Source organism: Varroa jacobsoni, unplaced genomic scaffold (assembly GCF_002532875.2).
Source record: "Varroa jacobsoni isolate VJ856 unplaced genomic scaffold, vjacob_1.0 contig02110, whole genome shotgun sequence".
NCBI lineage: Eukaryota > Metazoa > Arthropoda > Arachnida > Mesostigmata > Varroidae > Varroa > Varroa jacobsoni.
The window spans coordinates 1-62,205 of record NW_019214759.1 but is presented as its reverse complement, the minus strand read 5'-3'; the positions used below and the strand labels follow the sequence as shown (position 1 = coordinate 62,205).

The 62,205-nt window shown below is 39.8% G+C and overlaps 2 protein-coding genes across 3 annotated transcripts; one reads left to right on the top strand and one right to left on the bottom strand.

Moving 5' to 3' along the window:
* The first annotated feature begins 22,850 nt into the window (after positions 1 to 22,850).
* On the top strand, positions 22,851 to 39,628 carry LOC111272379 (sodium-dependent noradrenaline transporter). The gene is made up of 17 exons (XM_022853812.2): positions 22,851 to 23,003; positions 28,213 to 28,291; positions 30,466 to 30,549; positions 31,041 to 31,240; positions 32,185 to 32,332; positions 32,490 to 32,621; positions 32,773 to 32,989; positions 33,807 to 33,945; positions 34,074 to 34,232; positions 34,998 to 35,077; positions 35,443 to 35,554; positions 35,769 to 35,894; positions 36,121 to 36,261; positions 36,386 to 36,586; positions 37,298 to 37,373; positions 37,901 to 37,992; positions 38,605 to 39,628. The coding sequence occupies exons 1-17, from the start codon at positions 22,851 to 22,853 to the stop codon at positions 38,692 to 38,694; spliced, it is 2,229 nt and encodes a 742-aa protein (XP_022709547.2). The 3' UTR covers positions 38,695 to 39,628.
* Positions 39,629 to 44,704: 5,076 nt separating this feature from the next.
* On the bottom strand, positions 44,705 to 55,184 carry LOC111272378 (beta-hexosaminidase subunit beta). 2 transcript variants are annotated; one of them, XM_022853811.2, is made up of 14 exons: positions 55,081 to 55,163; positions 52,956 to 53,087; positions 52,510 to 52,651; positions 52,294 to 52,415; positions 51,823 to 51,933; positions 51,385 to 51,528; positions 51,082 to 51,175; positions 50,727 to 50,919; positions 50,151 to 50,307; positions 49,766 to 49,915; positions 48,737 to 48,858; positions 48,133 to 48,228; positions 47,910 to 47,978; positions 44,705 to 47,487 (listed from the first exon to the last, which is right to left on the bottom strand). In XM_022853811.2, the coding sequence occupies exons 1-14, from the start codon at positions 55,102 to 55,104 to the stop codon at positions 47,376 to 47,378; spliced, it is 1,668 nt and encodes a 555-aa protein (XP_022709546.1). In that variant the 5' UTR covers positions 55,105 to 55,163; the 3' UTR covers positions 44,705 to 47,375. The 2 variants fall into 2 exon arrangements, with proteins under 2 accessions (XP_022709546.1, XP_086829375.1); XM_086973249.1 differs by lacking the exons at positions 44,705 to 47,487; positions 47,910 to 47,978; positions 48,133 to 48,228; positions 48,737 to 48,858 and adding an exon at positions 49,374 to 49,569 and having other exon boundaries at positions 55,081 to 55,184.
* Between the last annotated feature and the right edge of the window lie 7,021 nt (positions 55,185 to 62,205).

Here is a 62,205-nt window from a genome sequence, read left to right as displayed (position 1 = left end):
ATATATGAGAACAGTATTCCACGGGAGCTCGGTCTCTCTTTTTTGCCTCAATGCGTGCTGCAATATTTTTCCATTATTATCACTGGTGTGTGATCGATTGTATTTTAGATCACCATAATAATAATAAACGGTTAAGAGCGTGCTTTTGTGTATTTTATTTTTACGCGCAGATTCTTCCCGATAAAACGTTTTCCCTTAAAACACAACCACTACACAAATAAGCCGTATGTGCGTTTAGATCAAGCGAATCCCTATACACATTTCAGTTATTGAAAATATTTATGATATGACCATTGTAGAACTGCTAGATATTTATATTTATGTCTCTATCAGATGAACAGGAGCAAACATTTCTTTTATATTAGTATGTTAACGATAGACGTATGGCTAATTTCCAAATACAAATGAATGAAAAATTGATCCAGGTGCTATTTATTTTTAGCACTTTTCTCACCTTTAAAATTACACAATTATATTGCTAGTTTTATGTGTAATGGAACGTAAAAGGACCTCGAGCAGAATAGATTCTCAATGTTTTGACACTTCACATTTCATAATAAGTAAATAAAATAAGAATAAGCGCAATACATTTGGGCTGTTCTATACTCTATTCCATATTTATGTACTCTTCTTGTAAGCGGCGCCAGAGTTATGATTAGACTGCAAGTGCTTCGCACGTGCTATTAGGTGAAGCGGATTTAGGAACTTAATTAAGTTAACATGTACAAGGCTCAGCATTTAGCTTCTTCGTCCTTCATTCAGTTGCAGGATTCATTAAGGATTCAAGAAAAAGATGAATCTTGCAACAAAATGTAAACATCGTACACCTGACTTTCTTTCTTAGGCGACCACGAACACGCCCCTAATTTTGATGACTATCTATAAGAGCTTACTAGTTCTTGGAAGTTAAAGAACTTGCTCGTGGTGCAACAGAAAGCTTATTTTTAGTCTACACTCCACACTAACATATTGGCTTAGCCAAAACACTAGCACTGCATTCTAATAATTTATATCGAATATGTCACGCAATGCACATGCGAATTGCTGCCATAATGCTGCTTGCGGATGGAATGGGTAGTGCGCCATAATCAAGCATAACTTCCAGTTAAGTCCCCGTAACTATTCTGTACGCCAATGCTACTATAGGCAATAAATCTTTTACGATTCGTTTTTAAGACTTGCAAAAACTATCGCTACAAAGAACTTGCATTATATCAACTAGATGCAGAAAGATGTCGTTAAAAAATCTCTTCTTGGATCAATCTGCTTTGAAATACATATGGAGCACCAGGAAACAACCCTGAAAAGCAGTGAACTTTTGACACTGTCCTCGCCGGCGAAAAGCTGCCCATTGAGCGGGGTAGACTCTTCTCTAGCATCCTTATTTCTTCTTTCTATTTTTCGTCTTCCGCACGGCGCAACTTAGTCAATTGTGTAATAAGATAAATCAGCTGCTGTTTCCGTTTGGCGTTTTTCACCCTTGCTCTTATAATACACTGTAGAATTCTGCTGACTAAACTAACACAGTTAGAGATTGGGCTTAACCTCTTTCCTGTACATAAGAAACATGTACTTCATTTATTATGATGCAATTGGTACAATCGGCTTCAAACTTTCTAAAATAAAAACCTCACCCACACCTCTGCTCCGTAAATTCGTAACTATAAGCCGATGTTTTTCATATAGTAAACGTCGCAAACAGCGACATCTGTAAGTAGGACCTAGAAAATTGAAGTATCAACATAAAAGGTAAAGGCAAATTGTCACCTAAAAGGTTCAACATAGAATTGATTTAAGTCCCTGCTAAGAGCGATTAAACCGACGATGTCTCGGTGAGCAACATTCATTAATTTTAAAGGCGCTCTGAACGACATCGTCAGGATACATAAAAAGTCAGTTCCTTCTTGCGATTGCCACCAAGGCAAGACAAACGCAATACTATTTAAGTCAAGAAATCTGCTCACTAGAATCGACAACTGAAGTTCGGAGGTGGGTTCCTCGAGTTCGCTAAACGCTTTTGCGCATCAGGGACTTCAGCCAACGCTGGGTAAGCTTCCGCTCCCAACACATATATGTACACGAACATATTAGAGAAGTTCTATCGGCTAGTCCACATCAAAGCGTGGATCCCACCAGGCGATTTGTACGAAAACTGGATTATACCGTCTATGGGCACCGACTCCAATCAGTGCTCACATGTAAGTTATTGAGAACCTCGTTAAGCCCTTTTGTATCTATAAATCTTAATGAAATAATATTTTTTCATTTATGGGTGTGGAATCAAATCCATTGTTTTCAAACGTGAACAAAGTAGGATATGAACGATGTTATGCTTTGTAGATAAAATGGTCTACAATCGCTTCGCATTGAGATTATTTTTGTAGAAAAAAGGATTTCTTTCGTCAGTTTCCGTCGTTGACTGGTCAGAAAAACAGAAAGTCATGCAAACTGAGACCCATACACGGATTTTAAAGGTAACTTGTTTAATAATGATCTACCAGTGGCTTTACCTAGTGTGACATTATCATCCTGCAATTAAGAAAATAAGAACTCTTATATACTTTATCTCGTCATTGTCATTTTTTAATTCCTTAAAGGCATGGAACACTCGCCAAAGTTGAGAAGATTTGATAATCTATTGAAACAAGCGAATTCAGGTTAGTGCTCTTTATTTAAACATGATTAAGGAATAGGATCGTTCTTCGCATCCAATATATTTTAGTGGTATACGTGATCCAACCTTCCACTTCACGCTTCTGCTTCAGGATTACTTCGTTTCATCGAAGTTTTTTATAGTTATATTTTGATTCAACCGGAGAAGTTTTTTTTATACCAAATGTTATTCGATATGAGTAGCAAATGCAGATCTAGGTACTATTCCTAGCCTTAATTGTACTCTGGTCGATTTCAAGAAACGCTCTTAACCGCAACGATAATTTACGGTTATTTAAAGTACGGATGAATAGTTTAACCGAATAGAGCGCTATACAGCACGACCGGCCACCCTATAAAAAGAAAACTACTGCTGTAACGTTTCGCTGACAGATCCAGATATGTAATATTTTACCAATATGAATGATTTATAATATTTTTTTTTGAAGGCTTTTTTTTACAATGATGCACGCACGCATACGAATAAACAGGCTGTCTGTTGCTTTATGATTGCATGCGCAAAGCACGAACGGGAAACAGGTAATCTACACCCCACTTTCTGGTTATGACTTTTGATAAAATATTATTGACAGATTTGATATATATCTTGATCGTAGCTGTTCTATGTAGGCAGCATGAGCAAACTAATTATCCGTCCAAAGTCTTTTTTCACACGGCAGCATAAGCGTGATTTTTCAATGAAAGCTATTACTTTTAGGCAAAATAACAGTAGAATAATATTAGCAGCTTGTAGTGACACTGATCGGAGATCTTTCTGAACAACCTTATTCAAGCAAATAATAGTATATATATATCTTTAAATTATTTGCCATTTTCAGAATAAATGTGGACAGCACCATCGCAGATTTGTCATGCAATTGTAGCATTGTGTGTATTTTAAACGGTATCCAAAAAAAATTCTTTTGTCTTCTACGGAACGCTTCAGGTACATTAGGCCTGTATTGTGTCGACAATATTATTAAGGCTAATATAGATTTTTGGCGACCTGAGCCAATTGATTGTCCTATTCGATGATTTCTGAGTATATTCCTTGAATAGTTTGCCTTAACAAAATCTGAAACTTTTCGCAAACTTCAAAGGTCGAGCCGTAATTAAGCATCGAAACCTAGTGGAACTTTACGCTTTTGCATGGCAGTAAGTTCTGTTAGCTAATAGCGGGCTGAGGTCAAAGCACATTGATAGAATCCAGTTAAATACATTGTGAGCGTTTTCAATAGGAGGATCAGTTCTAAATACTTCGGCGTCAGGAACGTGGCGAGCGACGACGTTTTCGCAAGGTAGATGGATGAGTACGTTCAATTTGGTCAAGCGAGTCGCTAAAGTGACCCCAAAAATTGCCCGCTATTGTGACACTGCACATGAATAGATCAAAATGAATTTAGTTCTATATAAGATCCAGTCTTTTTGCCTGAGCAAGAGGCCTTCCTATTTTTAGAAGTATATTACTCAATGCAATGCACATACCGGCACCGACATTTCAAAGAAAGATGATAGACGTGCAATAATAATAGGTTTACATCAAACCCCAAATATTTACTAAACTCTGTTGTGAAGTTCTTTCGAGCAAGCCATAGAATAAGAAAGCGATGAAAGCAAAATGGTCATATTAAACGAAAATTTAATTTGTAGCAGTGACTTGACTGAGAAGTTAGTCAGCAACGATTTTTGTGTACCAATCTGTTTACCCTCTAAAAACTTTACGTATGCTCTTATACGGAAATTTATTATCGTCATAAATAAGGCTACAGTTTCGTCGTTAAGCTTAAGAGCTGGCGATTACTTGATTTAAAATATATTTCAAGCATCGCACTTTCGCGTTGCGTGTTTTAGCCTTGCCCAATCTCGAACAGTTTGTATAATTATGTATCTTTTTGCTGCACTAAGTTTCTTTGTAGGTAACACACAAATGCTCATTTTTTTTGCAATTGTCTAGCTATTTTACTTATTTTGGCAGCATCTGTACGTTTAGGTCCGTTTGACGGCCTTTGTCCTGCCATTACTTAGATGTACCTGGCTGTTACAATGAGAATACGCATTTCACACGGGTCTTTTTTGATCCATTTCAGCACTGACATCGTCTGTGTGGAGGAGTTCGCTACTTGCTAACCTTGACGTTGTTAACTTCTGCTCCAAGAACACAGTCGATGTTCGCGTGATTGCTAATAGGTGCACGTACGAGAAAAGCGGTGCTCTACAATTCTACCCTATCAATCTGTCGTAAGATGTTCTCATCCATTAAATTTAAATTGCGGACAAGGCCAGTTCGAAAAATAGGTATACTTTTTAGGTCAGCTGAATGTTCTAGTTTCCCTGTTCAGCCGCATAATGCCGTTAGTGGCAAAAGAGTAATATCAACACAGAGTAGGTACGTTTGCGCTTCGAAGGGCGTGAGGCATGTTACTAAGTTGAACGGGAGGTTTCAAAAAAGCGATCCGGTTCAACGAAAGCAGAAACGTAGCTACAGAACTATACTATCGATACGAAGTGCATCATGTGTGCAAGCCAGATCAGAAAGACCCCGATTTTTCTTATGAGGCGAAGTAAACAATGAGGGGTTGCAATGTCAACTCAAAGGCTTATCGATACTGAAGACCGCCAGTATGAACAGTTCGGTTAATCAGCATTCAAATATTTAGTTCACCCACGAGGTATACCTGTTTTTCAAACTGGACTATAATCTTCTAGAAATGTACCTTTGTAAGCTGGAGAAATAATTTTGCTTGTCGGTGCGAAGTATATACACGTCTTCGGACGTATCTTGTATTAGTTTTTCTTTTTCATTAAATGTGAAATTGTACTAGTTAGTATTGTTGACCATCAAGTTCGATAAACAAGAATACTAAATAGTATTACTTTATTCGAGCACATACAATAATGTTGAACATATTGTTCACTGAACATACATGTTGAACACCTACAATAATGAAACTCCTGAAGAAACACAGCTCTCCGTTAAGGGCTTACTCAAAGTTTATGGGCATCATTTAGCTCCTTATAGTAAGACTCTGAAAGTCTGTGTCCAAGCAACTTGAAATAGCTTTTCTGAACTACCTTGAACTGAACATAGTACCGATAGGTTACGAAAATACTTTGGGAGTTTCTAATAGATTGCATCCGATAGCCATGAACTGGATACTCGTTTCACAATAATTTGATTTTATAATGCAGGGGGCAAAAGATGCCTATAGGAGATTTGCCTCTGTACGTCACTTATCCGTTGTACCATGTCTAAATAAACCAAAATTATTTCAATATAACGAAAGCACATGTTTAAACTGGTGTAGAATAACTGTTGGAAGAGTATTTTCATATTTTTCATTTGAACACTCAACACTATTACGTGCTACGCTGTCTTAATCTCAACATATAGCATGTGTAACTCGTCTATGCATTATACATAACCATATGGTTTAAAATACCTAGCAGATAGGTGATAATACAACGTTTTTCTATACACATGCTGTACAGCTCCAAGCAGATTTGATCACACCGTTAGTTACGATTATCTGTGCATCAGCATCTTCTTAAGAGGTTTCAAGTCCCTTCTTCCTTATAGCACGCTAAAGAACAAACAGGCTGGACCACGCAGGTCCTTCAAGCCTAGAATTCTTGCTCCGATATAAACGAGAGAAGACGGAAATCGTCCCTGGCAGTCATGGATCTTTCGTGCCTCTGACCGGACCGTCTTTGGTATGCTCAGGCTCCCCATCCACCGATCGAAATGACCCTGACTACGCAGATCTTTCTCTACTGTCCGCTCGACCTGCTGTCCGTTAACAGAGACATCTTTGTGTACCGTAATGTCCGACACGCTTCTTCATGTCGCTTTGAATGTAAAGCGGCTAAAGGCCATGTGCTTAACTGCCCAGGTTGACCTCTCTCGTCGGAGAAACCAGGCGCCTGGCTGCCGTCCAGAGCTCCTTGAACGATGGCGACAACCAGGACGATGCAATGAAAAGCTAAGAAGCATGAGAGCTGAGCTGAAAGCATAGATCATGTGCCCTTACTACGTGCCCTAGAGACTTCCCGGTTAGTTTTACTTCGTAGCGAACTAGGCACATATCCTTACTAGCGCTGGATGCAGGCACGAGCCCATGCTCTCTTCCCGTATTCTGTTCTTTCTTCTCGCTTACTTCTATCGTTCAGTTCATAGCGCGTGCAGAAGGTTGAACCCTCCCCCTTGGCAGCCGTGTTTCTGTTGTACGTAGAGGAGAGGGCGGGACCTTTGAGCTCCTCCTCACATGCCCGCCTCCACCGGAGCAAACTTCGTAGACGCGTTGTGAATTGAAGAGCGCACGACTTTCCGTGTGAACAACGATATACCATCGGAAGAACGAAGAGCAGGGCGCATCTACCGGCTCTCCACATTGCGGTGAAAACTGCAGCAGGTTAGTCGTGAGCAAGCTGGCTTGGATTAGTCACAAATCTACTGCGCATTATCCAAAAATCACTCATGATACCTCGAGGTCCTTCAAGTAGCCTTTTTACTTTCATAAAGACAACCGAACAATTTTTATTGTGGATCTGGCCAAGTTTGAATCGTCTGCTTTTAACAAACATGTGGAAACTAGGTGATCGGGTCTGCTGCCGGGGATTTTGATGGCAATCTGAATGCTTCTCAAGGTGCTTAATGAAGTTGGACACAAATCGAGGAACTGCGTGAAACTAGCTTTCGAAGAGTGAAACGGCGCACAGTGTAGACCACACGAAGCGCTCGTACGAAAATACGAGCCAGAAAAGGATTTCAAGTCCTATTCGTCAGAGCCCAAACGGAGGACAACTGTCAGCGCTTCTCGGAAACACCATAGGGTGCCCAAGGTAACGTATTCATTCACTTAAGCTCTCAGCATCTTTTTCTACTAACTTTTTTTGCCTCTTTTATAATTTGTTCACTTGCTTTCCTTTCATCAAGAAAACGAACATGTGTATGTGATCACCTCTAAAATAAAACCGCCTACAAATATATAATGGTACTCAACAAGAATGCGATTATTTTCTATTCAAACGCAGGGCTGTTCTCGTCGAGAGACCCGAATGTCTCACGGAGAATCTGTTTAAATTGTGTGTAGAGAGGCCCGACGACAAAGGAGAACTAAATCGCGTTATTCAAAGGCGCCGCCGAAGCCTAGGCTTTGGATGAAGGCCGGTCGGAGTTCTCCCTCAATTCATTTCGCTTCACGTTCGCTGTCCGCTCGGAACCAGCCGATGTGCGCGGGGGTGTATTGTGGGCAAAAGTCATTGTCTTGCTTGACAGCCCCGAACAAGATGGTTGCGACGGGCCGAAGAACGAAGCAACCACGTTCTGCTGTCTACCCAGTTGCAGCTATTTTGGACGCCGGCAACGGTAGCAGCGGCACCACGGTTTTCGCGCTACTACAAACTTGACAAATTTCTAGAGAAAGAGAGCGTCCATGTTGGACTGGGTAATGTACTGGAAAAGCGGCAGCGGTAGCGGAGCGTCTGGAGACAACGCTCACGCAGCAGGCGGCTGGGAATAGTGAATGCGGGGTTACCGAGCTGCGGGGTTTGTTGCGAAGCAGCCTTTTGTCAGCAGTAGAAGCACACAGTGTTTGTCATCTCCCGTCAAGTCCCCCCCTGCCCCGCTCGCCCCCCAGTCCGGCGACCTGAATTCAGTGGCGCATTCTCTTTCTCCGAAGACGACGGAAGGAAAGCCCTTTATGAACGGGTGAGGCGCTCAGAAATGACTGAACTCACGAGCGAGTGAACAAGAAGGTGAATGTAGCCTAGCTTAAGCCAGCAAGAAATGGAGTTGCAGTCTCATGGAGCAGGCCGTTAAATTGTTTGCCCACGTAACGGTCTATAGTTATAGCTTTCTGGAAGCTGCCAGTGCAAAGCTAAAGCAAAACAAAACAAAACAAAAAATTGGCAGAAATCGTTAGCTGACAACGACGGCGGGTTAATGACGGCGGGTTTATAAGTTAGTCACTACGGTAACAAATAGGAGATTACCTATTGGTGGGTCCTAACCCCTTGTCCAGACGATGCACGTCTGCGTGAAGGTTTGCTTTTACTGTGGCCGCCTCTTACTGCTTCTGATAAAATTAAATAGTGTGTACATAATAATGGAAATATTTAAACTACCGGCATCTATTTGTTTCTGCTATAGCGCCTTGATGTTTAAGCAATTGTTCATAGATATAGACATATTTTGTTTATCATTCTCTAGCGAACCCCTCAGGTTAGGTCAAAATCATAGACTCAAATGGCTGTCCAAATTGAATAAAAGAAAAGATCCAAGACAAGCGAAATATAGTAAAGTATTATGTTGGTAGCACAATTCACTGAGAGACTGCCATCTTGAAAATTGAAACGCAAGGAAAACTCGGTCTCTGGTAAGGAATTTTGTATAAGTCAATGCGCGCTTCAAACTTTCCACAGTCTAATGCGCTTACTTCGAACCTACAGATATCGAGAGTGAACTTCATCGCTTCAAAGAGCTTATACAAGATGTCCAGAAAGATCTACACTCGCGTCTTGAAAGCTCAGGAAAGCTATTACTTCCTTCATTCAATAAACGCTAGCGTACCTTTCAGTTGTTTCTTTGTCTATTTCGGAGTGGGTGTATGTTTGAAGAAGCGGAACCATATCATGGAAATGTTGCAGGGTCTAAGGTTTCAACGGATAATTACGTCAGTTTTTGGGGGTTTAAGAAAATCACTCGAATAGTGAGACAAATAATGAGGCCCAAATCGATTAAATTACTCTCTGCTATTCCCTAACAAAGAGTAATTCACTGCAAACTTACGTTTGGTTAACATTGAACTTTCTGACTAGTGTTCACTGCGGCACGAAACAGTATTGATTAAACTGGTTATTGGTTCTATAGCGAGCACGTATGGAGACCCGTACTTGACATTACTTTTATTTTTTAAGTTTTCTCTGGATGATGCAATTAAGTTTATTAGTTCAGCGCAACTAATCAACCCAAGAACTATCTTGCATACATTCGAATGCCGGGATTATGAAGCAGTTTTTTTATAAAGGAGATACACAGAAGCGCTTATTGAACATAATACCGTCGCCAATTTGTCTTATAAACCTGACCTGATAGTACGGCCAGAAAACACGTGGAGCAGCTATTCCAGGGCATTTCAAAGCCTGATTTTCTGATAAAGCGTCCGAAAGTCGCATTGGTTCGATGTGTCGAGCGGAGGTTGCTATAACAACTAGGTCACGCCCACAGCACTTACGTCTACTTACGTTACTACGAGCAATCCATTCATTGCCGAGGACTACTTAATGAGGGCACAACATTCGCATTGAAGTATTATACCTACTAAGCAATGCATTTGTTCATATTTATCTAAGAAGGGACTAAGATACCAATGATCTTACATCACGCGGTAGCCTCGTGTTTTATCGTCCCCAAATGTACAAGCTGGAAAATAACATAGTCGGCGACTCTAAACTAAGTGTGTCATGGTAACCCATGTTGGCTGCGGCCTACGCCTAAAACGCGGGGCCTATAGAATTGCAAAATGACAAAGTTCACTGATCACTTGAAATAGTAAACGTTACTAGGCTACCCCGTTAGCCATTATTGTATAGCTGCTGAGGAATCGGAACAAAATCTCCATTGGTCAACGTCAACATTAGCAATTAAACTAAAAAAGCTAAACATTATACGCCTTGCAGTGATCTTAAATCTGTGATACAAGCAACTATTTTGGAAGAGATGGGCATATCGACCGTCTGTCGGGTCGTTTATGTTCACCTTTTGCGAGTCTTCAAATTCTCTCCGATGAGTTTAGATATCTTAATATTGCTTCACTCATAGTTACCGTTCAAAGACTTTTCGTTAGCTTAGAGATGGCGTATCCTAAAGCCGCTGGTCCGCCAGTAAGGCTAGGAATAAGAGAGGTTATCTATGCGCTTTAGCTGCATTGAATTAACTAACTCGTCAGGAGGTCTAACGGCGGTACGTCTGGGCGTAAAACTCGAAACCTTTATTTAGGATCGTTAGGAACACCCCAGTCCCGCTACGGCTTATTCAAATGAAAATTCACAACAGAATATGTCCAGCTGTCCGGGGGGTATTTACAGGATTAGAGTTGTGACGCTGCTATAAGAATATGTCTGAGATCCACAAAACACATCCAGATGTATTTCAGGTGGCTGAAAAAAAACGTGACATTCTATCAGAAGGCAGTAGTAAATGATCTTATAAAAATTATCATAGCTTTTTCGTCATAGAATAGAGCGTACACTTGTTACTTTCGTGAAGTTCAAAATTTACCCAACTCTGGGGGGCTGTTGATGAGTGTATGCGATTCAGAGTTTCACTTGAATAATTTTATCATAGACGAGTGAAGACTTTAAAAGCGTTCGAGGTCGATTAATGAATGGTTCCTATATAGATAAGATTCCAGTGAATCTGCTGTGGGATCGATAACGTGTTAATTGCAGTTTACTGCGTCGTCAGCCAGATATACAAAGTGGCACTTTCTATGCAAACAAAAGTTTGATCTTTCGGAACTCATACCTTCTTTATTAACTTAGATGAAGCACTTCCGGCCCTATGCTTGGGCACTGCAACTGAAGCCGTGATTATCAACTGAAATAATATATCGTCGATATAATATATAGTCGATTTAGCTTTTTAAAATAACTTATTCCTTCCGAAACTCTAAAGTAAGTTTAGGTAGAAAAACAACGAAAAAGTGATAACAAACCGTTACGTAACTCAATTCACTTGGTATCTTCAAGGTCATTCAGCAATGTCATATAGGACAAAGACATAATAGTCTACATCTCACAATATTGCCTGATGTTCATTCAAAGATGTTGATAACTACTATCATTCAAAATTGCCGCGGGAATTTGGCTTCAGAAACGGGCACCTATATTACACTTATATTGGCCACTTGTTTGTCATATTTCCTATTGCTCTACCACCACTAATAGCGCGATCCAGCAAATGTTGATTCCTTTTTGTAGAGACAAATGACAAGTCTCGTTTACGAAATTAGACCCTCTGGTAGAGACAACACCTCCTGTGAAGGTACACGTTACAAGAACCAATACGCACCGACCTTACTTTCGTTTATGTCACCAAATAAGCTTGTTAAGGAAAGACAGCCGTAATTCTGCCAAAATACTTTGAAAAATCATAGGTTATAACCTTGCACAGCTAAAGATTTTTCATGGTTTTATTAGCTCTCTCAGATAATGTAAGCATCGACTATGTATTTTCGTAAAAATATACTCGCCTTTTAAATGACTTGTACGCAAGCACACATATCTCCGACGTTGCTTTTCTTTACAAGGGTAAATTTATATGGCGGCACCGTTTAAATATCTATTATTTTCCGAAGGATTATCCCGTATTATATATAAATTCAATATAAAGAAGCTATTGCGAGGAGAAATTACCAAGTAGCCCGGAGTATTGAGGCGTGCGGCTGACAATGCAGCCCATAAAACATGGAGAAAAAGGAGGAAAGAAAGATCGAAAACGATGATTAACGCAGCAACAAGACAGAATCATTCTCATAAAGTTACAGAAAACTTGATTTGTAACGGTACCTCGACTACGTTAGAGAACGGCAGAGCCTAGAGTTACTGCGTCCATCAGAACCCGACAAGATTGTATGTTAATTAATGGCTTTAACTGTCATAGTGCAAGCGTTTTAATTGGGCTGGACGGTTTTTTTCAAAATTGGGTAACTGGAAGCTTAGAAAAAATCTGTCTTCCAGATTTTGGACAGTAACGCTCAACAGTTTTACAGGCATTGACACGAACGTTTCGACGAGTCCTATGTAACTTAGCATGCCAAGCATCCGAGCAAAGACAGTACCGGCCGTGACTTGTGCTTATGGCGCAAAAGCCCCACATTTTTATTAACGATATTATGAAAAAATGACAATACAGTGAGGTAGTTCAGAAAAAAAAACGATGTCCCAGATACGAAAATGGTTCCGGGATAGGAGTTGCACGACAAATCACTATATCATATGGCAAAAGGCATCTTTGAGGTCTTTACCGCTAATCGTGCTGAGGTTCTGTCTCAGCTGAGAAATTATTCCGATTTCGATCTGATCGAGAATGTGCAACATTATATCAAAGGTCGAATCAGGGCCCGACAGGAAATGACAAACATCTAACAACTTGAAGACTTAAATACTTCCCAGAACTCAAAATAAGAGGCCGGGACGCTGACGTAACGAGAGTAGTGCGAAAGCGCATTCGGGGTTCGTCAAGCCAATACCGGCCTCAGTAAATGTGTTGCTTTCCGCAGCACTTCAAAGACGCTTCTGTGGCGACACCTGTGTTGAAGGAAGGTACCTTTTATCCGAGTGCGGAGTTATCTTCGATCGAGTTCGGCAATGCGTGAAATTTCTAGCTGGCCTTATATATAAAGAGGAACTAAAATCGGCGGTGATTTTAGTTTTATTGTTTATCGGACCGGACTGGTTTTGTCGAGCTTCACTCTATGCCCTTAATACTCAAAAACTATTTATTGTAATCTAAAATATTTGTATCAGTCCGTTTTACCCGGCGACGCTACCCTAATCGGTCGCCGTCGTCCGACGTTCCGCGCTTTCGCAGACTGTGCTGTCGTCTCAGCTTGGGAGCAATCTGTTGAACCACTTGTTCCTGAATAGGATCTTAACGTTGGTCAAATAAAGCATCCAAGCCATTGAGGCGGACGGTACTGTTTATCTAGATTTTCCAGAGAAACTGCCGCAGGCCTTCCGGAATTGCCGGCGATGGCTTTCTTTGGATTGAGACTCCCCTTTTAAACAAAACTTTGTCATACATTTTCGCATATTGTGATTCAGGAAGCTCGTGCCCTACGGAGTTCACCATTTCTTCGCGCCAGTAATTCGCGGGCAACTGCCAAAGTAGTCTCGAGCCCCTGGCCGGATTCCTCGTTTCTCATAATACTGCGCTTTCAAGTTTCGAATAGCCCGGGAGGCGTTCGGACAAGTTTTATACAAACTTGCACTACATGCTGCACAAACCTTCGGCGTCCTACGGAAACAATGGGCACAGCCCCTTGGTTTCGAGGTCATAGAGGATGCCCTCCACAAGCATTAATCAGTCGATTTTTCAGCCTGCCGTGAACACATTTATGATCAAAGAGGGTTCGCCATTTGATGTGCTGCTATCGTGAGAGCGAGAATGCCGTTGAGAAGGTTAGATAGTGTCAATACAATGGGGCGGGATCCCTCATTAGTCTTAACGCGACAGCGAAAATCGTTCTTGACGATACTGTGTGCAAAGATGGCGGCGACCTATTTTTCCGAAAGATCCGCTGTACTCGCTTGTACCACCGACAGTCAAACCTGTTTATTTGAGAGGGTCAGTCTTGCAAAATATATATATATATTTTCTGATGAAAAGTAATTTCATCATAAAGCATTTCATGAACTATCTGTTATTGGAAATATTTGGTTACCTTTGTCATTATCGTAATATTACTCTTCTATAAAAACCATTTATGTACACCGTATATATATATATATTGTTCTGTATGCATACAAGCATGTTGGCGTACATGCGCTTCTATGCTTCCCAGAAAGCCGAATATTTTTCATTGCATAGGCTTAGCAGGAACAAAACAGGTGATACTCTGAAAAAAACGTAGGAGACAAAGCATTCCGGCTGAAGTCTAATGTTGTTAAAGGTGTAAAGGGATTGTAGAGAGAACTTAATTTCAATAAGGAGCCATCTTTTATTTGTGACCGTTTAGATGCGAAGAGATTTTAGAATGCTGTTCTTTCGAATGAGAGCCAATTCCGTACAATACCTGAGAAGCGTGAACAGCAGTGTTCTTTGAACATTGTTCTCTAAATTCCCACTATCCTGTTACAGTCATAGATAAAAAGTACGATTTATTCTTTAGAAGTCGACCATGAATCGATACATGCTATTTCAAGTGGCTATCACTAAGTAGATGAGGTACCCAAACTCCATGAGTTTGTCATGCAGGTGGATCCGACCGCTTTCATCTAATACGCTGAGAATACTTTAACTTCGCCTGATGAAGCATAAGTCTCCACCCGCAAGCGCCATTACGTGTACGTAAATGCCGTAGAGGTTGAGAAACTGTCGTCGTACATGGAAAAAATTATGAGCGTTTATCGGACTATTTTCTAACTTGATTATATGTTTTTTTAAGAGACATAGCGCGCCACACTCCAATTCCTCGGCCGTTTGAGACAGTCTCGCAGAATATATAGGCCTTTGTCACAGCTTAGACGCTTGAGCTGCGAGATGCGCCCGTCGATCAAAGACCGGCCTTCTATCTAGTTAACGGAATTACCATTTTGAAAGAACATAAGTACCGTCCAGAGTCGCGTATTTTTTGCCCCAGCGGCTCAATAGGCGTAAGCCCGACGATGGCCTAAAATACCCTACTCAAATACTATATTTGGTTAAAAGCCTCCGAATCGTCGCTTTTAGCGTAGGCATAATAGTGAGTAAAAGTGCTCGGCAGAGCGAGCTCATCTGATCTTTCTCATTTCTCTTTCGCTATAAAATTTATGAACCTGCTACTAGTTCGTACACAGGATGCTTCTAAAATGTACACTATTAATGTAAACATTTTTTAACGAGTCGTAATTTTCTTGGATGTAATTGGTTCTAATTGTAGGACGTAAGAAAATGATGAGCCGATTGAGATTAGTAAAGAAAATACTTTAAAATGTCATTGAAAATGTGGCAAAAAATATCGAAAGGAGCAGATCTAGTTCGAGTCGGATCAATTGAAATGGATAACACAGTTCAGGATATTTATAGACAACGTTCCGTAAAAACGAACTTTATGGCGTAACGTAAAAAACGAAAACTATGGCAAAATAATTAATTCACGAGCATCAACAATACAGTCCATGTCTATCGTGTTTCACAGCGTCGTCAATAAGCAAAATGTACCTTTCAACTCTATCAGTTCAGATGATAAGAAAACCATTTCGTGAACGGTACTCGCAGAAATTGAAAGGATACGCACAGTTTCCAGAGTACTTTATTAGGGGCAATGAAGTTATATACAAATCGGCATAATCGAACTTACATAGACAACTGTAACTCTGTTGCTCATTAACAGTAATTCTTTGAATTAATTGCGAAAATCTGCATTCAGTTAGAAGTGGACGAATGAGGAAGTTAACGAAAACCTTTAGTGAAGACGGCGAATTGAATCTTTAGTAGAATGGAGCGTTCGTACAATCTTTCAAATAAACAAGTCCAAACAAAGAGGTATGTACCTTATGGCGATACCTTAAAGAAAATGTCTACGCCAAAAAACCGGCAACATCGAAAGCCATAATTATGCAAAAAAGTCAAATTAAATGTTTGTTGAAGTTTGTGAATCAATAGCCCCCCCGTTATCAATACTTGTGATAAAGGAAGGGGTTATACATTTTATGTAGATTTGTTTACGAAATAGTTGTGCATATTTATAGATAATGAAAGATATTATTAAGTTGTAACACATTGTTTGAGACACGTTGCGTATCAAACCATTCTGTTTCCCATAAATACATCCATTGAAAGTGGCAGAAAAATGATGGCCTCTGCTTCAATATGTTCCTACAGTATGGACAAGACTCAGCTTGTTGTATGTTTTAGATCAAATACGAGTGTCCAGAGAATATTCCAATTAGTGAATTTCATATGGGATTTCATATGTGTGTAATCATTCAACTAGGACTGAGTTTCGAAGGATTCGACAAACGTGATAAATTACGGAGCAGTAACTTGCTACTACTTAGTTCTAGTTTAACTTAAACTAGAAATATATTGGTAAAACAACGCTTCCTGTGAAGGGGCTATGTTGTTTGTTTTCCTGCTAACCGTTACAGCCTATATGGATTACTCTATAGGCGGTAGATCATGTCGTCCAGGAAACATGGTTTCTTTAAGTTTTTTTTCTTACTAATTTCAGCCTTTTCCATATAAATTTTATTGCAGACCTCCACTCTGGCATACACAAATGTTTTTTTTTTTATTTTGCGATTACCGCATAATGGCCCGCAATCGCATAGATTGTCGATTTTCCAACTTGGACGGTCTGATCAAGCTGACCCTCTTTCACTTAGGAAACGTTCTCTACCCCCCGGCGAAGACATTGTGGTCGTAGACATGTGTAGTTCTAGATAGACTCTATTTTTTTCCTAGTGCACTAGGACAAGCAAGCTATTTAAATGTGTCCTTGTACACAGTCTTGTGCATTGTACGCACAAACGCTGCAAGCAGGTATTGATACAAGTCAAGATCAAGTTTTCAGAATCTAACCTTTCTTTTCAAGTTAAAATTCTAGATGCCATTGATAACTAGTCGTATGATTATAACGAGAATCCTTCAAAATGGCTGTAACTCAACGAAAATTGGTAAAAAAAAAAAGAAAAAAAAACTTTAGGTATGTTTTCCTGTTGCACTTGTTTAAGCAGGAGGTACTAGGCGCGCTTTTACTGACGCGTCGAGCACCATGCCATAGATATTTCACGAAATGGCGTGTGACCACATAAAGCTACAGCTGTAACGTAATACAGATCGTTCCAAAAAAATTCCAGAACAATGGGAATAAAGTTGAACATGGTCCATTGCACAGAACCCCAATTGCCGTTATGTAACCGAAACAAGCCTTTGAGACTAGGCACAAAGAACAGATTCTACCTCCTGTCTATAATACAATGTCAGCTGACTAGACTTCTATTTACTCTGTAGAGGAATTTATATATCATTTCGTTCGCGGTTAAGCCCCGAATCGTATGAAAATACGACATATAGCATTGGCAATTGAGCTACTTAAGACCATTGCTATTATACTATGCGTAAGCCCCAGATCCTTTGTAACCTCTTCAAAACTTCTCTACTATAGGTATACATTACAGTATGCAACTCAAAGGTCAGAGCTGTTTTTGTAAAGATATTGATAAAACTTCCGTAGCTAGGCTATGAAGCGATCTCCGATATCGAATCACGAATGAACAGAGTAAGTAAGAGGGCTAATATCGAAATTGTAATACAAACAAACCGCCGAGACTAAAACACGCATGGATAATGGGACATAAACTTTAAATAAACATCGGGCAAAAACATATGCTTCGCTCTGATATCTACACAAATGTACAAGTGTTACCTATGTGTGGTAGGAAACACCGCAATCTCAAGCTCTGTTATATAAAGGCTTGTCAGACGTACTTAAGGAAGCTATCACGGGCCGAAGGAATGGTTTCGCTCAAGCCATACACGAGACTCTGGCAATTCCCACTTGGAGATGAAGGTTGAACTATATTATGTATCAGACACAGATAGGAGCACAGACGCATTGGGCACAACATATCAACCCTAATAGCCGCTGAACAGTAACCACTCCATGTTGGCTAGCTTCTAATAATAAACTATCGAGTACTATTTGAAACTTTGAGTGCAACTGTTTTGTTAAGTAAGCGTGCGAAATCTATAAATCTGTCTGAAGCTCTCCTGGGGTATCTGGGATCCATCCAGTTTAAGTGAAGTACATGATGAGCGCATGGTTCTCTCCTCTGACTGCAGAGCAGCTCATACAAACAACAATATTTACAACTACTTCAATCATAACTTTCCCTGAAACTTTACGCATTCTTCGCTAACTTCGGCCATAGTACTTAACACAATCAAAAATGCCGTGCACTTCCATGGTAATAGATGCCTCTCGCGCTCTATTTTCACTAGTGAGTGTCCTGCCCTAAACAGCAGATAGCAGCAGGGGTACAACGCCTCTCACAGTACCGGCTCGGAATTGCGGTCCACTGACTTCCTCGATCCCAGATCCTTATCGCATCGACGGCACCTTAACACCGACGTCGTCTCAGTTCATCTCATTAGGACCAGGAACGAGTCTTTACATATGCCCTGGATAATATTATGCTCTGAGCAACAACGAGTTGATCTGACAAGACACTGGCATACAGAGAAGCTCGTATTTGTATTAATTAAATGACGCTCTCGACAAATGTGTTCGTAAAGGCGGAGCCGTTCGATGCTCGAAAAAAGAGAGAGAATAACAGACCGGTCTTATCGGACACATTGCTATCAAAATAGTTTTGCATGGAAAAGAGCAATCTACGGATTAGAGTAAATATCTCGAGTCCATTTTATGTTAAGAACTATCTTTAGAAACGACAGTGACAAGCTAATATGGTTCACGTAAACATACTGGCGTAACACCATGGCGCCAATATAGGACGCAGTCCAATTAGGGGCATACCGATATAATTGTTAGGTTAGGTTAGGTTACGAGACCGTTTCCCAAACATCATGGCAGCGCTATGGATGTCGCTAGCGTCATTCCGTATAATACAAACGCCATAAACACAGTTATACCATAATTTCAGCGGAAATCGAAATAGACCTGTAAAAAATCCAAAAGAAACCGTTGGTAATCTAAATACTATAAACATTATTTTTGTTGTGATTTTATTCTGCCGACGCTGTTAATATTTACACAATAAATTAAATATAACTAAGCTATCAAAGGTCAAACTAACAAAACTAGATCTGATTTGGCGCTACTAATTACTCCACCACCTTATGAATCAAAAGCAACTGAAAGGATTCTCTACTCTTTTATTAAGAGATAGAACGCTTTTCAGGAATATTTCACCAATCAAATAGAGCCAAAATATAAAAACACTCGCGAGACGCTCTTATTTCTTCGGAAGCCTTTTGAAGCCAAACGCTTAGAGACAGGTCTAACGGTAGGTAAAGAACTGTCAGAGTCTGCATCATCCGCTTATTAGGGAGCTTGTAAGTTACGGTTATCTTTGTGACGTCGCATTTAAGATTGAACAAGCACGAGCCGCACGATGCGAATCAGGATTTAACTACACCTATAGCGAATTAAACGCGAAATTCATGAAATGTGATGCGTGAGGTTGGCTAGGGGCTTCGCAATTTTTCAAGTTACTTGCGTCCATTACATCGTGGACGCAGGTAACTTGAAAACGGTCACCATGGCGGTCGAACTGCATATTATCAGTTTCCAATCATAATACGGACGATACAATAATATGGATATGTAACACGTCTTTTTTATGCGTAATGACGATCATTTCTTGTATAAATGCTTGATTTAAGTAAAGCTGACCTATTCTCGCCTAAACGGGCCTGAGTTCTGGCCTATCTTGGAAAACGAAAGAAACTTCTGTCCCACCTTCCTTCTACTAGCGCATCTTGCAGTTACGGGATGACTACGGTTGGATTATACTTTATTCGTCGCTAAATCTTGTACTTATCAACTGACTTAAGAGTAAATAAATGTAATTCATGTGTAGTTGGCCGGTTTAACCTGTTTGCATGAGGTTGTTAGAAGGATAAACGACGACCCCCCTCAGATAGTCAGAAAATTCTACACCCCTCCGCCCGCCGTAGAAAGCACAACAATGATCCCAAATAACAAGATAACTACACGACTAATGAATGGCTGGTCTACGAAGACAATTATTAAGAAACAGGTTAAAGTATAGGACGAGTGTTCTGGCTTAAAGCTAATACATATACTTATGTGCAAACCTGTCACTCCCTTGTAACTCATATAAGATGCGAATGTATTTTACGAAACACATGGCGCGTCTGATAGTCCAAAATTTAAACGATAGCAAGGGTATATTTCTTTGTTTATGTTTGAACGATGTAGTCGATCTATAAAGACTGAACTGTTCATGGAAATTCCAGATGTACATAGCTTGTGATGTTTATGTCTGAATAAATAATTACTTTCCTGAACAGTAAAACGCAATGTCTTGTGAAGATTTCAAGCCTCTCAGATAAACGTCTGAGCTCACAAAATGCCTCTCTAACAGCCCGGATGGATATAAGCCAAACGTCTTCACCCGAACCGTTTGCTACTTCTCAGGGCAGCGCTTAAGTATGATGACAAAGAAACTTTGTGAGTATTTCCACTGATCTTGAATTTTTTTTGCACGAAATCCGCGTTCGTTGGGTGGTGGGATTCAAATAGCGTGATAAAGCTCTTTTGCTTTCTACATATATGTGTGAAATTTTCAAAAAAACGAAAGATCTAAACACTAAAAGTTTATCGGTTGGAAAAACACTGCCATGGAGCACCCTCGTAGCTCCTTCTCATTTTCTAAAAAATCGTTTATTCAAATTCATTAGGCCGTTTAACGAACAACAGTACGTGAAAGAATGCTTCATCCATAGGGGAAAGGGCCCTATATTAGCGAGAACTATCTATATATATTTCAAAATATGAAGTGCAGAAATAGACAATAGGAATTGAATTGGATTAATTTCCGGAGCAATTCAAGAGTTGAACTTTTTTTTTGTACAGTTCAAAGGTTTGCATTGATATGACTCAATGGCACCTTAAAACGATGACCTTCAGAATGTTTAGCTGTTAACCATGAAACCTCATTTACTTCGCTCGATGAACGCCGTCATTGAAAATCGTGATCAATGTGCAAATCACATCCTTACCTTTTTCTCTTTTATGTGGCAGATAATAATCAACATGCAGAACAGTCCTTTGTAATGAATGTAATACTAAATATGCATATCGTTAGCTGAACTGAAGAGCGCTGTCCTGCGATGGTCTTTTATGGCATTTAGGTTCTGTCGTCTTTGAAGGCGATCGCTACTACCATGGTTTGCAATAACGCCTGAACCTGTTCCGCTGCCGCTGCAGCGGTTATCATGTGTTCTTTTACTTAGGACCAGCACCACCATTTGCTCTCCCATTTGGGGAATCTATTATTTATATAGGGGCTCAGCGTGGCGACTTCGAAAGGTCGTTCTAACCTTGAAATCGCATCAGGGCTTATCGTCATAGTACATGTACATGTACGTATAATCATCATACGTAGTTCAAATGCGCTGTCCAATGGGGGAAACGAGCAGTAGCGCTAGAAAGGCTGCCTAGCGTTTTCACTGCATCCTAGGCAGAAGTGGCAGCACACACATCGTCACTACCCCGTATATGTCGTCTAGCCGAGTCCATCTTCAGCGTGGCTAACCTCCAACCTGGCAGCCTCCTAAACAGAAGCACTGCCTGCTGACTTCCACAGAGGGCGGTGCTGCCACCGTTGTCCTGCAACCAAGCAACTGGACTCAGGCGACGAGAAGGTGACCCAAGCGATGAAGTTAAGCCGGTAGTCCGGGCCGGCGAAAGAAAGACGAGAATTTAATAAACGAATTCCAAAGTAAGCTTTATTCTTCTATTCATATTTGTCACCCCCTCCCCCCGGCTGCTTCACGTCTCGTTCCCTTACTGCCCTCATCCCCAAAAGCTGCCGGGGCACACACCATCACCGCCCATCTTGTCCTCCCTTTTCATCATTGTCGCCGTCGCCGTCGTCTTCCTGGTCCACTTCGTTAGTGGCGGCCTTACACGCTTCACGTCGCTCTTTCGCTCTTCGCGACCCTCGCAGCAACCGGAACAGCAGTTTCATCTACCGACGAAGACTGTGTAGAGCGTCGCTACCGTACGGTGACGCCGTATTGTACTAATGCAGATGCTGCAGCTGCTGCCCAGTAGTGGTGCTTGCCCGTTCGTCCTGCTACTGCCGACGCGATGGTGGCTGCGACCTGCCAAAGGCATGGCGGATCCGCGAGCCACGGCAGTTCGTTGTCCTGCCTCATTCTACCAACGCGACACATACTCTTTCCTGTCTGACGTCGCTTCTTCATGGTGAAGAAAGTGGATGTTCAGAGATGCCTTGCAGGAACTAGACCGGGTATGCAGAGGTAGGGTAACTGGGAGTGCAGAAGAGCGCCGCAGTGATGCTGCTGCCGCCGGAGTGCTGCCGCTGGTGAAAAGAACTTGCGCGTTTTCTTTCCGGTGCCCATTCTTTACATGACCCATTCCTCACCGTGCTCGAGTCAGACTCATATTTTAGGGACAACAATCTAGCATGAGAATGTCCGCGGAGCGCCTCTCAGTTAAACACATAACATCTGGAAGTCAGGATTTGGGGGTGGTGTGACGGTGGCCCGCAGTGGTGGATTGGATAGAGAGTGGATTGTCTACTTCGCTGAGCTGGGGTTTTTCGCCCCTTCAAACCACCTATCAGGGATGGGGTCATGGACAAGCGGGTTAGTAAAACGAGTTGTTTGGAACAGGGCATAGCTTCGGAGGGATGTCGGATGAAGGGGCGGAGGACAGGGGGCAGTAGGACGGAACGATGTGGTAGGGCTTAAAGGGTATATGTCTGCTGTCAAAGAAGAAGACGAAGGCGATCAGGAAAAAGTCCGTCGCTTCTCGCATTCTCACCCTTCACCTGTATGCCTGCAGCTCCGTTCAGTTGCTGCTGCTTTTTCGCTGTTCCGAGTCGTTTGGATGAGGGTCCCGTACCGTACTGTAAGTTCTGTTGACCTTCATTCAATTATGTCTGAAAAGAACAGGAAAAGACCCCTCTACGGAAGTGAAACTAGGTTAAAAAATGCTTTATCCATTGATTTTTATGCGTACATCGCTTGGTATGTACACAAAATGTACACGTCCGGTCTGTGCCGTTAGACGGAACTGATCCTTTTCATCTCTAACCTGCTGCGACACTTCACGCGATGCGGATTGAAGAGCACGAGCTGTATAGTACCGAATCTTTTTCACGACCTCTCGCAGGCTGAACGTTATATTATAACATCTTATTTAGTAGACTGGCAAAATAAATACGATTATGATTTAATATACAGTAGTAAAATAAGTGATGCAAGCTACTTTAATTATCACGGTTATACCCACACTTGATCAGACAACATTTGTAACAACAGAGAAGAAAACCAAAGGAACTAATAAAGAGAATAGACGAAATACGTCGTATGCGGATAAAAAAGAAGGCAGATTCGGGGAACGGGGAGCTGATTATTCAAGTCCTACGTAAATTGAGTCATACTTATTTTATTTATAATACTTGATTTATTAGACGAAATGTAGCTTTCTCGTTACTTTAGCGAACAGTGATTCGTTACCTGCAGAGACGTCGGAAAAATGTGTTCAGACAGAAAAGATCTTCTACATGTCAGGCGATAAGAAACAACACGATCCGAAGTCAAAGTAAACGTTCGGGTTGTGGATTTTATAGTGATCCCGCCAAACTATTGCATTACTACAGACAAACCCACATTCCTCTACCAACTACTGACGAGTTTATTGTAGGAGGATCGATTGAATATGATTACCAGAATCATTATACAATATTGCTTGTCTGCTGCATAGCGAAAGGCCACAAGAAGTGACGTTGAGCACGCATTTACTCAAGAGAAGTTCGAACTTATATCGCGACTTACTTTGTTTGTATATTCAGTGTGTTTCTAGTGGCCATAGAGATAACAATGAAAAACATCTCGTTCAGTAGCTAATTCCTTAACTGTTTTTACATGTCTGTAAGTATAGAACATCGTCAGTAACAACTTCATCGCGGTCGATTTTACATTTAGAAGCGGTAAGTCGCACGAATTTTTTTTTGTCTTTAATCAATGCTGTATTTCACACTGAGTACGCGTGCGTGAACAGTGGCTTCTCAGTACGATCGGATTACTGCATGCAGAGACAGAACTTACTGACTGTAAGTGGGCGTAGGGACCCAGATTGCTCTTCAGAGAGGAGCTACAGTGCCTGTTTCTGAGGTTTATCAAAGCACGGTTCCCGAATCACACATTTAATTAACGGTTGTATACATATAAACGGAAATATCTAAATGAGCAATTTTGAATATAGTGGTTTCAAAAATAGATCAAGCGCCTTGTGGAAAACTTATTCAGGGTAATTGTCGACTGTCGAAATGCTTAAGTCACTTGGCTTCTGCACCACGTCAAAACATTATCGGACTTTTACGGAACATTACGATAGCCAAGTTTACGGCTTGAATCGCGTACGTACCTACGCACGTACAGATGGTGTCGTAGTTCGTGTACCGCGCTGACGTATTCATTTATTTCTAAAAACTTTTCTTCCTAAGTAGGCTTACGGGAGAGTAGACTTACTTAAGAGGTTACAAACGACCTTGACAAAGTCATCATGTACTCGATGATCAGTTTAATGAAAACATCCCTTTATTCCCAAGTGCTCCTACTTCGAGTCCTATTTAAATGTTAGTAGTTGAACAAATAGGCAATCTGACGGGGTTTTAAGGTCAGCGATCTGTTCCATGCATGCAAGGCACGTGCTTTGCCTTTTTAGTGCGTACGACAGCAGACTTCGCCGAATTGTATGTGAAGACAATTTATTTACTGATTTCTGAAGTTTCGAGGATATTTCTAGTATTTCTTTATGTGTTACGACGTCTTTATGGCGTAAACACAAACACGTCCAGAACGCAGTGTCAATTCGCTAACCCAGCCTAACAGACCTAACTTAACCTGTTAGTTTAGACGGACCAGCTATGCGCTGATTGAATGTCTACGATTATTAATTAGTACTTGTTTATATATATATATATATATATATTTTTTTTTTTTTTAATATTTAAAGTTGTTATCGTAAAAAAGGTTTCATATTTTATTAGATCCGTTGGATTTTAAGTTCTTCTGTTGTTTCACCAGCTAGACTCCTACCTAGTGAAGATATTAGAAGTCTATTTATGCAAAATCTAGATTCAAAAACATATGATGAGTATCTCGATTTTGAGATACAGCATATTACTTTGTGTAGGCTAAAACAAAAATGCCTTAGGTGCGTAAAAGTAGGCAAAAATTAATTTACTATGTTAATCTTTATGTTGAACGGGGTCGAATGTCTCTATACAAACATTTGTACCGTTAACCGTGAAACATTAGACGAAAATATATATCTAATAAATAGCCTTTTATATAGTTTTAGATAAGATAGAGGAAAGGCCAATAGAAATCAGTGGCCAACACCCTGTCTGCTGACATCCAATGTACAGGCTCTGTCATATGGTTTCTCGAAAGACCGGATTATCGCAACAATGAGCTAACGCCATCTTTGCTAGTTTGAGTCGCAAATCCCCAATATCGTGCCTGCACATATTAGAAACATTCTTGCTTTAAATCGGCATTGTCCTTTGCGACAATCTCCTAATAATTCATTATCACATAGAGATGGTAACACTATTAAAGAGTTGAATTTACAATTGAGTGGCACTCATATTATATTTCGAAATACTGATAGGTTTAAAAGTAGGCTGTAGGTTTGAAAAGTAGGCCTCTTCGTCGCTAAGCGACCCTTTCACCTTGGGCGTCAAGCGAATCATCTTCAGTGTTCTATTGCATCTTCATAGCAGATGCGCACAAGCCTACCTGCGCCAGATAAAAAAAAAATACATGTGTTTTTCATTTTTTATCGATCAAATAACAGATAATAAAGCGGCCAGTTGTAATTAAACGTTTAGGCTAACATCAGTCTCGCGATCGAGTGGAGCGTACCAACTTTGAAAGCTGTGTAAGTATCCGAAATGCACAGCGAGAAATCAAATCGAAAAGCACAATGTACAATGGAAAAGACGACGAACGGATATCACAATGACGGCATATACATGGGGCAAATAGGTCGAGGAAGATAAAGAAAGTTGAATGAAGCCTTCGGTATTACGCCCGTTCTCTCCCCTCTCCCCCAGTCAAAAGGGCAGCTGCTCATCTGCCGAATATTATTCTGCTATATACGCGCGGATATATTCGACCTGCCGAGTTCCACTAGCCAGGAACAATTCGAAAAATTAAACTTCAATGAAAAATAACTCGATAATGCATTCGAGCAAGGTCCATCGCCAGTTGTTACGTTGAATTTAATTTGTTTTTCCACCAGTTACTTGAGTAACGGAATTTAAAGCGTGCCTAACGTTGCGCTTTTGAGCTATGGATTTAGGCCTTAAAGTTACTAAGCGCCCTAAATGTGTGGATTACCGTCTGAATGAATAACAGCGGTATATCTTTCAATTAATCTCATTTACCTGATTTTCAGTATCGCGAGAGTAAATACGCTCGTAGTTCCAACGCCTAAACCAGCCGTTGAGCTTCGAGCAGCTTTCTTTAGAAATGCCCCAGCCTTACCTTAGGTAATATTAGCTAAGCGCACAAGCATATACTTTTGCGTGAGATGTCCCTTTTGTCCCTTGCGCACTTCCAGTTGAAGTATTATAACGTTATCAACTTCCTCAACACTAACTTGTAATATTATTATGAGTTAAGATCTAACAGGGCCATACGAATAGAGTTTTATTTTGTTGCCTTTGTTTTAATCGTGAGGAATGTTACAACTGCATTGCATCGACACATAGGCCTCTTGGTAGGCCTGTTGATTCTCGCTTAGCTCAAGCAGGCACAGTAATTGTTACCACAAGGGCACTTCCTTCATATTCACGTTGAAATTTGAAAACGTCGCCGAGGCCTCGAATTTGTTTGTTCCTCGCACTTACGACAGCTTCACTAAACTGCTTCTAAAAAGTGGACCAAACCAGTATTCCAAGCAGATCATTAGCAAAAAGTAGCATTTTGCAGAATTGGTAAGCCAAACGAATTGTCCTCTTAGGAACGGGGTTTTTTACCGCGGTAGACAGCAGTTTATCGCGATCCAGTCGGGATAACTGGTTTGTTGTTACCTGCTTGCGGGTTATTAGCAAGGTTCGAAACGATTATGTTGGAGTTATCTTGGAGTGCTGTTTTTAGCGTACTGGAAGTAAATACACTTTGATCTAGTAGTAGAAACCCCAGATTTCGCTCGGTTCCCCCCAAATTGTTCTCGAATACTCTTAAAAGTACAGAGAAAAAGTGTTGAGTTTTCTGTCCCGAAAGATCCTTCACACAATGCTAGAACAGCTGAATCGAGGCCTGTCGTAGAGCTAAAAAAATATACGTTTAGTACCGTTTTTAGCGTGGGTTTAAATTGTTTATCGGTTGTTCCCGCCATTTATGGTGCTTTTGCTGTCCTTCTAAAAGCATTTGCAATGAACATTTATTTCCCCATATGATTATTTATGATAAGACACATAATAATACCTTATAAAGAATTTCTTAGAATCGCCTCCTGTTTGTCGGGATAAGCCGTACCCTGCGTAAGTAAAAAAAACTCAAGGCGGAGCACTCAAGTTGACAAACTTTAATAAGCTGTTTGTCGTAATTGCCATGCATTATTAGCATTTTAGTATTAAAAAAAAGTGCTTCATTCAATGCAGAGAACTCGAACGAAGGTAAGCTATTATTCAATGTGTTCGCCCAGGATGAACCCTCATTCTGATTTTTAACTTCTTTTTATGCCCGAAATCCACGTTATTGCCAGTTTTCATGCGGTTTTGTGAAGACCGAGGAAGGGTATTTCTCGGACGCGAACCGGAAGGTCCTCAATAGAATTTAAGGAGCTTGAAAATCTTTTAGACATAATTTCAGAAACAACTCACAAGAAGAGTTGGGGTTTAGGTGCCCCACCCTGTATACCCGTATATACAATCTCACAGAGCGGCAATTATTCGGATCTGAAGTTAAACACACAGCAGCAGCACAAACAACAATATTTTAATTAAACAAAACTAAATAAAAATAGTTCTTTTACTACATGCTTGACGATAATTTCTAGTTGCTCATATCATTTTTTCTTCGGTGAGCTTTTGTTTCAGATGAAAAATAGCAGCGGCATAAACGTGGCCGAAGATTCGAGTGAAACGGAAGTCGACACTCCACCATCGACGCGTGCAGGTAAGAGCCAGTAAGCTTATCAAACCTTAATAGTGCAGTTTATCGATAAAAGGCCTAATTGTAGCATGAACCTTGAAAGGCCAAAAGCAGACGCGCTGCATCGACTAAGTTAAACGGCTCGCTGAATCTGGTTTACCTAATGATACGAAGAGTCTAAATATGATCCCAAAAATGTGTACAAATGACTAATTTGATACTGGAGTAATTACGGGTTCAAAAATCGACGACACCGTGACTCATTCCGATATGTTTGACGAGCTGATAAACACGACCATAAATTTCGAACTATGAGATTCTCATTCTGAAAAGGCCGCTCACATTTTAATAAACATGCCATACCAGCAATTCGTGGTTTCTTGTTAAGAATCATCCTTTTTCCTCACAACTAATCCGAGTGAACGTTAAATGAGAATGAATGGTAAAAACACAGGATCATTTGATAGATGCCTCCGAGTGTAGGGCACTCGGAAATGGAGAATGTTCAAAACGAGTTTTCCTAATTTTTTGACTAGGTTGTCGCTGGGGTATCGTAAGGATGTAGCTGGGATCATTCTGGGATACCTTGCGTCACTAGAAAGCTAAGCTTTCTGACACGGTTCATCTTCTTCAACTAGGTGCACCTATTAAAGTTCTACGATTTGCTGAAGAGGACAGTTAGGTCCTGTTGTTTATCTGACAAAAATGTAAATGTTTTTTCAGCTCGAGCTTATAGTCACCTATAAGCTATACATGTACACGCATTCTTAAGAAGATCGATCAACGTACAACTCCCAAAGAGTCAGAAAAGCGGCTCTTATTACTAATTATTCGTTGCTTTTCGTCGATCAACTACCGGAACTTTTGTTCCTACCGAGGAGACCAATACAAGGAAAGCTGAGACAGACCTTGGCCTATTTTGATTATGCAGGTGTTAATCGTAATTATAAGTGGCGTGGCCTATAAACAGGGTCTAAAAGCCTCCATCTCGCATTGTGTTCGTTTAGCTAAGATATCTAGAAGGATGATTTCCTTAAAATTCACTGTTGCTCAAGTAGACATATATTCTTTTTATTATTTTTGGCACCAACTCTTCCAAAATTCAGAAATCAATCTTCAGTACCGAGTATTTTTTGTATACATAATACGCCAAACAAAAGAAGGGTTAACCAAATCACTGTGGCCTCGGGTGGCTAAGCTGGAACATCTTTTCTTGAGTCGTTTTGTCAAGGCGTGTTCAAGTTACTACATCTTTGAAATCTGTTAAGCACTAATCTCAAAATAACCAAGCATTTTTACAAGATCTAAATCGATCATTTTAGAACTGTACCAGCTAGGAATATATTTTACTTGGGGATTTTTTCTTAGGTTTCTCATTAAAAAAATACGGTATGCACGTTTTGTTCCTCATTTGCCCTAATGTTTACATGTTACATGAAATTATCAAAATTACTTCTCCTTCAACGGGAAGATGGTTTAGTTGGTGGGGTACAATGAGGTCATCAAAAACAACATCATTCATTTACATTAGATAAGCTGTTCGATAATGAAATAGTGTTGGCAAGGTGGTTTGTAAATAGGACTGGCTCATTCAAAACGTAACCGCCATACCATTTGGGTACGATACAGCCGTAATACCATATTTCTGTTGAACCGTATTTGATTGGTCATGTATTACCACTGAAGCATTCGACTCATATCTGCCCTCGGATTTTGAAAGTTCGCCTCATCTGTGGCTTTTCATTTACATATCTCAATTGACCAGACCGTATAGAACAGTCGTTTATCAAGTTCCACATTCATGCGGAGCGTTTGACCTTCGGTGACAGAATTCACAGTATCCCATACAACTCTATATGATTTCTCTTTCACCTAATGGGTTGCACATATGCATGGACGTTTAACTCGACGGTAACCGGTCGTCGATCCCCACATAGCCTATCTTTTACTTTTGCGGTTTAGGACAATTTTTTAGGCTATGAGTGCAACGCTACTGCCATGTGGCTGGCTCGAATACGGCAGCCTTATGCAAAAGGCCAGTTACACATTGTTATGTTGCTTCGTGACTTTTCGGCTCTGAAAGTCCTTTTCCTATCACTTCGAGCTGATTTTCGGCGATCGGAATTCGTGAAAAAACGGTAACAAACTGATTGACGCATTTCTCTAATAGGGCTAGCGCAATTGATTTCTTTTTACAGGGAACTCGGCCAAAAAGAAGCTGCGCCGATTATGGAACAAAGACGACGGATATTGCTCATACAGCAGTACGCCGATCTCATGTGGTAAGCCGATCTGGACAGAACCTTTGCTCGCTCGAATGGCGATGCAAAATAGTTCCATCCGTCTACTGATAGTTACAATGATATTTGGAATATTGTTATTAATACCGGTCTGAACCGAAAATTTGCGTCATATCCAACATATACCATGACAATGTAGTTTGACTGTATTTGAAGTTCCACTATCAGCGTTGTTGGAGTAGCAGGTCTGGAAGCTGTATACAAACGAAATCAGGTAACTATGAAGATGTTTCATGAGCGCACCCACTGTATTAAATAGCCACACTGTAGACTAAAAGGACCCTAGCTCTAATCGTTTATAAGAACATGTCACTTGAGGCCTCCAGAGCCTATTCTCAGTGTCTGTTAGTAGGGCCAATATTTCGTACTGCTAGGTCATAAAAACAAATATTATATATGAGACATTGATTTTACGCGTGTAGGTCACGCGTACTGAGTGTATCTATGAATAAATTAATTGTCATTAATTTTAGATACAACAGCACTTGAACCATTGAGTTGTAGTGGAAGTCATACGGAAGTGGTGTTGAGCGTCCGGCCTGATAGTGGCACAGTCACAGGACAAGAGATCTCTGACAAGAAACATCTGAAGGATAAGCACCATAGCAAAGCTATCAATACGTCAGATGTTCTGCCCGATAGCGCAAATGTCCTGCGCAAACCGTCCAAAGACGTACGTACGTGCTTAAGTGTAAACAATAGTTTCTTTCATATTTGACCATACGTCCTACAAAATCCATTTCATTAATCTGCAGTAGAATGAAATTCTATATAGGAATTAGGTCGATTTCGGAAAGATTTTTCACTGCGCTGAAGCGTGCAGTGTTTAAGAGCAGCCAAATCGGCAAAATGGCATTGGATACTTCCCTTCTAAAGAAGGCAGTTAAAAATGATGCTGTCAACTTTTTATAATAACTAAATACTGGAACTTTCATTGCGTGCTCGGCACCTTTGGAGGCTTCTCACCGTAGTCACGTCAACGTAGTAGCCAATGAGAGACCACTTGACTGATCACTGAGTAAATACATTAAACGTACGTATAAAGCTAGAATATTGTTTATGTCCATGAAGAATTGCTTGTACGGAACGAGAGTGTTACAGACTTCATTGTCTACCTCTTTAAGAGGACGAACGAATATTTTCCCTGTCGAAACAGCTGTATCGCCCTATAGATGACTAGCCAAAAAGTAGAACATAGGCCATGCCACGTTTCGGTCCATTAGTTTGGATCTCCCTTTGTGGGCCTATAGAAAAAGTATCAAAGGAGATCCGCATTTCCTTTCTACTTCTGTCAGCCGACAGGTAATTTTTTGTCTCGACAGAATTTTCTTCGTTGAAGGTTTCGACCAGTGGTTGGTCTGTGAGGAAATCGTTTTGCAATTCGATCCGAATCGTCGTTTTTCGATCGCACAAGTAACGGTACTAGGCTTCAGTGCCCGTATTACAGAACCGACGGGGATTTGAAGTCCAAGTTCGAAACGTGTAAGGACATGTACGAGCAGAAAAAATTTTGAGCCTTCTAGAGATAAGGTTATTGGTTATTTTTCTATCTACACGGCTACGGTGAGGTTATCTATAATATGAATTGTCTTTGATTTGTGCTTTGTGTACCACTAGACTTCAAGTTGCTCCGACGCAGGGGACAGGGCCGATGAACGACCGCAGTGGCAATCGAAGGCAGATTTTTTACTTTCAATTATCGGATTTGCCGTCGACCTCGCTAACGTCTGGCGTTTTCCTTATCTTTGCTATCGAAACGGCGGAGGTGAGTTTTCCCTGATGCGGCAAAAATCGGTTCAGGATACTTAGATCCACGGCTAGTTAATATATTAACTCACCGTTAGTACGGTAATATGCCAGTTCACATAAGTTCTACTGAAAGAAATAGCGCAACATATCACTGAGCATGCTTTCCATTTCAGGCGTATTTTTAATCCCATATACGCTTATGTTGATCTTCGGCGCTTTACCACTCTTCTATATGGAGCTGGTCGTGGGGCAGTACAACCGGTCGGGGCCGATCAGCGTGTGGAACATGTGTCCTTTATTTAAGGGTAAAATCATACGTGAATCATTTGAAGCTTATACTCGTTTACATAGAGCAAAAATTTCAATTATTAGTCATTGAAAAAGATTAGAGCATTTGCAGAAAGGCAAAGCTCATTCGTCTGCGGCGAGAAGTTTTAATGTAACCCTTCTTTGCAGGCGTGGGCTACTGTGCAGTGTTGATTTCGTGGTATGTATCGTTCTATTATAATGTGATTATTGGGTGGGCAATTTTCTTCGTTCTGTCGTCGTTTACATCACAATTACCATGGTCGACTTGCGGCAACCCCTGGAATACGCACACCTGTTACGCGGGTGACACGGAATCCGGAATTGCTCCTGCCAATAGAACATCGGCAGCTCTTGAATTCTTTAAGTAGGTGAACCGAGAATATACGAAACGAAAATGCATACCATAGTTAGTATGCAATAAACCATTCCACTTCAACAAGCTCTTACCACACGTGTCCGTACATACGCATATCATTCCTTGCTACAACCTATTCTTCGGATTTAGTCTAGAAGGGGTAGTGTACTTGACATCCGCTTCGCCAAAAACAATCTTTGGAGTTAGACTACTCGCAGATGAATTACTACTAAGAAAAATGTCTAAATTATTTGAAACGAGCTCTGTGAAAGTACAGGGCTTTGTCTTCCGTGCAGTTAAATCTAATAAATCAGAACACAGTATAATATATATATATATATATATATATATATATATATATATATGTATATCCTGATACCTCCTTCTTGGCTTGCTTTTCTCTCATAAACGCTATCATCATCGCTATATTTTTTTTAACACCGTAGGTAGGTAAATGCTTAAATATCTGTGACGAAAATGGGACTGCGCTATAAGGATAAACGGGCCTACACAGTGAGATATTGCTTTTCTACAAATGGTACAAATAGATCTATTTACTCAGCTACGAAATACGTTTCGATATTTATTAAGCTACTGGGCTTTGAAACTGTACAAGGCGAGTAATATCTGCCCTAGCTACTAATGCACAACAACCCCTGCAAATAGATATCATTTTGCGAAGAAAGGTATCATTTGAAAGTATTCTTCTCCACTGAATCGGGATTATTTTCAACCACTTTCGTATAGGGCCCTATCAATATCGCAACAAAAGTATGATGCAAAAAGTTAACAGTTTCGCTATAAACGGTACTTTTCCATGTTGCAGTCGTGGCGTTCTTGAGCTGCACACATCTAACGGAATGCACGACTTGGGACTCCCTAAATGGCAACTTGTGTGCTGTGTGTTCTTTGTGTTCTGCATCCTCTACTTTGCGCTCTGCAAAGGCGTTAACTCGTCGGGAAAGGTAGGTCCTTACTTAGCCTGGGCAGGCCAGTGCTACAGCCAAAATTTTTGAAATAAATCCTACAACTCGTGTAAACCCCCCAAAAATATAAACTTGTAAGTCCTGATGGCACGTAATGCTGATTACAGGTGGTCTGGTTTACCGCAACGGCTCCATACGTGATCCTGACTATCCTCTTAATACGAGGAGTTTTTCTACCCGGCGCAGCCGAGGGAGTTCGCTACTATCTCCGACCAGATATCTCAAAATTATACGACTCTAACGTATGGGTCGACGCTGCTGTACAGGTGACTATTGCACGATTTCTGCAGGGCACCACTCAATGAACTACGTCAAATGCTGCGTATGTTTGGAACGAGATATCGCGTTCAAGCAATAGCACTATAATCATTGAAGAAAAAAATAAATGGCATAAATTAATATAAAATAAATAAAATTACATAAAGAGTAGTAGGGAAACCATACCAATCTTCACATTGTTTTCTTAAAGATGTAATCTTCGGTAAATATTTTCTAGCTTATGCGTTTGTTTATTTTTTTGCGGTTTTGCAATAATTTTTCAGTGAAACACAACATCAAGTTCAATACAAGTGGCGTTAATAACATTAATTGTACCTTCATTATCTAGTCTTGCGTTTGGAAGCTTGCAGATCTAAAATGTGCTACTAATAACATCATCTCTCATTGACCATCGAGCATTGTCTCATACGTATCGATCAGTCCTAATTCCAGTAGATACCGACACACAATGTACGGAGAGCCATTCAGTATCGTCCCTACAGACGAAAGTTCATTGATCCGTCGGGCAACATATCCGTTCCTTCCTTAAAATAGGCCTTCGGGATAGGTAGACGCACTACACTAATGTCTAGCTTATAGTTAGATAAATCATTTTTTTCGATCGAACAATTCGCGCGTTATGTATAGGACTCCTAGAGTTTGCCCTATCGAGCATGATTACGATATGTTAATAAATAATAATATTTTACGAAGTTTTTTTTTAGCGCCTTGATTGTCACGCTGTTATTTGTTTGTTTCATAACCCCAATTAGGTGTTTTTCTCGGTTGGTGTCGGATTTGGCGTTCATCTAACATACGCGTCGTATAACCCCTTCAATAATAATTGCTACAGGTAATTAAAGATGCCCATTAAAAGCCAATACGTTACACTGGATGTTATTTTTCGTCTTTTCATTGCCCAAGACGCACTGCGTAAATACTGTCTCAGCTAATTCAATGTTTACTGCCGTACAGACAAAACAAAGAAAGGGATGCCCCAATGTAGTCCCTCTCAAATCGTTCCGTGTATAAGGGCGAAAATTTATTGATCTGTTTCTGTCACTTACGTGCCGGGAATAGGCGCCTTCTATTCCATATGTACGCGCATAGCACAATCAGAACTTCTTTACCATATTTGTCTAATTCTAAAACGCTTAGAGCTGTACTCTATAGTGAAGAGTATGCAAGTCAGTGGTTTTCGACACTGCGTATTTTCAGAGATTGCCTGATGACGGCGTGTGTCAATAGCGGAACGTCTTTCTACTCAGGTTTCGTGATTTTTGTTTATCTCGGATATATGGCTCAAAAGCAGGGCGTACCTGTCGACAAGGTTGGTTGTCAATAGAATCAGACTGCATGAAACTATAACGACGTTATCAATCATTTTACATTTCTCACAAAATCGATTTGTTCCACTTTTATGGTAACAACAACAAATTTATAAACTTGTATAGTATTTGTACTGAATTACAATTATAACGGTAACCGTCAGTATGCAATTTAACGATTATATATGGCATAATAATTCCTGATATATATGCTAGGTGGCGACGGAAGGTCACGGATTAGTGTTCCAGGTTTACCCTGAAGCAATTTCTACGTTGCCTGGAGCGCCATTCTGGTCGGTCCTTTTTTTTGTCATGCTGCTCACACTAGGACTCGACAGCGCCGTAAGTGTCGGCCCTCTCCGCCACGATCGTCTACGTCTATGTATCTATTATTATATTACATTATTGGCAATTATCTCTACCTTGGAACATCTAAGTTCGTTAATCAGTTGGCAACAACGGGTTATGTGAGTGGAAATGTTTCAAGTTAATTGCGAACCTGTAGTGGCTATATCGTACAACGTACGCATCTATGTTTCAGCTTCTAACTTGTATGCATCTTGCTTAGATGGGTGGTCTTGAGTCTGTGATTACAGGCCTTATGGACGAGTTCAATTTCCGCATTGGTAAATATAAGATTCCAAGAGAACTGTTCACGATCTGTGTGCTCTGTGCCTCGTTCAGCATGTCGATGGTCAACGTTACGCGAGTAAGTTACTTTCTGCATTTATTGACCATCTCTTTATGGAAATATTACAACAAACTCGGAAAGTGTGAAATCTTGCTATTTGGCGCCCATTCGACCTTAAACAACTGTACTTTTGTGCTCTCAGGGAGGCGGTTATATGGTCACGTGGTTCGACACGTATGCAGCAGGTATCAGCCTCCTCTGCTCGGCCCTCTTTGAAGCTCTCGCAGTTTGTTGGGTGTACGGATTGGACCGCTTTGCTGATGATATCCATCAGATGCTCGGTTTTCGACCCGGCCTATATTGGAAGTGTTGCTGGAAGTTTGTCTCGCCAATCTTTCTCGTCGTATGTATTCTGAAGCAGAGCGGTTCTCACTATGATTAAGGAACCAACCAAATGAGGATCCTGGCTAACATGTTACCTCAACAAATAAAAAATGCATGTCCCGCCAACGGTTTTGAGAACCGGATCAAGAGATAGCAGGATGAATCCTGAATTGCTGTTGAAACTGATCAAGATCAACAACCGTTGCTCGATAATCTATTAGGAAGCTCACATTCGTTCGTACAAATGACTCTGGGAATTGGCCACAATCAGCGGCATCCTAATCTAAACTAGTTTTGATACTTTACGGATGCCTACAATGACAGAGGCATCCATTGTAATAATTTTCTTAAATGGCACATTGGACTTTACATGTCAGAGATAATTGAGAAGCTTATTTAGGTGTTTTTACAATTTTAGACTTGTTTTCTTTCTAAATGATGTGTTCCGTATGCCGAATTCATGGAAATTCCTTTCACTCTCAAGCCGGTTCTATAGATAAAAATAGGTTTACAATGGAACAGAACAGAGGTGTATAGTTGAAGCAAAAAATGAATTTTTCTTAAAGACATCACCTAATAAACTGAAAGGCATATAAACGAGGAAAGATATTTTAAAAATACAAATCAATTAGAACACCACTTGATTATCAAAGCTGCGAATTGAGCATTGGACAAAAGCCAACTGTTCAAACATTTTATTGATATTGCGCTATATTGATGTACCTTTTAGACCGTTATTCTATCAGCGATCTTCAACTCCGGTGTAACCGAATATAACGGCTATATATATCCTCCATGGACTGAAGGTAGTTATCATATAAATCTGTTATTTAACTGTTTTAAAAAATTACAAAAACTTGGTGTTAATTTTGGTTTCATGCTTCTCTACAATGTACAATATACAGAGTACTACCATGTATTTCAAATGAAAAAATTAACAAATCCGTCAGACGTTAGCAGACTGCCTAATATTTCATCATCTGCGTTGAATGTTTGTCAAACGATGTTTATTTTTAGGTGTTGGTTACTTTTCTTTAATAAACAGTTCTTCACTACATGTTAGTAAAACAGGTAGCTGATGAAGTCGATCCACCGCGATTATATATATATATATATATATATATATATATACAGCGTAAGCACACATAAGCCTCACAAACTAATTTTGGTTGCAGAATAATAGTCTCTGTAAGTTGATTAGCGATATCATACGTCATATGAATTGTAGGGGTTTCTTGGGTTCAAATTAAGCATCGTTGTTAAATCATATCTGATTCTGTATTTTACAGGCATGACACTCAAAAGATTGCTTTTATGCAAACGTTGTTTTCAGGAATCGGATGGGCCTTCGCTCTTTCATCTGTAGCTATGGTTCCTTTAATAGCAGCGTGGAAATTTGCTCAGGCAAAAGGATCTATAAAAGAAGTGAGTGTCGTGCTTATGTAGCACCTGACGCAAGATTTATAGAACATTCATTATACGACTTATTTTAATTTACTTTATTTTAATTCACTTTAATACTTAATGATTTAAACAGTTATAAGTCAGCGTAACTTGAAAACTGAAAGCATCTGTAAAATGCGAATTAATCAAATGGGGCAAATGTTGACACCCAATGTCATGTCGCATTCTTCTGTGTTTTTCTTTTGCTTTGATTTTTAACCGACCCTTGGTCTGAGGTGCGTCATAACTCAGGGCTCTAAGCTTTCCTGAAGCGAAGTGCGGAAGCCGTGAGGCGCGCGCTCAGCTTTGTGAACTTGCAGCCATTTTATGTACTGCTCCTACCTTGCTGGCATGTGGTGGCCTTTTATGTCTCATATGTTAACGATACGATGCTTCATAACGTAAGCGTCATTCCCGTGAAAGTATGTTCTCCAAAAAAATGGTTTCCTGTGAACTACTCAGACGAAACTATCTGTAAGCCTCTAATTTAACATATCAATATTTTTTATGATAACAGTAACTACCAACACGTTGCACTCTGCCTTCAAGGATATTGTTTACTCACATATTTGCTTTAATTTTTTACGTTTACAGCGTTTCAAGGTGACGACACAACCAGTTCGAGACGACGATCATCCTGGAACTATCCGCGAACGGCAGAAGAATCCGATTGCGGAAGTCTGAGCCTACCATAGTATCTGGATACTTTAAAATCACAGTCTTCAACAGCGGATTCTCGCTATTATTTCACAAAGCACGTACACGATTCTGGAGAATCTTGAGCACCGTACCAATAGGACATGCTCCTTTTAAATTCTACTCCAAGAACAGGGAAGGGATTAAGAGACAGGGGTTTATGACTCTTCGAAAAAAAATGTCTTCAGAAGAATCGTCATTTTTATGGACGGTTAAATAAGCCAGAAAATTGAAACTAGCTCCGATTGATACCAGAGATGAATGACAAGCATGCTGTCAACAAACCTTTGGGCTCAGCGTGCGACTGCGAGTGTATCCGAGCAGCTCGAGGAGGTGCTAAAACTTAATGCCCATACTGGTTGTACTTTCAAGCAGTATATACACTATCTTTTACCTCCAAAACAACTGTGGTAAAGCAACTTGTGTAGGGTTGGCAAAAAAGTAATACCACCTGCTACGTAATGTTGTCCATTCTGTATGATCATACGTTCCTTATCTCATTTTAACATCGACCAACCTGAGTGTAGGTACAGGAAACAGCCTGCTAACGAAATCTGTAAATATTGTACTATAAATGAATGCAACCATAACAGATTCCTGCAGAAAGCCTAAACAGGTATCAACGGGAAGTTCGGTGTTCACCTGTCCTTATGGCAATCTGAAGCCTAAAACGACTTTTAGGTACAGCTGAAGCGGTGAATTAACGTCACGTCAGGGATACAGAGGACACTGATTCACAAACTCGGCTTGCATAGAGCACGTTTACGTAACGCAAAGCTCTTTATATTTCACTTACTTTCAGAAATAGTTTTGTTGATTATGTACAGCAGTTCTATTCCTACCATCTCTCCATGTATATAGATTATATAAATATATACAATGTAAATAATAACGCTATAAAAATACCACTACTGGAAGCATATTGCGTTAAACGGTTTTTTTTTTTTTTTTTTATGAATCAGTTCATATGATTTTTAGCGTATGCTTTACGACATGATAAGTAATCTGCACTGCTTGTCTAATATTCCTGAAAATTTAATTCTATTTATTAGTAATGCAGCAGCAGATACAGTTTGGTCCACCGTAAGAATACGCACGTACTCCTTATCAAATATTTGCAAGGCTATATTTAAAATAGGCATTTTGAGGCTGGTTAGCCCTTCGTAGAAGCCGCTGTCTACCATGTGCTCCCTTTTTCCTTTTGCCATGTGTCAAAATGATCTTCTTTGGTACCAGGCTGTAATTGAGCCATGCTTGTTTTCAATCGCCTAGATGCTCTGTCCTCACAATCCATGAAATCGAGCCTAAATGCAATGAATTTAACAAGTTAAGCCATCACCATCGGAGGTGCAATAGTCGTTTACTTTAGCGCCGCAGTAGTGGTCAGGCTCGAACCCACAACGATGAGATGTTTGGCTCCTCTCTTCAAAGGTGTTTCAAGTCATTTTGATTTTTAATGTTATATTTAGCTTTTGAATAACTGTTTTTGGCCAGTGTGAATGTATGTAACGATCAAATTGAGAGTACTTCTCACAGTGCCACAAGCCGTTTGGACCTTTGCGGACATGTTGGTGTTGGAAGGTTTTGTATTTATAAAGATTTGTGCAAAACTTTTGTTGGGCCAAAAACTATAACATACCAGGAATGTCCCCGACCCTTTTAAGGGCAAGGCTCGTTTAGGTCTGAACACATACGTCAGATACCTGTAAGATTCTATTATTCTAGCTATATATAGGGTCTTAGTAGATATTATAGCTTATCCGCTTTCGTTCGATGAATCGGTCGCTTGCCACGTTCGTCCTTAACATCTAGATATGTCGAATTGAAAGAAAAGATACCGATATGTTCTGTTGTAAACCAGATAAAGTACTGATAGATTTGTTAGTTCGTATGCCATGACGCTCGCACCCTTGTGTCCTTAAAACTAAATAGCGCCAAAATTAGAAGATTGAGCTAGTGTCAAATGCTAGTCCTTATAAATGCATCCGTGCGGTGTGAAAACAACATAAATTCAGATTAAATAATGTTTTATCGGTCCATTGACGGCGGCGATGAAGGAAAGAACTGTATATAAATGAAGCAAAAACTTCCAGCGCCAACCCTATTACTTTTGGGAAAGGGGTTTATTGTAACGCTAAATTGAGATGAAGGAGCCCTGTTGGTGCGCATTTAGTGATTCAGGAACCCAAAAACTGCCAGTTGCCCTGTTGGACCTTTTTACGGCGGAAAAACCTTATTACTTACTTATAGCTGGTTCATGTTAAAAATTATAATTTTACTTATATATAGAATTATATCACATCCTATAGAAGCTTCAATCAATGTTCCCTCCCTTGTCAAATGGCGAACACCCATGGAGAGAATATAATGATTTTCGGACAAAAGAATACTCCTCGTTAGCAGTTCGAGAGAACCACTAAGCTGCAGCATCATGTAATAAGCAGACATGCTTTTCCTAAGAACAAAAAGTTTTTATCCATCTTGAAAACGAAATTCATTAGTAACTTATCCTTAAACTTGTTAGTCTAGATAATTATAGTTCATACCAAATGCTTCAGAACGGAGCAAAACACGGATCGGAGAAATGTGGATGTGTTCAGATTTACGTAAGGGCGGCGGTAGTGCGCTGGCCTTTTATTGCCAAGTTGTATTTTTGTCTATTAGAAAGCCGGACATCTTCAACTCGTTTCCGACAGTGTGGCTACGCATGGCGGACGTTTAAGTGAAGTCTTCTGCCCAAAGTGAGTACTCTTTAGAAATGGCTTGAGACAAGCTACATGTGAACACGAAGTCTATTTGGGGCAATATATGCATCCGTTTCTGGGCAGTCTTCGCCTAAACGAATGAAATTATTATGTGGTAGGGGCAGTATGTAAAATTTCGTAGGTATATAGCGAACACGTTGAATATAGCAGGTTGTCGCTTGAGGTGACGGTCATGAAATGTTTGCTGCACTGACAAATACGTTGATAAAGCCGCTAGATAGTTAGACGAAGACGTATTTTGAATTGTTTCATTAATCTGATGGTTGTCCATTTGACATATAGACTTGCTCACTGTATTCTTGTTGGTGCTGTGACCATTGTTACCACGATCGCATGAATGACCATATACAGATATAGAGCTGATAAAGCGTTGCAAAGTACCTTCATCATTATTATTTACTTGTGCACAATAACGTTGCTATATACATGGTTAGTTGATGTTATCTTTAAGAAATTTCGTCTGCTAGCTAGGAGTTCGTCTTTTCCTATATTTCTATTAATAATTGATCGTGCAACAAGAATGCGAAACATAGTATCAAGGTGTCGTACAGGTGATTATTTTTCTATGATGAGGCCCTTTTCAAATGTACCACACGACAAAATCAACAGTTGTATGTACCACTGATTAACGTATTAGTTCACCATGTGACAGGACAGCTTGCTATGATTTCCCTGCTATATTCATTATAAGTACTTCCTGTTCTTCAAAGGTGTCAATTTTGCATGGGTGTGTATGTGTATATCCGTGAAGTAACTCACTCAGAATTCCTTCTGGCTATCGAAATCTTTTTTACGAAGTATGTGCAGGCCAGTGATTTTGATGTTTTTTGTTTTGCTTTTTCGTTCTTGTCCGCGTCGGACAGAGAGCGATTGTGCAGATGCAACGATATACAATGTTCTACATTTCACAGTTTTTAGCTATAGAATCATTCGCAAACCACAGTGGCCTGGATTTACCACACCTATAGCTAGGTAGGTACGTCCGTACGCGGGGCGAAAAAGGTGTTTAGCTAGATATCTAGAGTAGATTATCAGCTGGGTGAAGACAGCGAAGGCTATGTTGACGCCCATGTTTCGATAATGAGATTCGAGTCGAACCGCTCGCCGCAGGCTACCCCATTTAACTGAACCCAACTTATCGCCTTCCTAACGAAGATATTTTTAACGAATAGGTATAGTGTATGTTAGCTTTTCGTTTACATGCAAGTACAGTGCTAGACAAACGTTAAATAATTAACAAAAACCACATTAAACCGGACCCGTAGCATGATTGAAAGATAGGTAAATACTGTGGCCTACATAGACGTTCACTAGAATTAGGACATTATTCTTGTTCTAGTTGACGGATAGCGAACTGAGATCAAGCTTGCAATAGCCATCTGTGGACTACGCTATTTACTGTTATCAACTGGGCAATCTAGGCTTGAAGCTGGTTATAGACATAGCAGATATGTAAACTCTATATCCACTGAACCTCACGTGATTCTCTAGTCCACAGTCGAGGCGAGTTCGCTCTTAATGGTAAATAAAAAAAAAAAAATACGTAAAATAGTCATATTAGAATAGAATGCCGTAAAAGAGGGAAACGCAAAAAGTGAATACTATAAATTAGGACAAATAGCGCGACAGTTACGCAACGATATCGAAATGTTTAGACCCTTATCGTTTGTATATACCGCCAAAACAGTGTATTATCGCAATAACGCTTAAGTGTGCAATGGCGATATCATCATATTCATATCACTCAGAAATTGGTGTCCCTATAAACGGATAGCTATGCTTCTAATAATAAAAGAACGACGAAGTATATTCAATAGCAGTGCGAGCACATAATTCCATCCTGAGTACAACATTTGCGTAGTAAGGCAAAGACTCACTGATTACGTAACGGTTACGGCAGTGACGAAAATCGCGGTTGCCAGGTAATTAGATGATCTGGTAGACGGTATGGCGCGCGTTTCTTGTCCAACTCTGGTCAGGAACATCTTTGAAATACTCGTGCTCTCGTGTATACGGTACGGGCTTCTCACGTTGTCGGCTAAGCGAGTGCTTGTAGCTGAACTACTGTGTAGGATTATGATTAAAAAAGGGCACGTCATAAGAGTCGTGTACTGTAAAATAGGACATTCCAAGGCGCATTTATAACGAAAAGGTATATCTGTGTATAGAGCAATCCCAATTCCAAATAGTTTATGTTTACTATTGTATCACAACAGTGAAGATGTGTAAGCCCAATGGAATATGGCGTCAGTTTTGGAGGTGTAGAACGGTGTTGTCATAGCACCAGAATCTGTAGTCAAAGACGACAGTGAGTAGATGTATCTATGTCTATGAAATACATCGACGGATAATGTGACGGCTTGTATAATTATGATTACGAGCGAATGTAGACTCTGAAAAGCCGTTGAAATGTTACAATTTTTACGTACTATAATCTGCCACATTGGACATGCAAGGGAATAAATGTAATTCCCAAACGCCGGTCGACGAAGTCTGCGAAATAGAGCGCGGCACTTCCTTTGAAAAGGACTAATGTTGAACACAAATAACATAAGTAAAAGGCAACACCGACAAAAATAACGTTACGTCAAATATACAATCTATTTATGATACTTAGCACATTTAATCCATCTATATACAGTAACGGGTTATTCCTTAAAAATACTGCTGTTCGCATAGATAGTAAGTAATAAGATAGCCCATCACCTACCTCTATATATATATATATATATATATAAGGTACGGCATCTAAATTGGAACATATTTTAGCGGGGTGTTGTCGTAAGGGGTGTGCGTTCGCCCGCTACTCCTGGTACCTTGGTACGTAAGTTTGCTTCTGCTAGGCGAAAATAATAAACCTGGTGGAAAACAATGCGTCAGTCCCGCAATTTAAGCGAAAATGAACCATTATCGAGGATATTTGTATGGGACGAAGACCCACCAAGAGCAAAGTTTTCTTCCAGATTTCCTAGAGTCTAGATTGTGAACATCTTTGATACACTGAGATATGGAAATTAATGACTGTTCCAAAGAGGAAAATATCGACTATCAGTTCTTCCTATATTAAGCTATCTGCAATTCTTTTCTTCCAAATTTGTAAAGCCTTTTTGTCTTTATTGAAATTTTCTGTATGTAGCGTTTTCGAGCAATACCTTAACGAGTTTACAGCAGCCGTTATCGCTTGAGATACTTGCAGACTGAAGAAGAAGTATTTTAAAAATGAGAGATACACATATATACAAAATGTTTTATTTAGACGCAGTCTCAGAGAAAAGGTTCCAATTTAGGTGTTGTGTATATATATATATATATATATATATATATATACATATCGTCTAACAGACTGTGAACTTATATAATAAAAAAAACAATACAACAACTAAGTCTGTGGACGGAGCCGAATTAATGCAATTCGTAGCGATGTTTTTTTCTGAACAGAATAAGCTTATTGTTTATAGGGGGCGTACCTGCGCACACATAAAATACCCTGCATAAAAGTAAACTATGTACAAGTAAATGTGCCATTAGATTTGTCGACCCGGCTTAGCTGCCGCATAATGTTCTAGTAAGAACTGTGTACTTCTGTCTGTGCTTCATCAGAGGCGACACAATCAGTTCTCTCTCTCTCTCTCTCTCTCTTCGTCCTCGAAAACAACGTTTGTCGCGCTTGTGCGATTTCTATAGCAGAAGTAAGGCTGGACTGATATCAATAGACAGCTTGTCTCGATTCATACATAGAAGGCAAACAGGTTGGTTAGTTTTACCGGGTAGAGATCCGTCATATATATATATGAACGGTGTTCTCCAAGGTTCTAGCGATGAGCGTACGAGAAGCAGTGGAGCTATGCATCCAGCCATGATGAACGTTTCTTAAGCATATAATAAACCCTCCATAATATGTTAACCCTAGACAATTTTTTTTCTATTAGGCATCGTCTCGTAAATAAGATCTATAAAATCAGCTAATATCTAATTTAGGGTTACGACGATGTACACAGATATATAGCAAGCAGTAAACAGTGGCTTCCGGCAATGTATTATACTGACAGCGGTTATAGTTAGAGTAGTCAGAATCCTGACTAAAAATATCGGCTACTTAAAGTACCAGATAGTAGTTAGAAATGGAACGTTACTTGATGAAATCACGAACGCATCTATTTAAGACACAACAAACAGAGAGGTGCGGTTTATTTCATATTACTTTACTTACTAATGAGCAACTGGTGGGGTCACTCATTACAATCTCCATTGAATTAGAGGAAACGTACGGTTTTTCTACGTAAGGTGATCAACTGGGTGCTGCACCGGTTTGCTGGTGACGACTAATATTCTCTTAGCATCATTCTGAGTGAAATATTTCCCCGAAAGGAATGTGAATCCAACTAACACTCTGCAAATAGTCGTCTTTGGGTAAAAATGGCGTCATATATCCTGGACTGTTGGATTTGGTCTCAGGTTCCTTCGGGGGCATCAGGAGCGCCGCGTAAAAAAGGACCCTATTTAGTACTGCCCATTTTCGAACTATCAATGTTGTCGCATATTAATAGCTAGGTCGGGCTTTGATGGACGAAATCTTAGAAAGCATCTGAAGTACATATTCGTAAATGTAAACGACGCAGTACATTACTAGTGAACAATATACGGCGCGCACTACCGAAAATGAACGCCGGGAAATAGAACGGCTGATGATCAACAATAGTCGTCTGAGCGAAACGTATGTACAGCCGCTGTTCTCGGAAAACATGATATGACACCCAACATGATACTTATCAATAGTAGTATCCGCAGTCGCTATTGATAAAAGCTTCAACAAAAAGGGAAATTGCACATTTATATATATATATATATATAAGTCTATAAACATACGATGAAATTGTAATAAAGAAAAAAAAAACATGATGACTAGTGAAGCTAATATGAGACAACGATTTACACATTTAATCCTTTTCCAACTCCTGCCTTCATTAACCTCGTCAATAAGCAGAGTCCTATGAAAAGAATAGGCAAAGTCGAAAAAAACAAAAGGACAATTAGGATAATAATGCTGATGATGACAAACAGGCATACACAATGAGCCCATACAAAATGAGCGTACACGTTGGGAGAGTGAAGCGTGTGATGGGGGGTAAAAGTATCCTCAGTCAATGGCCCCAAAGTATTAAACTTCGAAACCGTCCTTGTAATTTTGTGCGTTTTGTTAAAGATGAAACGTTCCCAACGCAAATAAAGATGCTTATAATTAACGCGGCTAGTTTACAGCCTCTCTCTAATAAAAGCAGTTGAACCGAATATCATCGATATTGATAAATACTGAATTGAATATTAGATATAAATAATTGAGATAACAAACAAATAAAGGCTTTGCTAAGTTGCAGTTAGGCAATGTGTTTTTTCCAATACGAATCGGCTGCTTGTCATAGGTAGTAAGTTTACCCAAATATCAATTAACATAAATATAACTTGAGGAAGCTGTCAACATGTCAATTGCTGTTGAAACGCTATGAAGGTACATGCTGACGCGTAATCTATGCGTCTGCATGGTCTGTGAATCTTCCGTGCAATCGTGCAAAGTACAACGATTTGTCCAAAAGAAGTTTTTCGGTTCAGTTTTTCGGCTGAATTAACAAGTGAAGGTAAGTTGACTTTTGATGAATTCACCCAGTCAGTATATCTGATGCTTGCGTCTCTGCAAGCCTAGTTACTATTCTTATCGTAACTGCCGATTGACAACTGTAATAGAATCCATTATGTGATATTATTTAATATCTTCACTGCATACCGTGATTAACATAATCGTAATTGTATGGGCATTCAGTCACTTTTTTGTCTAACGGGTAGAGATGCAGATAACTAGCCGTATAAAATACAAGAAGATATATTGTTGGGACCACTAGAACGCAGGAGTCATTTAGAGAACAGATTCGCGCGGATCAGACATATTAACAATATACGCCGTTTTATACACCGCTTCAGGCAGATGGCAATGTTCGAGCTGGCTAAAAAGCGTTTTACAACTCTGTAAACGAATGAAATTGGTTACGTATCAGTTTAACGTGTTTTTATAAAAAAAAAAAAAAAAAAACTTGGACGTATTGTTGACAAAAAGTACTGCAGCTTACTAATATTGTCACTGTTTTAATAATCTGTACACCCTATGGACCCAAGCTGTAAGCAAATACTTAATGCAGGCCTGCTTTTTTTCTATCATAAATTTTGTTTTTATCATTCTTTTTTTCATCTTTTTTTTTTCTTTCGTCTTTTTTTATCATCAGAAACTTAGCAGAAGTCATTTAGAGACCAAGGTAATTCGTTATTAATAGAGAAGATGTAAACTGAGCGCGTGACGTTAAGCACAGCACGCTGATACTGGATTTGTATGTTTCGGCATATCTTTTCATTAGCAGACCATTTTAACCAAAAAAGATTCCTTTAGATTACATATCCCAGTCGTATGATCCGCAGTATCCGTTCATAATCGGCTCAGCAGGGATTCCCCGACGAATCATTCTGTAACTCAAACCGTCCATTATGTTTTTACTGTAATACCTACTTACTGCTTCGAATTTAGGGTGAGGGTTGGCTCATTGGGTAAGTATATATATATATATATATATATATATATATACACTAAAGGATCCTACGATCTCTGAATGGTGTGTACCTGCAGCGTTGCTCGTCAAGTCTCCATTTAGCCTCTTCTGGATCGTTCACATAAGACGCTGACCAGAGACGCTCCGCCACCGACGACGCGCGGGGCCTTTCGGTAAAAAACAGCACGAATTATCGAGCTAGTAGTCGTCTGCTAGAGGATCGACTGATAACCTTATCAACCATAGCCCGATAATACCTTATTAGCATGCCCAGTTTCCTAAAGGAATGTCTATATTAACGAGATCTATCGTTTAATTACCCGAGACGTGCATACGTTACATGCAATGTATTAAAAACCTGGCGAAAACTTAATTGTGCCGTTTATAAGCGGTGTTCTTACAGTGACCTATTAATCTAGATAGAACCTAATGGATGCACGTTTTTTATAAAATTGTATGCTTATTTGAAACTATGCATATATTTATTTATACTACGTTCTCACTGGGATCGGTTCTAACTGTATTCAAGATTGTGTAACGGGCTAGCAATTTATTTAGGGATGTCTGCAGAACCGAATGGGTTCGATTTATGAATAATAATCCACAGAGTTGAAATACAACTAAATTATAAAGCGTTAGACATCACATGTCAATGAAATTTTCGGAGGCACTAACCAGTATCTAGAAATGACGTTTGTTGCGTCCACAAATTCGCCCCACATGCAGGCTTCGCCGCCAATGACAAGTTTTTTCTCCTCGTCCGTCGCCTTGAAATCCGTAGGGTTTACCGTGTAGTACTAAAAAGACGTCAGCAGAGAAATGTCGGAAAATCGGAGGCGGACCAAAAAACTCCACGAATTTCTAGTTGGTGTCAAGCAATATACGGAAAGCCTTTCGAGTCTTCTATCGTCAAAAGCGCCTTTGGAAAAGTAGTGGCCGGTTGAAAATTCTAATTACTAAAACCCTTCATCTTCCTTTCATTTCAAGCCAGGAAAAAGTGTACGCCTGAAGACCAATATTTAGCCAGTACGAGTTTCTACTTTTTTCTTGCTTCTGAAAAGAATTTAGTCTGCGTACAGCTTATGAATTGAAACAAATCTATGCGTACGTTATCGACGTTGCCTCTAATTGCCGAAATCAACCCTCAGTAAAAAGCCTCCAATACACAGCTTGAAGAACTTGACAACGTTATGCATGCCTGCCTGTTTTGTAAATCTTTTTGTACGTTTGTTGCTGTTAAGCATTAGTTTAAACGGTAGGGTTTAAATATCCGTATGTTGTATCTGGCTTCAAACCTATAACACTACGTACTCCTATATTTAGTCGGCGAACACGTCACCGCTGCACTATCACGAAAAGGGTTTCGTGTAGGAAATTTTCGAAATGACACCGAAGATTCTTCGAAAGCATATGAGGCAGAAAAGTAGAACATATTCAAGGTAAACCCCTCCGCAGAGCGCTGAGGTGACCTTTACAGTTGAACGAAGAATTTGAGCTTACTTCTATTCCTGGAATTGATTCATCCACGTTTAAATATATAGTTGTGTAATTCGGTCTACGTTCATCGATAGTAGTATAAATACACTCAAAAAACGACACAATGTATAATGTATTATTTATCACAAATAAGTCAAAACGCCGGAAGCCGGCGTGAGGGCACTGTTCTTCATGCTAGCTATTGGTAATGAATGATGCATTTATTACCTTCACCCAGTCTGCGCCATACTGGATATAATTTAGGTACCACGGAGCGGACAGCACGACTTGATAACCGTGTCTTACTGCCTGCTCTAAATTACGTCTCCAAGTTCCATTGGTACTGCGCCAAACTTCAATGATTGTGTCCGGCGCGGGCTGTAATAGGCGTCATTACATAGAAACACAGGATTTTACCAACAATTGCTTTGCAAAATCAATTCACTTCAATCACTTCCCAGCTTAGCAAAAACTTCCCGTGAATGGTATCAACTATTCCGATACGCATGTCGAAATATTATGCAATCATATTTGTTTCTCTAAACAGATAGCTCGCCTTTCCCCGTGCTACAGTATTGAGGATTATGTTGAGGGAAATGGGACTCTTACCTACCCTGACATTATTATCAAGTGGGTCTTGCCAGATCATGCACTTTGCCCCAAAAGCCTTTACGTTGTCCAAAGTTCTTTTTACATAGAACTGCTCCAGTCGGGATGCTGAAGTCATGTTGTGCGCTTTCATGAATTTACCTATTTCTGGGTTCGACTGCCTGTAAGCACACCAACTAATATTTAACACGACGCTTGATCGTTGAATTGGCTCCTGCACCACTAGTATGCATTAACGTCCTTTTAAATGTACTCGTAAAGACACGCAGTTTGGAACACCTCTCAAACCCTAACATCTGCTATATATTACTTTAAATTTTGATGAAAGGTTTGAGTGTCTATGTCACACAGTTGGCTGGCATTCCCAGTCCGGACCTTTGCTGTTTTAAGCGACACAATATTAACAGGCAAACAAACAAAACGCCATATGTAAAGATCTACCAAATATTTTAGTTTTCTAAAAGCAAATTTCTCAAGCGCGTTACAAGTTAGTGAAATCACTCGATTATTTTCAGCGTTTCAATTATAATGAAGCCGTACGGGATCTTGACACCTCTATACGTAACTGGGAACGACTTACCAACAGTCATAGTAGACTTCATCCATGCCCAGATGCATATAATTATCGGGGAAGGTCGCATTTACCTCTTGAAGAATTTTCTTCACAACGTTATAGGTATTATCTTGTGTTGGGTCAAGTATTTCGTGCGCAGAAAAATGAGGGTATCGAGATCCTTCCCGGCCATTCGGGTTGTAACACGCGGTAAGGATATCTGCCAAATGAAAAAGAACCGAAATTCAAAAGTGCTTAAGATGAGGAGTGAATTTACTAGACAATCAGTAGTATCTACTACAACTCATCTGCAAAATCTTTATAGATTTTATTTATTTACTTCTTTATAGAAGTACCTATAGAGCCTTGACGAAAAACCTACCAGGGAATACTTTTCCAAGAGCCTGTGAATGCCCTGGTGTGTCAACCTCAGGAATAACGCGAATACCACGTTCTCTGGCAAACTCAATGATCTCCTACAAGAGGAATATATTTATATACGTATAAATATATATTTACATAGATTTATATATAAATCGAAAACCTTTCATGCATACTTTTAAGCTCCCTCTTTTTGGATGCACTTGGTTAGCTAACAAAAAAACATGCAGTTACTGATTCGTCCTTCGTATAATTAATTAACTTTTATATCAGTGGCCTCGTATATCATTTATTCCCAACGCACCTGAACGTTTTCCTGACTATAGATAAGCTTTGGATGATATGCAGAATTTGTCAGATTGGGGAACACTTTCATTTGGTAAGGCCACGATTGATCGTCAACTATGTGCCAATGGAAAACATTAAATTTATTGTACGACATAGCTTCCTGCAATTAAAAAAAGGTATAAATTAGTTATATATCTCTCCAAGCCTACCAGTAATTTATGTTATCAACATATCGTTAGATTGAAGCTTCGGCAAAACCTGTAAACAAGTAATCGAAATTCGTTTTTTTTTTCGGTATTTCTAGAAAATATTCCAACGTAACGTCGCAATCGTATTATTATTATTGTTTAAGTTTAATAGTATAGTTTGCTAACTTTCAGTGCTGGTAGCATAGGGAACACGGACTTAGATAATCGAACCTATATTTTAGAACGTGTCAACTTGTGGTACTTACCAAGTTCCGCTTAAGGGTCTTCATCGGCAAAAAATGTCTGGCGGTGTCGAGGTGAATTCCACGGAAGCCGAAGCGTGGCCAATCCCACACACTCGATTCATTTATAAAGTACTAGGTAGCCAAACGCGGGTAACAAAAACGTAAAAAATCGACGACAGTGGCGTTAGATAAGTCGTTGCCGAACGACAAATCCAAACATTGTATGTGCTCGATAATAATTGCATATTAAGTTTAAATACGAATCGAATGTTTGGAATAATATGCAACCTTGATTTAGCTATCAGTACCTCGTAGTAGCATAGGGGGACTTGCCATGAAAAACGCTTGCGACAATAGGCGTTTGTTTCTAATTGCAGGTTAAGACAAAATACACGGTTTTTCAGTCGGAAAACAGGTCTTCGCGTCGGTCGTCAGTGTGTTTGTTAATGAAAAAGCAATTACTACTAAATGGAAACTGTTCCATCTCCTTACGTGATTGGTATTTTCATCGATGTATACGAGCTGCGAGAAGGTCTCGAGACCCCGGAGAACTCCCCACGGGCTGTTCGATCGTAGAGTCGCTTGACGAAGCTTCGAGTCAATTGTTAATGCGTCTGTTTGTTCAAAGATGTCAAAACAAGTTTTTTAGAAGGATAAACAGATGTATGTTGTGTGAAACAACCGATTTTTCAATTTCACTTTTCTTACATGATTCATCCATGCCATGTTGTGGGTATGTACAGTCGGCTTTTTCCGTCAGATCTACGTTTAGACTCCGTAGACGGGGATGACATGACGGACTTGGTACTGACTCCTGAATAAAGATCAGTTTTCGATAGCGAACAAAGGCCTGAAGAATAAAGCGAATTATTGCATGATACGTAAGTGGAAAGTTCCGTAGACGACTTGAAAACGGATATGCGTATTTTCTTTGTTCCCAAACTATCTTACGGACATTTCGAGCTTTTCCACAAATAAAAAAAAAAAAAAAAAAAATGTTAAACATTAAATATGAAATACTCTAGTTGTTTTTACCACAACTGAAAGAAAATTTAATTTTACATAGAATGAAGTTATTTAAACTATACGCTTCTCATAACTGCTAATTAAATTGAAATGCAACACTATTTGTAGATATCAGTTATACTCCTAACCTTACTAATAATGTCGCAGTCGTCTATGTTACTGTTGAAATGAAAAGAATCAGGCCGAAGCTCATAAAGATTCGGACTCGCCGCGTAGGACTGGGGCATCGGCCAAGGTGAACCTGGTGGAGGCGGTGAACCCTAAAATAGGATCGTAAAGGAAAATCATTCAAAATAATTAAAATGTAAAAATAAAATTACAACATTTTGAAGTATACCAAGTTTTAGATCCTCTTTATCTGGGTGCAATTAAATTACTCATTTTAAAATTTCAGCATCATCTCAATTACTACTGAATCGACATCTCTTATACGCAGATCATTGAAGGTATTCACGCTGAGGGTTGTCAAACCTAAAATGTATGGCCTTATGCCTTTTCCCATTAGCCATGAGTCAGTTTCAGCTAGTTTGTTATAACAAAATCACATGCCAGGAATCAATATCAGCCAGTCTCTTGTGATGCGACGATGTACATCAGATACGAAAGCGTGTTAAAAACGAGCCAAGTGTCGCAGTTAAGTAAAAACGATCCTGCAAAAATATTCTTTATTTTTAATTGTACTATTCGGAGGCATAGAAAAACGTGCTCCTACTTAATTGACTGCTGCAGTAGTAAAAAAAATTTCGAGAACTTGAAGAATTATTAACATAGCTACGTTTGTTCCCGAAAATATCACGATTACACAGCAAACAAAATCACTTGAAAGTTTCTCAAAACTACAAAAGTGGTAGAGTTAATTTAAATTAAGTCAAGTAAAATACGAACAGGCTTCTTTATGAAGTTAAAAGAACTGCCTTATTTCGGTCGTCCCCAAGTTCATGACCAACGAAAACCTCAACGGACTAGAGGAAACGGTCGTAAGCTGTTAACACATCTCTAATTACTATGCGGGAATTACTATGCCCCTGCATGTGTCAAAGTTTCAATTATTCTAATTTGAGCACGCTGAACTTTGCCGAAAGTGAGCTAAAGTAAAAAAACAACCCTCCAATTTTCACTTCGTAGACGATTTTTTCGGGTTGTTGAAACAACAGAAAATCAAATTGCACATTGTTTTAGGTCTATAATAGCTACACTATAGCAGGCAAACGAAATGTATGGGAATAAACATTGGATTTTCTTTCGAGCATTTTCGCAGGCCTTCTACAACTGTTTTAAGTTGAAAAAGCTGGTTCCTTCTAAGTAGTAACTTTTACGCCGCAGCAGCATACGATCATAAAACATTGCTTCGAGGCCTTCCTGGTACTGTCAACGTACCAGGACGGTCAGGAACAGTCAACGGACTGTTCTGTTGATGAGGCATAAACCAGAGCAGGATTTCCCCTCTCATTATTTATAAGCAATTAGATTACACGCGTACAGATCCAGGCGTACCCAAGAGCCAACTAAAGTGTCTTTCACAGGCCCTTAGTATTCTATTTTGATAGGCAGAATCAATTTATCTGCAGAGAATTTTCCCGTTGCACATACCTGTGCTAGGCTTACCTGTGGGCCATGTCACTCTCTGGACTGACACAATTTTATTTCTTTAATAAACATTCGGTGCAATCCTACACGAGGATATTGTAATGCAAATATTAAAATCTAATTATTCGATTAGAACTAAATTATAATAACTAAATTATTTACGGTACTAAATTCGCCTTTTTACAGAGTAAATGCCATCATCTTTATCTTCGGTTAAACGAAGAGCAGCCGAGCATCTTCTAATGTTCCTAAATCTTCATAGATTCAATGGCTTAGATTGGTCCAAGTGCATTCATTTAGGTGTTTAACTGAGAGAGTTTCATCTAAGTTATATCAATTTTTCTATGAAAAAAAACTGTCATCTCCCTATGCACTTTATGACACTGTTCAATATATGTACCTCAACATATAACCACTCATATGCACTTCAGCTATAAAAATGCTTCCAAACTATTTTTAAAAATTTTTCTATGGAATGTAGATACAATGAATCTTGGCTGCCGAGAATAAAAAATTGATACCTTACCGTCATTAGACCTCGAAGAGCATCCATTTTATCTGATGGAATTGTCTTCCACTTTGCTCAGTTGATTATATACGCATTTCAGCGTACATCGAAGAAAAAGCATCTGTGGTCTTACTTCAATCAGAATTACACGATCTTACCTTAAGCGGGTTCCTGGGCTCCATGTAGGTTATGTGAGCGTTACATGGTCCAAATGAACCAAACGCCAGCACCACTAGGACTACACAGGCAGATGTACTACTCAATCTATTGGAGACGCCCATCAGTATTTGTTGTACACTCACTATGGTCGAACGTAGAAGCACGAACCGTCTTCAACTTCGTTGCTTTGCGCAAATGCTGTTTTCTATATATCATAGTTAATCTTATGAGACACGCGTTCTAAGGTCGTTATGAAAAGTAACACACTAGATGGCTGTTCTAAATTTTTTCAGCTCTTTTTAGTAACAGCTAATTAAGAAATTACCCGGGAATGTCTGTAGAAACCCAATGCACGTTATAGCCTCACAGCGTGTCGTTGATGTAAACTGACGCGTCGATAAGGCACGAAATATCGCTGAGATAGTAGCTGGAATTGAGCCGACGTTAGCGACCACAAAAGTGGCTTCTTCCTCTTTTCGTCAATCATCGCTTTTTTCTTGCTCGTTAGATAGCGAATTAATACCCCTTCCTCGCCGAAACAATCCCTGTGTGCCATCTATATGTGTTATACATATTCATACTAATTTTCTTATCAGTTTATCGCGTTGTTTACGGAATTACTGTTTACGGTTACACGGAATCAATATCGTGCATTAGGTGCTGTTACCATGTTCGCCGCGCCACTGCTCGAGACGGTAGTTTATACCAAACCGAATGGATATTCTTTTGTTTTGCCATACCATTAGATGGGCTGGTGGCAATGAAAGCTAAATGTAATGAGTGCGCTATTGAATGAAGATCCAGAGTTCATCATATTCAGAGATAAGGAAAATTGCAGGAGACCGAACAAAGTCATGCCATGCCATATAGATGTTAGTCGTAAAAAGAAGTACCCTTGTATCGTCCCTCCTCCGGGTCAGCTTGATGAAATCAATAAAGCGAACAATCATTAAAACCAATTCTCTCGTCGTATCCCAACATTTCCTTTGAAGATAATAAAACGCATGTAAATCATGCTTCCACAAGAGTTTTCAAAAAGTAGAAAAAACCAATATTGCAGCAGTCGGTCTAGTATTAATTCTGGTTTGATCGCAGTCGGACCCATACGCGTCAAACTAAGCATCGTATGAGTGGACCAATGCAGTAGCGTGGTTTTACTTTTGCCCACATGGTGGCATACTTGTTCCTTTCTAAGGCTCTATCGCATCTGTTCCCTGTAATGGCCTCTCGTGTACGATATTCTATAGCGACAACAGTTGCTGCTCGAGACGTAATTCTCAGTTGTTATCATTAATTCAGCGGCACAGACCAAGCAATGGCGCTGGAAGACGATTCGTCAGACTGCAGGGATAGATTCCATCCACGACAAGCACTAGGAGTGCATGGTCTCCAAATAAGTAAGGTACAGACCGAGGCCACGAAGTTCTCGAGAGCAGATAGCCTCACAAGCACTGATTCGTTTGACCTGCATGGAGAAAGCCCAAAATAGCTGACTTCTCCATGTAACTTGGCTTAATCATAGCAGCGTCTCGTAGATCTTTCATAGCACTCATCGAAGAAGTGTCGGAGTGGCGGTCATAGCAGCAGTCGCTGTTGAAAATCATTAAAAACGATTGGTGTGCATGACGATCCAACTGTTCAATTTGGAGCCCACGCAGAACTGTCACGTATAGTTTTTATATTGTCTCGAAGAAGCTAAACATTTGAGATCAAGCGATCTTACGAGCTAAACCTGCGGTGCCAAAACTCGCTTTCGACCTAATAACCCAAACCGTTTGGTGTACGTATTGGTCGATATCTTATCGTTCCTTAAAACTATCCATACAACGCTATACACGAAACAGTAACATGATTTCCCTAACAGCTGTAGGTTAGAAAAAACGAAAATTGATGTTTCCTTCATTATGCTGCCAGCCATAAGGGGATACGATGGTCGGGAACGTACAAGCAAAGATAGTCGTCGCCAAGGTAACTAGGTTTCTGGTCAACGATTTGCAATACACAGCAGTACTGCGAGCTAAATAGTAGCTACATTTAAAGACTGTGCTTTAAAACAGCATGCTTTAAATCCTACTGAACACGGTCGTGAGTAAATTGTTTATAATTTACTAACGAGTTCGTTCAATCTTGAAATTCTTCGAAAAATCATCCAATATTTGTAGGACTTAGTAATCGTGTTAGAGGGAGTTCGGCAAATACACACCTTGTTTTTGAAGTAAACAGTGACGAATGGGATTTTTCAGTGGCGTTTTCTATGTTCGGCAATAGCATTGACAGCGTGGAAGCAACTTAACAGGTACGCATGCGTTACATGGTTTTTGATACGAGTTCGCCCGACCACAAAGGTGTTAAACGTAACAATACATAATATCTAGTGACAAACCCATAGCGGCTGCGAAAAGGCGAAGCGTAGACTCACTCACATAATTGACGAGCCGGATATTTTGTTAGAATGATGTACATGCATATATAAGAAAGCACACATCTTGCTAACTGAATAACGCTATGTTATTTTAGCTTAAATTAACGTTTAGTACAAACTTCTTCACGTCCTTATTGCCAATTGCACGAGATGTCACCATCATGAGCAATAACACCCGAAACCGTTGCTTCAAGTTCTACCTAGAGACATGGCGCATATAATGTGGCCAACGGAAGATATCCTCATAAGTTTCGAAAGGCCAGCTAATTCATTGCCAGCTGAAAAATTCATTTATACAGATTCGTTTTATATGCACCCATATCACATTCATGCTTAGACCGACGACAAATAGTCCTCTAAAGAACAAATATGAACGATGTTTACACCTATGACGTGGTCCGCAAACCCAAAAACGTAGACAGAATTATGTTAGACACAACACTTCGTTGTTCTGTTCAATGTAAATTAAGTATGCACAGTTTATCCCATCATAGTTTTCGCTGTATACGTAACTACCCGTCCACTATCAGATACAAAATGTATTGGAGTTGTTTGAAAATACGGCTTCTGACTTAAACGACTTTTGTTTTGTGGGATATTTCTCTCTCGTTTTAGGTTTAGGCCGTAAAGTTAAGCGTGGATCTATCATGAATCAGTAGATGTGAACGGGTCGGGGTCGATATAAGGGAGCAAACTGACAAATCTGATCTTGAGCGGAACTAATTGGAGCTCAATTAACAGATCTATTTGACTTCATTTTACCATCTTGGATATTTTTATTCGTTACAAAAAGTGTCAGACTCCGTTTGAAAAGCTGTTCCTACAAACGTACTATCACGATTCAAAAAATGTTCCGCGACGCTCAAATGAACCGATATTATAACACTCATATTATCAATTGAGACTAAGATAAAATCTATGAAAAAAGACGTCCATTATACCATACAAGCTAGAGAACGACTAGTCATTACGAACGACTAGATTATATATGACTAGAAACGACTAGATTATATATGCAAGGGTCAACTTCTATTTGATTCCTATTTTTGGATAATACCATTTGTAGATCAAAAAAGATCAAGTATAGCGAGCTTTCCTAAGAGTTGGCCAACTTAATTAAAAAATCGTTCCAGACTTCCATAAAATCACCAAAATGTGATGTCCTATAAAATATGGGCTCTTCCTCCTTGTCTTAATGTGCATTTGATTCTTTACAGAGAAATACGGAGTTTGTAAAGGGGGCTACCCTCAAAGCTATCAGGGCCTTTTTTCCGATAAGGCTGTATTGGCGCATTCAAGTCCGCGAATGGTTCCTGTAACCTATTGCAAATTATACCCCAACACGATATGACTTGGGAAAGATGACTTTAACTATTGTGTGTGTGTAGAAAAGAAAAAGCGGCAGTTTCCTTTCCACAATAAGGCCACCTAAAAGTTTCCACTCCAGATATCACCTTTATCGGATGATGCTAGTCAGTGAAATTTCGTACGATACACCTACGACGAACCGATAAGAGACTAGATGTAACCGCTCAGTTTCGTTGTATGCAGTGTTGCGTTGTACGAGTTATATTTCTGTTAAAAAAAACGAATTTTCTCGCTCACTCGTATTACTCTATTACATTTTTGACAAAATTCAACGTTTCCTGAGCTTCATTTCACATCATCCATTTATTATGGTGATAGCGTAAACATGCATTGCAGATCCTTAAATAGACCACCAGTAACCGTTCGAAGAAGGACGATAATATCGTTAAAACAAGAGAACATATTACCTTTATTTTTTGGGGTAAAGGGGTCACAATCATAACATTGTTTAATAATTCACAATATGGGTATACACCATTCCTATAATACACACGACTAGTATTTTGACTGTTTTATTTTTACCAGCAGTATTATGTTATTTGTGTCGTATTATTACTTGTCAATATTTGAAGATGTTATAATCACGGTTGTTGAAATAAAATAGCACAAGTAATCAAAAGCAATAGTTATTTCTGCACTGTTAACAATGATAAATATAGCTAAAGCTAAATTCAGCATTACCTTATGTTTTCTCCCTTCTATTGCAACTTTCATTCGCTATTACATAATGTACAACACACAGTTTCAACACGATTATTACCACAACTCGTCCCTGTTCCTCATCCATATCACCATTGTTACTATTAGTTTCATACGACTATTCAAGTGTTAATGATCAAACGCTGCGAGCCATCTATAATAGCTATCGGTAAGCCGTAGGATCGGTGGCGTCGTCGGATACGATCAGCCGATTATGACATCAATGTCGGACTACAATGCCAAAAGAAACGACGTTTTTATTATGTTCTGTCCGCTGCGTCACGTACAACGATCACCGGATCGTTACTAGACTAGGTATCCAATGCCCACTATCGTCCTCCTATCGCCAGATAACACGATGGACACCTTGGTGGTGCTGTCTAATTTGTAGTTTGTCAGGAGCATGACCGACGATGAATACGAGCACTTGGTTGTTCTTAGAATTTTGTTTCGTGATAATTCTCTCATGAAACAACATGGCGTTTAGTTAAACTTGAGAGGCTTGTTTTTTTGTCCCACCAGTGCCTTATCAGTTAATTAAATAAAACCTATAGAAATGCCTGTTCTGTAAATATTGCAGAGCTGCCTTTAAGACCATTAGCATTGTCGTACAATGAAAAATTTCCTGAAGATGAGATGATTTCTCTAAGTAATTCTTTTTGCGTGACTGAATGGATATGAGCAGTGAGATATCGTGGGCACTAGTACTCGAATAGCTTAGGGAATTTCTTAAATGCCAAAGCGAAAAAATGCACAACGTTAGAGCATTTCAGTGAGCATTCTAAGACAGAGCGTGTCTTCTTTCAACGTGTCTGATCGTTCGTGCTCACTTTCATTCATCTCGTCGCTAGTGCCTTTTCACGGGAAAGTCGGCCGACAATCGTCGGATTCAACTGATTTCTGTTGACCTGATTTACCCGCCTTGACCTAAACAACCAGCACACGGATAGATAACACAAGTTTTCTTATCTTAAGGTGCTCATAGCTCTATGCGCTGATACCGATATGTGCATTACCATATCTAGCCGATAACATCTTCCTGTTATAATCTCAAAACGATAGCTCTACAGTGAGAATAGCTATTATGTGCCGCACCAAATTCGCACAGAAGGAAACATCTCACACACGATTTGGTTTCTCTTCTCACTAGTTAATTAGTAGCTCGAATTGGATACGGGTTAGCGAGCTTCATCTATATAGTCGATATGGCGGGAGAAAGATCTACGCAAGAGGAACAGTTGTCAGTAGCCATCAGAGAAAACTTCATCGACTGTTTATAAAGCCAAAACTGGTTCCTCGACTTAAACAATTTCTCCTAGGATCACTAGGAGTATCGGTAAGTTGGGGAATTAGGCGAGCACTCCAATGCTTGTTTCCATGTCAGTAACGATGACCAGCTCGGCTTAGCGATAGCTTCCCAATATAGTGCTATACGCCCTATATATTACTATATGTATCATATGTATATTAAAGCTTAATTGCACGTATACACACCTAATAAAAGAGATAATCATAGATAATAAGAGTCCGGCAGTTAAATTGTATCAGCAATACTAATAGAAGAATATGAGCGTTTCGTGTGTTTTTCTATTCCAGGCTCATGGTATAGTAACTAAGTCGTAATCGAAAACAGCAGTGTACAGTGACATCCGGTAGATTCTGGACGAATGATTAGGTCAATTGTATGTTCAATGCGCACTGAGCGAGTCGGCCTATTTTTAGTAATAGGAAGGACAAAGTTCACTGCAATCCATATAGGGCATGTATATTCCATAACGTCGTAGACAACCGCGAAAACAATGCTACAAGGCATGGCTGAAAGAATATGAATTGTCTTCGAAAAATTCAACCCCAATATTAGCCCGAATTGTTGTTTCGGTCTCTTAGCCAGCTCAAGAGTTCAAAAAACGGCTTCGTTCAAGAGAGAATGAAGCCGTTTTTTACGCCGCTCCGCTCACTCTCACCGATATTACAGCGAACTTTAGGGTTAATCTCTATAGAAACAACAAACCATTACAAATTGACAAAGATTGTGCTTCTTACTTTTCTAAAAACTTCTCCAATGCGTTGCACATGGCAAAAAATAGTTGAAAATGAGGTCGATAATAAAAAATCCTCAGTGTCATAGTTAGTGTCGCTTCAACAGTTTACTACTACACGTTGCAGTACAAAAAAAAAAATCGATTTTTTAATGCGATGAACGTACTATCGAGAATGCATTAGCTGCTAGCTACGAGGATCCGTAACAGGTACTGAAAGTGGATAGGTCTCGTTTAAATTAATATGGCAAAATTGGTCACCGAACAAGGAGTAGACGCACTAAAAACCAAAAAAAAAAAACTTCTTAACAATGTACGAAAGATAATGCCACACAGAACACCTGTCAATAAAAAGTAGCAGCGAATTATAATAAGTAACTTGCATAGCTCAATGTAACCATAAACCAAACGACATACTACTCACAGGCTGACCTCTTGCTCTCGTTGCTCTAATAACAGCTACTTATTGCCCCAGATTATCTACGTCTAAATATGATAATTACGTTCTCCCCTTCCCTCTCTAACTAGCTCTCTGTCTCTCTAACTCTCTCTCTCTCTCTAACTCTCTCTCTCTCTCTCTCTCTCTCTCTCTCTCT

Bases quoted from the DNA above. Each gene is read 5' to 3' on its own strand.
- LOC111272378 (XM_022853811.2), bottom strand. From the start codon at position 55,104: ATGGAGCCCAGGAACCCGCTTAAG. The intron at 51,529-51,822 runs GTAAGTACCACA...TTTTAATTGCAG, and splicing joins AGACCCTTAAGCGGAACTTG to GAAGCTATGTCGTACAATAA. The intron at 47,488-47,909 runs GTAATCTAAAGG...ATTCGTTTACAG, and splicing joins GGATCATACGACTGGGATAT to AGTTGTAAAACGCTTTTTAG.
- LOC111272379 (XM_022853812.2), top strand. From the start codon at position 22,851: ATGTCTGCTGTCAAAGAAGAAGACGAAGGCGATCAGGAAAAAGTCCGT. The intron at 34,233-34,997 runs GTGACTATTGCA...AACCCCAATTAG, and splicing joins GGGTCGACGCTGCTGTACAG to GTGTTTTTCTCGGTTGGTGT. The intron at 37,993-38,604 runs GTGAGTGTCGTG...TTACGTTTACAG, and splicing joins CAAAAGGATCTATAAAAGAA to CGTTTCAAGGTGACGACACA.